Source organism: Sparus aurata, chromosome 2 (assembly GCF_900880675.1).
Source record: "Sparus aurata chromosome 2, fSpaAur1.1, whole genome shotgun sequence".
Classification (NCBI taxonomy): domain Eukaryota; kingdom Metazoa; phylum Chordata; class Actinopteri; order Spariformes; family Sparidae; genus Sparus; species Sparus aurata.
This window is the reverse complement of record NC_044188.1, coordinates 4,251,271-4,312,218: the sequence shown is the minus strand read 5'-3', so window position 1 is coordinate 4,312,218 and position 60,948 is coordinate 4,251,271. Positions and strand designations below refer to the sequence as shown.

Genomic DNA, 60,948 nt, shown 5'->3' with positions numbered 1-60,948 from the left:
TGTAATATTGCTGTCCTTTGCTTGCTGTGACAAAGAAATGTCCCCGTTTGCAGGACAAATGAAGGAATTCTTATTCTTACTCTGAAATTGATCAAGCAATATGTGAAATACATCAAAGTATCACAAAGAGAAGCTCGTTATGTCTGTCTGTATGTTACTTAACAAACCTGTTTTGCTCCGACGAGGCCAGTACGTGAACATAGACATCTTAAATCATATGGCGCTTTAAACAGGATACACAGGGTCTAAGGTTTGTCAAGTTGGTCAAACATCAAGTTCGACACAATATTTATTTTCCAGAAGTTCTTTTATTGCTTCCAATCAAGTCACACATCAGCAGTGCATAGATGATGACTGAAGAGAGGCAGTCTTTTCTCGTCCTTCATAATAGTAAAACACTAATACACATAATTGCAGCAGTCACAAGGTCACATCTGGACTCACTTAAAATAACACTCCCACTTTCTCCACATCCACCACAGGTTAACACAAATTTAACATACACCTACATCCCATGTGATGCTGGAGTCAGTTGGTTTTACAGCCCTTAATAAGCATCTTTGCTCTTGAAACATGCACATATCTCCATGATGGCCTTCAGTGGTCCAGCAGTGTAGAGCAGACCCACCAGGATACCTGCCAGGTGACCAATGAAAGAGGCCCTGAAGAAGAAGCAGGCAACCGATTAACTCTTAACCAATGAAACACTGACATCTGGTTGAACAGTGTTATCCCAGATTTTCTTCATATCTTCGTCTCGTTTCTCCGGTCTATACAATCTATTAATGCTATCGGGGCTTTCTACAAAAATAACTGGTTTAAAGGTTGAAATCAGCTCCCTTGGCCTTTGCATGCATCATCTGATCAAACATTGGGAAGATTAACAGTTTGTCTACAAGTTGTGGCGATGTTATTCTATAGTAAATACAGAGAGATCGACTTAAAAAAATTTGTGAATCGTTCCTTGATTGGACATTGATTATCTCGTTGAAAAAGAAGCTTTAACCTCGGCAGTGCTACTACTGTCCTAAATGTGTCAGTACTGTTCACAGTCGTGTCTGACGAGTGACTCCTGGTTCACTTGTTATGCAGATTTTGGTTGGCTACTCACCTTGGTGTTGTTATTTGGATCACGATCAGCTCCGCCCAGGTAGCATAGCGATTGGAAACAGTATAACCCATCACGCTGCTCTCACCATCAGGGTTGTCCTGGTAACTGAGCACCTTCAGAGCAAACAGGACTCCTAGAACCACGGTCATATTAACAAGGATGAATAAACAGGAAGGTTGGGAAACTTCACCCCAGTGTGATTAGAGCTAAGTAGAGTATAGGAGAAATTAGAGTAAAAACAATGCCTCAGAACATGTGGTATTCTGCAATGTACAGTTGCCTTGATGCACTTTCACAGAGGGAAAAGCAATATAAATCACTAAATATCAATAAACACATGGACGGATCAGTGATGACAGAATGCAGAGCGGGTGCTTAGAGAACGCAGAACAAAAACAAAGTCAAGACCACCATTAAAGAAAACATTTAAAGGGATATTCCGGTGTAAGTTTAATCCATGGTCTAAATCACCGTGAAACTGTGTTAGACTCCCTCTCGAGAGATCAAGTTAGCAGACCGCTAATTTACGGAGTTTTATCAACCTCAGAAACGACCGCACGACAACAATACACTGCAGTAAATGGATCCAAATATAAACCGCCACCAAAAAGCCACAAATAATGCTCATAAGAGCACGAAACTTCAGCAACGGTACAAATAGGGTCTCAGCACATAGTCCGGGGCATCAAACCTAAGCATCCAGCTAAGCTAGTGGAGTTTTGATGCCTCGAACTATGTGCTGAGACCCTATTTGTGCTGTTGCTGAAGTTTGGTGCTGTTCTGAGCATTATTTGTGGCTTTTCAATGGCGGTTTCTTGTTGGAGGCGTATTATGCAATGTATTGTCATCGTGCGGTCTTTTCTGAGTCATTTCCGTCTGCTAACTTGATCTCTCGTGTCAAGGTGTGTTAGACCATGGATTAAATTTACACCGGAATATCCCTTTAATGCAGACAAAGTCAGAATCAGATTTAGGGGGGTTTTTTCAGCTTGTTGCGTTTTTAGTTCGTCCAAATAAGAAACAACACGCTCAACTGACATATATAGCACGGGCTGCTGAATCCATCTTATTTAGCATTTCAATGATCTTTTTGACCATCTTTACTGTTACTCTTCTGTGAGCCTGCTGACGAGTCTTTACCTGAGAAGCCGACAGCACAGGTCGTGCTGTAGGACTGGTCCTGGGTGAGCTCAGTTAACACCGCCTGCAGCGCCAGATAGACCAATCTGGTGAGCAGAGAGAAGACCGACAGCAGGTAGACGAACCAGGCTCCGCCCAGCCGCCTCTCCAGCCTCTTACCACTCGGGAGGAAGAACGCCATGTTGAAGAAGAGGTGCAACAAATCAGCATGATGCAGCGGACTCAACAGAAGACGGCGCCAGCCTTTAAACTCAAACACCTGCTTGAGACTCACACAGACCTGAGGAGAGTGGATAGTATTCACATAAGCACTGACTGGGTCAGTGAAGAAGCAAACTGTCCCATTAGAAAAGTTAGAAACACAACATCAACGTTTTTAAGGATATCAAAATGACAGAATACTTCATTTGTTTGCTTTTCTTTGATAGTCCTCTAAATGCCATTTCTTTTTCATTGTTAACAGTTTATTTGCCTATTTTACTGTCTTTTAAACCGAATTTTAACTTCTCTCAATGTCTTATTTGCTGCTTGGCACAACTCTGACTTTAGTGCCATGTTAGTGCATTACCTGCATGACTGGAGCTGCAGGAAACAGATAGAGGTACGTGTTGAGTCCCAGGACAGCCAGGGTGACCGGGGGGATGTTCATCATACTGAATACCAGCTGAGGAGACAACTGAGACGTTACGTTTCAGTCTTTCCTGCTTTACCAGATGGTTTACAGTGGAAGGAAATATGGTTAATTAAAAGACAGAGCGGATCTTCTCTGGAACAGCCCGCGCAAAGTCTCAGAGAAAACAAATCAGGGCGAATATCTGTTTTCTGAAAAGAGTTATATGGATAAAGTTTGGCTGCCCGGTTGCAGAACTAAGACAATGAGTCAGATTCAGTAGGTACACTGTTAATCTGGATATCAACCAAAACACTATTGCTAGATATCAGAGTATCAAGACTTCTGCTGGCTCGGAGAACTGTGTGTCCATAAATATCAATTTAAAACCATTAAACCATTAACACCCATCCACTGGCCATTCTGCAGCTCGGCCTGGAGGTTTGATAAATTAATAAAAAGTTAAATGTGGAGTAAAATGTTTCAGTGCTTGCCCATCTGAATGCATTCAGATCAATGGACTTGTGCTCCAGGTTGGTGCCCTCCAACACTATTTCAAGAGATTTTTACGAGATGTTGTTTCTCCATGTGCCTGTGAATGACAGAGAAACCAATGCAGCTGCTGTTCTAGTGTTTACTGTCTCAAGACTTAACCTGTCTGTCTCTGTGATGCACAGATAGTCACACACCAACATGCAGTCTCACTTAATGCTTAAAAAAGACTCACTAGACCAGTGGTCCTCAATAGGCGGCCCCCGGCCTCCTATTTGTGGCCCCCGAACCATTATTCCTTCACCATGTGTTTTGTTTGGGCCTGCAAGCGTATACAGGGACTTGTCTCCATGCCAACGACACACAGACACTTGGGTCATGCACTGCTGCCAGCGCAATTTTTAACTTTCACTTTTGTTTTTGGAGCAGTTCGCATATTAACATTTTGCCGACTGTAGGAGCCTCTAGATTGCACGAAAATGGCGTGTTCAAAGTTCACTGCTAAAAGAAAAGTGGACAGTGAAAATCGCCAATTCGAATAAGAATGGACTGGAAAATTTGCATTCATTCTCCCTCAATCCAGCACAAGACCCATGTGCTTAACATGCCAGGAGACTAAAGCTGTGATGAAGATTTACAATTTGAAACGGCATTGTGAGACGAAGCAAAGGAATTTTGAAGATTTTTTTTTGTTCTTCCTCATAACTCTTGTATGGTACTCGGGTCAAATTGACTCGTTTCAAGTTTTTACAAGAAGAAAAATGGTACAAGTATCCATTGTTCTACCTGAAGCTCAATGGCCTGAGCTTATTTTCGGTGAGAGACATGTACAAACAAAAAAAAAATTATTGAGCACCCATGCTACTATACCCCACACATTTACATTCGTCATATGGTCTTTGGGTCAGTTTGACCCACAAACACCTACACAGACACAAACATAAAACAACAAAACAACAAATATAATAATTTAGATATCAATTCAGAGTGTTCTGATTCTGAAAGTGAATTTGAAGATGGCCTTCACTCAGAATATTCACCACAGACAGTCCAAGAGCCAGCAACGACGAAAAACAACCTAATCACACTTCCATTAATTGTGTTCTAATAGAGACTGATTGTAATCATTAAACATATATGTTATCTCTATTGTTTTATGTTAATGTTTATGAATTAAAATGTTATTTCAGCATTGTTTTTTAAACCCCAAAAGTGAAGACAATACAGGGTTAAAGGTAACACGCTATCGACAGTCAACAGCCTCACATCAGAGTTTTATCAGCAGCATCCACGACAACTTAAATCAAACTTACTGTTTGTTCAGTCGCGTCAGATCACTTCCTCCTTCTGTGGTGATTCAGCGAGTCTGCTTGAAGTCCGCTTCAAGTGATTCACCGCTCGCAGACGAGTTGAGATTGTACTTATAATACTTATACACAGCAGGGGATTTGTTAATTTTTAACGGAGGGGGGGGACGGCCCAATGCGAGCACCACCCTGCCCCGACACACCTGTGTACACCTTAACCAGAACTCTAATTCTACAATTCCATTTAATCCAGTTATCTTCCTTCTCTACCGACTACGATTGTCTTTTTACAACTGTATTAAAGTAAATACATCTTCGAATTGTAAGCAGTGAAATGACACTACAAGCAGGGTAATTTAAAGCTACATGACCCCTAAGAATTTTTTACCATCTAAATTGCATGAAGGACACATATTGAACATTGTACAAAATAGCAGAGCCCGACCGATATATCAGTATTTGGCTTTATCGATTTACCGGCTGATTTATAAGGTTTTAAAACCTTACATTTAAAAAGTATGATGCAGAAAAACATGCTTGGGGTAATTGAAAATTGGCGTAATGACAGTTTGTCAGCTGGTGTCAGGAAATGTAACAGCTACCTCACTAATGGTTCAACTGTAAACCACCAAAGTGGACAGTGAAGTTTCACAAGACCCATGTGCTTAATATGCCAGGAGATTATAGCTGTGATGAAGATTTCCAATTTGAAAATGCCTTATGAGACGAAGCAAAGGAATTTTGAAGAGACACAAATATAAAGGCACTGAAGTTGTCATATCAAGCTGCAAGCAGGATTCTTGTCACATCTATGACACAACAACAAAAAGCAACAGAGTGCTCACTTAGAGACTTAAAAATGTTGTTTTATTCAACTGTATACATATATATATATATGTAAGGGACAATGCCCGACGAGGTGTCGACGCAGAGGCCTTTAACTTCTGTTTATGGACACCTCGAAGGGCATTATCCCGCTTATACCATGGTCACTTGCCAAAGAAAAGAAATTCGGACTATTAATTTACATTTTCATGCGTTTTACAATCAAAATATAAAGTTTTTCACAAGCCATAACTTAGTTTCCCTGGTAACGCCTGAGGGTTTGACTAATACCTGGAACACTCATTAATCTCCCGTAAGATTCTTATGCAACGGAAGTGTTGTTCACTCCTCCAGTAAATAGGACGGACCATAGATGCGACTTGGCAACGGGAGATATTCTCGTCCGCTCAGCCATGAGCCAGAAAGCTGCGCGTCGGACGGTTCTTAGGCCTCCGCGTCGTCCATTAACTTCTGTTTATGGACACCTCGTCGGGCATTATCCCTTACATATATATATATATATATATGTATACATATACAAGGGGGACGGCATCCCCCCTCATCCCCCCTCAAATCGCCTACTGCTTATACACATCTTAAACAACACGTCAACAGAGTTTGTTTCCTCATATTTCATTTTTCCCAACCTACTCAGCAACAATGAACAAACCTGCTTTTCTCCTGAGGATTCCAACTAAACATCTTCAGCCTGTAACGCATGTCAGTAATGCAGTTTTTGCTTTTGATTCAAATATACATTAAACTTTATTGCCATTGAAGTTTTCAGAAAAAAGTGTTATCCAAATACTTGGACAGTACATAATAACAATGATACAATTTAAAACAATTTCAGTTTCAAATATTCCTTATTTCATTAAATTGATCACATTGTGGGAGGAAGTGCATCTCTGTTGCACCTCATCTGTCGAACAGCGACCAAATATCCTGTTTTCTTCCTTTGTTATGAGTTTTTGTGTTTTCCTTTTCTATCCTGTGGTTACTGGATCTGTCTCTGGCAGTACAAAATAAAATCTGCAAGTCCATAACCTCTTTTTAGGGTCAGACAGTGTTATGATTTCTTCCTTCATGCATTTTTTTTTTTTTTCCTACAGTTGTACCTTGAGGATTCTGCATGTAAAGACTTGGTTTGGTGTTAAAACCTGAGTGGACCCCATAATAATTTGAATTTAATTTTGACTCATGCTCCTTTTTGCCCTCATCGCTGACGTTCTCCTGCCTTTATATATTCCCTTCTCTCAATAAACATAAATTCTACACTTAACAAAGACTTATTCCCTATAATGTGAATTATAGCCTCCAGAAGCTACTCTGTCCTATTAAAGTAGCAAAGTTAATAGCAGTTGTAGTATCACACACTTTTTTGACCGCTGTTCAATGTAATTCATTAAAGAACCCTGTATTAAAAACCTTTGTAGAGATCGTTCCGTAAATAAATGCCTATTTTTTACTTGAGTATTTTATTTTATTGTCAACCCAAATCTAAAAACTACAAACATAATGTTTCATCAATTTAACAAATGTATTTCTTGTTTAGCTGTAGTGGAGTTGACTGTTGAATGTTTCCATGTAGAAGTGTGAATTTTTGCTGCCCTCTAGCGGCCACAGGGAGGAAATACAGCAAGATATATCAAGTTACACACAATTAAATAATAGATGCACTTCCGGTCAATACTTTCAAAATAATTCCAAATGACCACGCTGAAACAAACACATTACTAAACAGATTATCATGAAATTATTACTGGAATCATTATCTAGTGGTCAACAGAGAATTTTGTTAACATTATTTATAAAAGATGATGAATATTATCTAATACAGGTATAAGTAGTTATGTTAGTTATTCATGCTAGTGCTAATACCTTTTCTACTTACAAAGATTTTACAATCCAAAATGGTTAATTACAGCACCACATAAAAGAAAATTAGAGAAGGACGAGTTTTCACTGCCCTCCTGTGGCCACAGTGAAGAACTACATTGAGGCAAAATGTAAAATTAGTTACGATGAAATAATAGCTACACTTACAGTCACTACTTTCTACTTAAATATAGATTACCATGTTAAAAACGAATTAATCCATATAAATTATGGTGAAATTATTTTGGTTGTTATCTAGAGGTTAACAACTCCACATTCTCCAGTGGGATAAATATAGATATTTATAGACATTATCAAAATAATAAGAGGTTTTTTAGATGTAATTATGGGTATACTTTAGGTTGCTAGGTGTTCATGTTAGTTCTAATATCTTTTTTTTATACTAAGGATAAAGACTTGATGATTTAAAATGATAAATTCCAGCACCACTTAACGTATTTTATTAAATATTACCTTTATCTCACTGACGATAACGAGAGACGGACACAAAGTGAGAGAATATTAACAGATATTTAAATTGAAAACAGGAGGGCGTTGAGAAACACGAGTTTTCACTGCCCTCCAGTGGCCACAGTGAGGAACTACATGAGGCGAACAGTCACGTCAGACACGATGACATGCTAGAACTTCCTGTCACTGTCATTGTACTTTCAAAATAAATCCAAGCGCCTTTGCACTTGGCGATAAATCAAAAAAGTGTTTGTTTGTTTGTTTGTTTTATCTAAATCTGACTTCTCTCAACCTTTTAATTAATAAGTTGACTCCCATTCAATTGAATCAGAGTCGAGAAATCATTTTTTAGTTTTCTCACTTTAAGATCTCGATTTGAATCAACCGTCTTTGGCATCAATAACGAGCACGCGCGCCACAGCAGCTCACCTGTCCCGGTGAATAATGGAGGAGCAGCTCCGACACCGGCGTCACATTTCTCTGCGCAGAGGGTCGAGCGCGTGTTTACAACCGACTCCACAACTTCCTGTTTCAGCAACACACACACACACACACACACACACGCACACGCACACACACACACACACACACACACACACACACACACACACGCACACACACACACACGCACACGTCGTTCAGCTGCGTGTCTCTGCCGCCTCCAATGAGCACGAGCCGGAGCGTGCCGAGAGGCTGTTGCTATAGTAACAGCGGTAGGCGAGGATATATCGTCAAGACAACGAGATTCAACTAGATCACCGCCGGAAAGACTGAAGGTACTCGCATCAAAATAAAAGCACAGGGTAGCTAGATAGATAGATAGATAGATAGATAGATAGATAGATAGATAGATAGATAGATGATTGAATAACGAAATATAGCTATATCTTTAGCCCAAACTAAATATCACAAAATCTTAATACTAACAAAATTCAAAATTTTGATTATCAACTGAGGCAAGAATTTTATGTAATCTACAGTAAAGTGTGTGAGTTTTACTTTTGAGTTGTTATAATTAACCAACATCAAATAAAAAAGACAAAACAAAATCTGCAATACAGTAAATTGAGATGAAAGCCACGAACAAAATAATCCGTCATGTTAAAATCGGCACGTTTTCTTTTATTTATTATGTGAAGATATAATTATTTTATTTATTTTAAACAACAAACTACTTTTATTGGATTTAGTTCAAATGTCAGCACAGCCACAGGATGTCTTTTTGCGTTTACACGCAGTTTACTCCCTTTTTGCTCATATTTCAGACACCCAGTGATACAAAAAGCAAAATTTACAAAACACAAAGTCATATATGTCCACACCTATACATATATGGATCAACCTGCATATTTGGAAATGCGTACCTTCTTTTTTATTCATGTCTGTGTACAGATTAACTGAGAAAAGAGATAATTGTAAGATGTAATTTATGATGTAAGAGCAGAGAACGTTTAGAAAAAGAGTGTGATGCAAATTAAAACAAGACCTTTTGACTAGTTAAATAAAGACTCCTCTTCAGACATTGTATCACGTCAGTCAGCAGGATGCTGCTTAGTGCCGTCGGATGTGACTTTTACTTTAGAGAGCGTGAAGCGGAAGTGCCTTTAGTTTGATAGGGAGCAGCTTGGAGCCGGCGGTGAGGCTGGAGCGGGAGAATAGAGAGGGAGCTGAGGCAGGTACAGGTGTGTGTCTGTGAATGTGACTGTGAATGTGGGGGAGAGAAGAAGGGGTGACGGCGTGAAGAAGAGACGGAGAGGGGTGAAAGGAGGACAAAGGAGCCGGCTGAGAGGAGGAAGAGCTGGAGAGGAAGAAGGGAGGAATAAGAAGAGAGGGAGGGAGGATGTCGGAGAGGATCGCTTCGTGTGGGAGCCTGTATGACAGCACCAACCTGCTGCTACAGTACTGCAACAACGGTGAGCGGCTCCATCCACAGCAGCACACAGCGACACGCTAAATCACTCGTTTTCTGAATGGAGTTTGGTGGAAAACCTGTTTGGAAATCTGCACATCAATTCACAGGAAATGTACTGGAGGAGACTCTCCCCAGCTGTTTATATCCTGTGACTGCGCACATTAACCTGACTGGCTTCATGAACGTCATGACATTACACTTTCATCTGATCATGTCAGATATTCAGATACATTGATTCATTTGTTCGTCTTTCTTCATTGATTATGTTCAAGATTTTTAGGGGGTTTATTTCCTCTCAAGGGCAGGAAAAAATATTTTAGCATATTAATCAGATTCTGATATAAATATTACATTAACCTCATATATTTAAGTCATGTAGGCGAGTGTTTGGTTTATATTTTAGAATATAGACTGTTCTGAATGTGTTTAAATGGGACTTGCATGGTGGATGTGTACATTTATATTCATTCAGTGTAGAAGAAGAAAACTGTTTCTATTATTTGACTTCCTTTTCTGTCTTTCTTCTCTTTTTTATCACACATTGCATTGATGTTATTGTAGAAATTAGCTCAGGTTACGTTTGAATGAGACACATTTAGGGTCACTTCCTGTCTCGTGAAACATCTCAAGCAGCATGTGAAACACATCACTGTGTCACAAACGAGAAGCCCGTTACGTTCACTTGATCCATTTTTTCTCTCATTTGAATACGTGATGATGATTTGGCTGTTTCAGTGTCCTCCTCTCTCCGTATCTGTCACATCATGCTTCACAAATATAATGCAAATATCCTCCCGCTGCTGCTGCTCGTATCATATCTGTGGTGACAATAGAGGATTGTGTCTCTGTCCTCTGAACAAGGAAGGAGGTGCAGGTTGTTCCAGCTGTTTCAAACAGATAGATGGCATGTAGATATATCACAAAGAGGTCTGTTAAATGCATGTAAACTGCTGTTGTTATCCAAGAGGACAGTCCGTGGACGGACACATCGTCCCTGCAGTCGACTGAACTTCCCAGACGGCCATATTGAGCGGCAGGTGCAGAGACAGCGAGGGGTCATGGGAGTCTGATCGGAGCTGTGATGTGTGTTATCCAACATGTAGCCTGTGCCATAATCTGAGCCAGTGGGTGAGTGTCGGGTCGAAAATATGAATATTTAATATGAAGTGAAAGGCAAAGCTGAGGTTCTGCACGCAGGAGCTGAACACAGGTGATGGGGTAAAACACAGTGGATGTATGAAAGTGAATAATATGAGCTCGGTGAGTGACAGCTGGTCCTGCCGTGACGGACCAGCTGCCTGACCCGGCTGCCTTCTGTCTTCGGTCAAGTGTTGGACGACACATTTCTGCTTTGAATTACAGTTGCAGATAGACGACTGATTCCAGGTCGGTCCCTCCTACGCCTCTGGGACGAACAGGTGGATTAGCGAGGTGTGTGTTTCTGGATTTCTGAGCACCGAATGTTCCTGCAGCGCTACGGAAAGATGAGGCGAATGCTTTATCCCCCTCTTATATCTGTTAGAGCTTTGGTTCAGGGCTCATTCAGAACTGAGATTAGGGTTAAAGTGAGTCGGATCTCAGAAGGTCCGGTGTAGGAACATAAGCCTGCATGTGTGTGCTGACATTTACAGAGTGTGAACTGATGGCCAGAAGGAAAGATCAGATAAGTCTTCCTCCACTCAGAGATCAGAGTTTGGACTCTCTGTGATCTGTGAGCGACTCGGACTCTGCCGGCGCCACTAGACCACCTCCCGCCCCGTTACTGTGGAGATTATGAGCAAAAGAGTATTTTGAGACATTTTGGGATGCTGATGTTCTGATCCGATAGCTTGTAAGATATTAATTGGAAACCTGTCTGCAGCTGAACGGGACATCTTTCACACTTGACGTAAGGTGCTGAAATTGATGCTGAAAATAGGCTTTGGTGTGTGTGTGTGTGTGTGTGTGAGAGAGAATATCATGGAGTCGGGAGGGAAAGTGTGATGTGTCGCTCGGCTGTGCTGCAGCAGGTGAGACGCAGGTGGAGAATAACGGGCGGTGCATCAGAGAAGACGTGTGTCGTCTCGTCGGCCATGTTGAGTCGTGATGTGTTGTTAATCGCAGCATCTGCCGAGGGAGTTTTTTTTCAATCGACCGACTTCTTTCTTCCTTTTTGCTGTCGTGTCCGTCCGTCGCTCCTCCTCTGCCATCTGTCTTCTCCTGGTAACCGGAGCTGCTCTCCTCGGCCACCTGCTCACATCTCGAGCCAGAAGCAGTTCGTGTTCTGCCTTTTGAAGTTTGTAAAGTTTTATTGTTCTCAGGTGTGGCGTCGATCCGCTGGGCGATATAATCAACCGCCCGTCTGAGACTCCAGGAGGCATAAAACAAACGCAAAAGATTTGTTTTCTATCATCAAAAGTCTATTTTGTCCTTTCTTTTCTTCATTCTTTAAAGGGATATTCCGGTGTAAATTTAATCCATGGTCTAAAACACCGTGAAACTGTGTTAGACTCCCTCTCGAGAGATCAAGTTAGCAGACCGCTAATTTATGGAGTTTTATCAACCTCAGAAACGACCGCACGACAACAATACACTGCAGTAAATGGATCCAAATATAAACCGCCACCAAAAAGCCACAAATAATGCTCAGAACAGCACCAAACTTCAGCAACAGTACAAATAGGGTCTCAGCACATAGTCCGGGGCATCTAACCTCCGCTAGCTTAGCTGGATTTCTACTGAAAAGCTGACTAAATTTACCACTCTTCTGCAGCAGCTTCCTGTTGACGGGAAGTCCCGACGAGTCGATTACCGAGTGCAGTAGAGTTCCGTGGCTCATGGATGAAAATGTATGATTATGACTCCATGGAAAAGCAATCAAAGTTCATATGTGTCTTACCTGCCAGTTTATAACAGTTATTATCGAGAGCGGACAGGGAAAAGAACGGAATTGAGCATTTCTAACCGCACTCGGTAATCGTCGCGTCGGGACTTCCCCGACCCGGAAGCAGATGGAGGAGAGTTGAAATCTGTTTTTAGCTTCCCAATAGAAATCCAGCTAAGCTAGCGGAGGTTAGATGCCCCGGACTATGTGCTGAGACCCTATTTGTACTGTTGCTGAAGTTTGGTGCTGTTCTGAGCATCATTTGTGGCTTTTTGGTGGCGGTTTATATTTGGATCCATTTACTGCAGTGTATTGTTGTCGTGCGGTCGTTTCTGAGGTTGATAAAACTCCGTAAATTAGCGGTCTGCTAACTTTATATCTCGAGAGGGAGTCTAACACAGTTTCACAGTGATTTAGACCATGGATTAAATTTACACCGGAATATCCCTTTAACTTGTCACAACATCAGCACAGACAAATATGATGAATAATTAAATAAGAGGCTGTACGGTATGAAACTAAACACTAAGTTAATACTTTCGGTCATTTAGGTTAAATGAATCTGCACACCAGCAGCCCCACATGGCAGTAAAAGGTAACCGAGGTCATCAGACCACAGCGAGCCGCTCTCTTCTCCGTCCTGTCGTCTGCAGGAGGTTTGAAAGATGCTCCGCTGCTGTCGGTGTTTCCAGCGCTCTAGGTTCCGTTTTATATTTCACTCAGATTTCATTTAACCAGCAGCAGGGCGTGGAGAACTGTACCTCTCACTGTGCTCACATCCAGAATTTGATTTGTGCGAGGAGGACGGGATTCGTCCCGATGATTCAGCTTGGTGGGAGTGCGGTGAACGTATAGTGCAGCTCCTCAATCAGGAATTACATCAGGACTACATTTACTGTGTAACAGGATCGTAGACGTGTTCTGGGAGGCGTGCAGAGTACAGAATGTTCTCTCAGCTGTGGATTGAGACGAAGACTGAAGAAGTGTTACAGCAGCCGGAGCTGTTGTTCATTTAACGCTGCGCAGACGCGTGATTTAGCAACTTTATTGGCATTTAATGTACACAGAGAGAAAAAAAACCTCTTAGCTGATTGTGTTTCTCTTTAAAATGTCAGAAATAGAAGCCAACATCTGATTTTTATTGAACTTGTTTTTAGACGTCCAATATGTTGAATTTAGGAGGATTTAGGAACCGAAATGTGATGCAACATTCATAATGATGTTTTCATTAGTGATTAATCACCTGAAATCAAGGATCAATGCGTTTCTTTACCTCAGAATGAGCTTTTTTATGTAGTTACTTAAAGGTAAAACTCCAACACGTGTACACATTAAAGTGTGTTGAGGTTTTGGGGAGTTCGACTACATATTTAAAAAAGTAGTATAAAGTCGCTCCAGAGGAAACTGCATGTAATCTGATAAATTGCCTCCAGTGATGTCACTCGGTGGCAAAGTTGCATTGTGGTTAATGTAGGCGTATACTGCAGTTGGACTCATGATGGACAGTTTTAATAGAAATGACAGCAGAAGATGATTACTTTTTTTACCCTCACATTCCTCTTCCCTTTCCAGTCCTGCTGCCTACGTTACCCATAATGCAACTCAGCCACTGAGTGACATTACCTGGGGCTAAATATCAGATTAAATGTATTACTCCCCTGTAAGTGCTGTAAACTCACTTTATGTGTGAAATTGGTGGTGTAACCCTTTAAATCTGAGTGAAGAGTGTGTTAGTTTCAATTGTGGATTAATACTCATTGGTGCTGTAGTGAGTATAACTTCTGTGCAGTTGTACAGTAAACAAGATCACGATGGTCACGAGTGCTGTGACACCTTTGTGTGTGTGTGTGTGTGTGTGTGTGTGTGTGTGTGTGTGTGTGTGTGTGTGTGTGTGTGTGTCATTGATCCTGGAGTCCGGCTCTGCAGCATCTCTTCCTGGTGGTGCCTGGCTGTACAGATGCTGATGCTGGTGCAGTGTGTGTGTGTGTGTGTGTGTGTGTGTGTGTGTGTGTGTGTGTGTGTGGCCCTCAGCCATGCTCCACCCCTTCTGCCTCCATCTATAGCTAACAAGCCAGGAGGAGGAGGAGGAGGAGGAGGAGGAGGGAGAGAAGGGGGAGGGGATGATCGGAGGAAGAGGGAGTGGTCCAGGAAGCGAGATGGAGGATGGGACGGGAGAGGAGAGTTTGTGAATGTGTGTGTGTGGGACAACGTGTGTGTGTGTAAAAGAGAGAGAGAGTGATCGAGCAACGGTCGTAGACAGAGAGGGGAGGGGAGGGAGTCGGCGTCCGGGAAGCCTGTGGGGGAGGAAGGGTGAGAGCAAGTGGACAACCTGAGTGAGTGTTTGCTCCGTGGACTGACACACGGGTCTGATTGGCAGGAGCATGATGGCAGGTAGGCGAGACGAGCTCCACCTTCATCATCATCATCATCATCATGATCACTTCATTGCACCTTCAGTTTTTCTCGTTGCCCTGCGCCGACCTCCCGTTGTCACCACCTCTCTCTCTCTCTCTCACTCACTCAGCCCACCCCCTCTGTATTTCATCATCCATATCTCTCCATCTGTCTCCCTTTTCACTCCTTTCCCTCCAACTCCTCACCGGCTTCCTCCCCCCCTCCCCTCTCCATCCCTCCCTCCTCCCTCTCCGTCTCTCCTCTGTGTCATGATAGCAGCCATGTGTCTGTCAGCTTCATGTCAGCTGGTTTTTAACTAACGCTGAAGTCGTGTCTGTCTGAGCTGAGCTGAGCCGGGATGGCTCGTAAAGAACAATGTGTGTCGCCTGCTGAATATCAAATAGATGAGGTTTGTAGGGAACGTAATTGAATAATGCTGAGGTGTAACCGATGTTGGTGTGTGTGTGTGTGTGTGTGTGTCTGAGAATTCAAGGGCGAATTGTAAAGTAGCCGGCTCTGCGGTGTTTTTTAACAGGTGTCCTGACAGGAGAGGAGACAAAGGTGAACTCTGCTCGTCTCTCCATCTGTTTGCTCTTTCTTTCTTTCTCTTCTCTCTCCCCACTTGTTATGCATCCTTATTCTCTCTCTAAATGTTAGCATAGTTCTCAGTTGTATTCAAAGAGAAAAGGACATCCAGTGTGAGCTGGGTTGTTAGCCCGATCACTGCCGGGTAATCTGGTTCCTCTCATTTGTGACACTGCCAGTTAGTGAAGGTGACAAAAAGACAAACACATCTACCCACAGCGCCCTCAGCACTGTGCTGAAACCACAGTCCAACAAGAAGTCTTCAATTATGCACACTGTAGATTAGTGGTTTCATAGCCTGTGTGTAAGTAGTCTAACAGAGCTTGGCAGTGATCTTATTGTTAATGGTGAAGTCTGACAATTCAAAATGTTGATCAGAGTTTCCCAAAGTCCAAGGTGACATTCTCAAATGTCTTGTTTTGTCCACAAGACGTTCAGTTTACTGTCATAGAAGAAGAGAGAAGCCAGAACATTTCACAGCTAAGAAGCTAGAATCGGGAAAAGTTTGACCTTTTTTATTCTTCAAGAATTACTCAAGCCAGTAAATCTGTTCTCACGATCGATTGAATAGTCGACAACTAAGCAATTAAATCATTGCAGCTCTGTAATCAGCTAAAAGCACCCAGACTGTCTCACAGTAACGGCTCAACAGCTGATCAAAAACATTGTCAGAATCACAATATTGCCAAGTGCAACATCCAAGTGGTGCTTTATAATAAATGTAAAAGGAGTCACAATAAATGCTGCAACTTGAAACATATAGTATTAGTAGAGACAACTGCCTCACTGTAGATATCATTACGATGGATCATGACGTTGTTTGAGGCAGCGTGTCACCTCAGCGTCGTCGTACAGCAGCAGTCGCGTGTTAGCTCTCCGCTGTAGCCGTCGCTCTGACATAAATCTCCACCTGTCTCACCCCGCAGAGGAAACTATCCCCCGTGACCACCGACATACAGCCCTGCGCCGGGTTTAAAACCATAACTTAGCTTAGTTCAGCCTCGTTGCGTGAAACTACGTTGGCCGACTAGCAAAGGACGCCAAGATAAGAAAACTGTGTATGAACGGCCCGACTGAGAGAAACTGCAGCTTTCTTATTGTTTTCATAAGAAAATAACCGAGACGTGCAGACGTAACGTTTCTTCTTTTCATTTCCTCTCCCCACATATCACAAACAACAACAACAACTCTGGTCGTACGGCAGCTCTGAAGGGACACACCTCTTTAAATGTGCTCTCTGGTGTGGAGCCTTTTAAATCCTGATGTTACAGCAGTCAGGGATCAGCAGTCGACGGCTGTTTGCAGTTTGATAAACATGCAGTTTGTCTCTCTTTATCTTTCTGGATAGTAAAATTGTCTCTTCCAGGTTCTTTCATCTGCTCTCTGCCCTGTTTCCCTCTCACTCTTTCACTTCCTGGTTTGATATCAGTGCGCCTGATTGTCCCGGCGGTTTAGATAAACACGATTATTTCTGCGTGTGGTTAAACATTAATCATCCTTCTCACCCTATTTCTGTCTCACTGTGTTCCTCCCGCTCTCCACCTCCTCCCACCTACAGTCTGTCCTCTCCTCCTCCTGTAATTAACTTTGTTTGTTTCTCTCATTCAGTTTGTTTTCATCACTTGCATCCATTCTGTTTGTTTTCACCTCACATGCATACGACTAAGGTGTTCTTCCAACGTGGATATAATGAGAGGAGATTTAGTTTGCGTAATAGCACCACTCATGACGTGAGACATCTCATTATTTGTACGCTTATACCGAAGAAAAACACCCTTGGAAAGAATACTTTGATGGAAAACTGGCTCTCCATATTTAATTTAATCCTCTTGAGTTTTAATTTTCAAATGGTTCGCTGACTCTGAAGCTGCATTTGGACCATAATGAAGACAAATTAAGGGGTTTTAGAAACTGGCAGCTGTTTTTAAAAAGGAGAACCCAAGCCATCTTTTAAGTCGTGACAGAAAGTTTGGGATGCAATGCCAAGACTGAACGAGTGATTCATGTCTGTGAAAAGCAGATTTAATTATAATAAGTGTATTTTTTTTTTCAGTTATAGAAGGTTTTAGTCAGTTGAAGTCTGTGGTGAGGACACGACCTCACAACTGTCCCATTTCTGACAACAAGGGCTGATGTTTGGTTCTAATACATCAGACAAATTAGCAGAAAGTTGCAGACATTTAAGAAGAGAAGCGGTGATGGAGGTCTGGGTTCATCTATCTGACATCACGCTGCAGCTTCATCAGCAGCATCTGAAATGCAAATCGTCTCCTGTGCTTCACTTCTGTATGTAAATCCGACAATTGTTTTCCCCGCGGCACCTTTCTGTCTCATTTGACTGCAGGATGTGATACAGTCACAGTAACAGTGGCTCCCTGTGTCCCCCCGGCTCAGCTTACAGCGCTGGACTGATGCATGCTGGGAGCCCTGCATTGGCTTGTGCAGAAAGTAGCAGTGTGGCTTTCCATCGCTGCTTTGAGTCGAGTGCACGTGATGAATGTGACCTTTTATTAAAAAGAGGAAGCAGCACCTATCCTGCAAAGTATATTGTATAAGTGTCATTTATTTTATTTAATAGCATCATATTCAAGGCGAGAAGAAAAGAGTTGCCAGGGTTGATTTTCAGAGCTCAAGTAGGAGATAACGTATTTGTCGTTGGTGTAATAAATACATGAATGAAGGATTAAGAGGATGTTGTTGCAGAGCTGGATTCATGACAGAGAAGAGACGGGGTTCAGAATTCAGAGTCGAGATGTTCCGTCCAACCAGAAACTATCTGTAATCTGTCAGGCCGCAGATTAATAATCCACACCGGGCAGTTTGCCCGCTATAATCTAGTCAGCCCGCGGTGATGTCACCGTGTTGGGTGGGAGGACGGTGGACGATTAGGCTGGAAAGAGTTCAAGAGGAGAGGAATGAGGCGGAGGATGGACCGATGTGAGGGGGCTGGAATCAACAGCAGCTTAGTGCTCATATCATAAATTACTGATTAAAAAAGCATATTTTGCTGGATGAACTGCACCAGTTGAACAATTACCAGGTTTTTGTGATTTTTAACAGGAACCTCAGAATGACAGAATGCTGATGATTATCAGGTTAAAAGGAACAATTCACCCAAACATGAAGTTCAGTCATCCTCAGTTCAACAAGGGAAAGCTGGTTGAAGTTTCACAGTCTGCAAAAAGTGGCAGGAGTCTTGTTTTAATGCTGTACTCTTGTCTCTGAACGCCCCAAGATCCCAAATAAATTTGAAAACATGTTCTTTACTCTCTTTTTAAAGTTGAAACCTCGGCTGCAAAGCTAAAAATGTAAGGACGCACTCCGTCCGTGCACAAGTTGGACTGCTAATTATTTCATGTATTGTTTCTGTTGTGGTTTCCTTGTAAATATGTATGCATACCATCAGTGTGTGTGTGTGTGTGTGTGTGTGTGTGTGTGTGTGTGTGTGTGTGTGTGTGTGTGTGTCCTCAAGGCCAAACAACCATGTCGAATATATTTCTTTCTCATAAAACATGAATGCAAACAAACTCCCGCATCATTTACATCCGTGGGACATCAGCTAACGATCCCATTCTTTCTCTCACATTTGCATCACTGCCCTCTGCAGCTGGCAGGACCGCTGCTGCAAACAGAACCGTAAAAAAAAAAAAAAAACAGGGAACTCTTAATCAAATCAACCCCAAAGCACATCAGGTGGTTACAGACGCCACAGGACAGCTTTAGGTCTCGCTGCAGGAGGACGTGGTGAAGAGGGCGAAGATAACATTTGCTGCTCGGTCTCCATCCCTCTTTCTTTTCTCCTCTTCCCTCCTGTCCACACAAAACAAGCACACAACCTGCTACCAGGTGTTGTTTTCCTCCTCTTACTCTCTGACTCGCGCTCACACACGGAGTCTGAATTATTTAAACCAGTCAAGTTTCCTGTATGAACCTCTGAGAAACCCAAAACCATTTTATTCACAGAGCAGCAGCGGTGGAAGATATCCATGACAGTCGCCCGAAGGAGCTGCTTGTGTTTATATACAAACAACTGAGACAAAATATCCAGTATTTATAATATTAATCATTATTAATCATTCTACCGCCTTTATTCACTCCCTCTGATGTGTGTCAGACATTGTGGGCTGAACTTTGTGTGTATTTTTTGAGATGTTTTGAAGCTGCATGTGATGTTTTTGAGTAAAGTTCTGCATTAATTTGCCTTTATCCGTCTTGTACTTGACTCCTTGGGGATGTAATCTAGTTTAAACTAAGTTGACTGTGTGTGGTGTGCTGGACTGTGTGCAAGTGCTTAGTTGTAGCAGTCACCACAGAGTGTTCTCATTGATAAAGAATAGAGGTAATATATTGTCACGACTACTCATGTACCAGTAACTACTATCTTTTTTTATTTTTTTTATAGTTATATTTATTAGATTTTCACAGTTATCTTAACGCATAAATGAATGCGAGATTACATGCCCTCAATTGAAAGAGAAAAAAATTAATAAAGACATAAAAAAAATTGAAAAAATAAATTAATAATAATAATAATAATAATAATAATAATAATAATAATAAATACAAAAAAATACAAAATAATAATAATAATAATAATAAATACAAAACAATACAAAAAAATAATAATAATAATAATAAATACAAAACAATACAAAAAAATAATAATTAATAAAAAACAAAAAAATAGAATTAGTAACTACAATCTTAACTGAACCCTCCCTCCTCCCGTCCAGATGACACGGTGTCAGCCAGCAGTAACATGGACATGGAGGACCGGGTGTCCCACCTGGAGCAGAAGCTGCAGCTGCAGGAGGATGAGATCCAGCTGCTGAAATCCGCTCTGGCTGACGCTCTCCGCCGACTAGGCTACTGCGAGGAGCAGAGCCAGGGGCAGCAGCCGGGAGGCGTCCATGCTGCTGGGAGGAGATCTCTGGCCACCACAGCTTCAGCACCACCTACCAAAGGTCAGGAAGGTAACCGGCTGAAAGGCGGCCAACGTCCTGCGCCCTCCCCGGGCTACTAATTCTGTCATTTCCACTTCTGCTGAAGCTGATAATAATGTGTTACCTTTCAGTGCGTCAGCTCCTGCAGGCTCTTCCCTCCAGACCTCTGAGTAATGGCTACGTTCAACAGAAACGCCTCCTCTCATCCCCGTCCTCTCCGAAGAAGGAGGTGCTGCAGTCCATTAAGAGGTGAAGAAAACGCTAAAGAAAAAGAAAAACTGGCACAAATATCACACATGTTTATCTCAGAGGAGAAGTGCAAGGCTTAAAGTCAGGGATGCAGCTAATTTTCTGATGAGATAACCAATAAAGTCACATTTTTAAACTTATTTAAAGAAGTTCGTACCTTGTAGTTTATGCACACCTGAGGGTAAGAAATTATGAAACTCATCCACATGAGTGACGACATGTTGTGCTGTCTAGTCTTCACTGTACGACTCTACACAGGTGCAGCAGTTTGACTCAGAGTCTGTAAATGCTTCACCTGTTAGGTCAGCAAAAGCAATTAGGCCTCAAATATTTGCCAAGAGTTATTTTGCTAATGAAAGGTAAAAGTCTAGTGAATGTTTTGCTGTTTCATCCTAAGTTGTGTTTCACCTTCTACACTCTCTCACATTGAATCTTTCGTATCCGTCACCCCTCGTTTCATTTATGAGACCCCGTCTAACCGGGGAAATTAACTGGGAGTGCAACTTTATTTTTAGCGGTGGCCTCAGGGAGACGAGGTTGAACGAGGGTGAAGATGAGTTTCACGTCAGAACATTTTGATTTAAGTTTTGTTCCTCCTCCTCTGTCTCCTCTCCCCTTCAGAAAGAGTATGTCCACAGAGCGCCTCACCCTGGTGAGGAGAGAGATGGAGGCGGGGAGTCGGAGTCGAACCACCTCCTCCAGCAGCTCCTCTGGAGGCAAAAGGTATCAGCCTCGTGCAGCGTGGTGCTGTGAATTACACAGTGTGTTTCTAAATTCATGAGCACCTTCTCATACCTGGTTTATGTGTTATGCCTGTGATGTGAGAGAAGCAATCATCAGTCACATTTTCTGCAGAGCCAGATGTTACGGAGAAAGCAGAAGTCTGTATTGTACGTCGGCATGAAAACAAACTGGAAACTCTTCATTTCGCCTCCAACAAGCCCAGAGAGCGCGTCACACACAGGCTGAACACGATGTGCAACCCGTCAAGGCGGAAAGAAAAAGACAAGCGTGAGAGTGTTTGGTTACAGCAACACAAAGAGTTATTTCAGATATCATATTTCTGATATTTAACTAACCAGATATCAGATGACAGAACCTGATCGACAGCTGGCAGTCTGTCCAGGATGTGATCTGTCCCCTTTACCAGTTGAAACTTGGATATGCTTCAGCTTCCCGTAACACTATCTACATTTACACGGACTATAATATTCCACTAAAAAAAAAACAGAACGATGGCTCAATCAAGCAAGAGACAAGCCTGAATGGAAGGAGTCTTCAAACGGATGAAGGTGTTTGCTTTTTGTGCAAAGTTTCATGAGTTTTTGAGCATTTGTGCACGGGCTCTCTGTGGTAAAAGACAAGAGGAACGACTGCCTCCGCTCCCCAATCTTATCAGCATCTGTATCTGAGTTTGATGGAGGCGTTTTTGCGTTTACAGCCCAGAGCTGTGGAGCTGCTGAGGCTCCGAGAACTGATGGTTTAGAGTTTCTGAAGTTTAAAGCTCACTCAGGATGTGCGAGAGGGAGACGAGGAGGAGCGTGAGATGAATTCTGCACAACATCATCATTATTAGTGTCGTCTGATGTGTCTCATCATCATCGTCGTCATCATCATTATCATCTGTGGCTGTTACGCTTCCACAGTCAGCACTTCCTGGTCGCCTGCAGTCTATCTGGGATGTCACCATGAGTTACCGTCTGATGCTAACAGGCTGTTTGTCTCTGTGATGCCACAGCTGTCCAGGATGGGACTTGTCCATGTGCCACAACATGTGTGGACAAACCAGAGGAAGTTTATCTTTGGTTAATCTCAGTCACACACTTTTCCCATTTTTCTCGTTTGTCCTTTCATACATCTGTCACCGTCTTTCATCATTTAATTGCTTCCTATTTTCTGTTTTCCCATTTTCCCATCTCCTACTGTTTTTTCTTTCTTAAATTTTGTATTTTCTTTTCCTCTCCTTTGCTCTCCTCTTTCCTCTTTTCACCTGCAATTTCCTTTCCTTTCTATTCTTTTCTTTCCTGTCTTTTCTTTTGTTTCTTTTCTTTTCTTTTTTCTTTCCTTTTCCTAATCCTATCTTTATTTTATTGGTATTTCCTTCCTGTCTTTTCTTTCTTTCACTTTTCCTAAGATTGTTTTGGCATAGACACCTTTATTAGGCAGTAGACAGAGAGGAAACCATGGAGGTGATATGCAGCAAAGGACCGCCTGCCAGAATCGAAACCGGGGTCGGCTGCATTTTATGCTGCGCTCTAGGAACCCACTCGACCACCGCGCGCCTTCCTTTCCTTTCTCCTTTCCCTTCCTTTTCCTTTCCTTCCCTCTCCTTTCCTTTCCTTTCCTTTCCTTGCCTCTATTCTCCCTTTCTTTCCTTTCCTCTCCTCTCCTCTCCTCTCCTCTCCTTTCCTTTCCTTTCCTTTCCTTTCCTCTACTCTCCTTTCCTTTCCTTTCTTTCCTTTCCTCTCCTCTCCTCTCCTTCCTTTCCTTCCTTTCCTTCCTTTCCTCTCCTTCTTCCTTTCCTCTCCTCTCCTCTCCTCTCCTTTCCTTTCCTTTCCTCTCCTCTCCTCTCTTCTCCTCTCCTCTCCTCTCCTCTTCCCTCTCTGTCCTGTCTTCCTGCTGATAGCTCACATTTCCAGTAGTTGTTGGTAAAAGGGGGGAGTGGTCAGCAGGCAGAGGGGAGGGGTCTTCACAGTAGGGAAATGCATTCTGATTGGCTGATGGGGCCTCTACAGGCTGAACTAAAACTTTGCTGAGTGAAGGAGGAAGTGAGTGTGTTGCTGCGGTTGTTAGACAGGACAGGAACCGCTCTGACTGCTCACCACTGTCGACTGTTATACTAACGGAAACCGTGCAGCCATGAAGAGATCCACCAGGTAAACTGCTGCTTTATAATCCACAATCAATTATTGACAGAGTGAGTGTGAGATTGCGAGTAGACAGGATTTACTGATAAAGCTTTTTGAAAGAGAAGTTGTTCGAGATCTGACGGATTCATTGTACAAAACTGAAGTATCTAAAATACATGTATCTTGTTAAGGAAGGTGTTTAGCTTTAATCCTTCGTCGCTCAGTGCTGACAACACTTTTAAAAATGCATTTGCTGTTTTTAAAGTCAACCAGAAGAACTTCAGAAGAAAAGGAAACTGTTTTTTCTCGTGTGTCACACCCAGCTAGCCCTACATTTGTTGGTGACTAATATTTAAATGGATTACAGGTTTGCACAATGAAACGCAGTGTGGTTTGGTTTGGAAAAAAAATGCACTCAGGCTTCACCATGTTAAGGTTTTTTAAAAAAGTCAGTCGGATCTTTATGTCCGCCTGCCAGACAGCCTGAGGAAGTTGTGATATCTGAGGTTTGCGTGACAGAATCTGTTGTCACGCGAACTGTTTGATCCCCGTCTGCAGGGCCGTGGGTGGCTGTGGGGAGGGGCTGCTGCATGGTAACATGTAGACCACAGTAACAAGAGCCAGCTGTGTTAGTGGACAACGGATCAAATGGCATTTAAGTCGTTAGTCGTGGTTCGATTGTGTAGTTTGAACGAGGAAGGGAGAAGTGATTTGTACTGTCTGACGTGTTTTTTTCATGAAGAAAACTTTTAATTTGTTCCTCCGCTTAAAAAAACTAAAATCTGCCTTTTTATGGAAACCAAACTGAAGCAAATGCGTTTCCTTTTCTCTGAAGTGGATTTCTTACGCAAGAGTCTCTCATTACGTCACACATGTGTGGAATGAATTTACATGCCCCTTTGTGTGTAATTAGTGGCTCCTTTTGTCCTCAGACGTCTAATTATGGTGGAAACAAACAAACATGTCGCATTTTTGTCCAGTTACGAAACACACACACACACACACACACACACACACAATCGCACACATGTGGGATGAGTGAATGTGAAGTGACAGAACAGTCACACTGTGCTCAGCACTTCTGTCAGTTCACTGGCCGTTCTGTTGAATGCGATCGACTCTGGCAGCAGACAGGTCGCAGCTCCGGCTTCACATCACACTGAAGTTCACGAGAAAAAAAAAAAACTTAAATCTCGTGTTTATGTGGAACCAGCTGCTTCACATCACCCACTGTAGTTGTACTTGCGTGCGTCACCGTGGGAGATGCACATTTGTATCTTAATTGACATTAATGTGTTAGAATGGGATTGGAATTAAACCTCTCTCCATTATCACCCTGCAGCATTGTGACCGCAGACAGGAGGCGGATGCAGCTGTCGGACTGATGTTACGATTACCGATTCTGCTCAGCATGCAAAATCGCTGATAACATTGATTGGACTTGCATTAACATGCAACCGACATATCGACCGTGTAGCTGATTTGCAGAGAAGCACATTGCACCACTAAATCCAGGTGAAAAGTGAAATTGAGGTTGAGAAGCCTCCGTGTCCAAGGACGTCGTACAAACTTGAGTTTTGCAGTGCAGGTTTTGATTTTTATGCAAATACGAGGAAAAAGGAAAAGATTTCTATCACGTTCTCTTCGTCCCACTGAGGGCTTTGATCCAGAAGGAAATCTCATGTGGCTGCTTTTCTATTTAAATGAATACTTGTGTGTTTACAAACACGGCATAGAAAAGAGAGGAGAAGAGGAAAAAAACATCTGCATCCAATCAAATCTTTCTCCCTCTCTCTCTCATTGTCTCTCTGTCTCTCTGCGTCATGTTGGTCTGATGTCATACGGCACAGAGTTCAGCCTCTTAGTGTGTTTCTTGTATGAGCTGAGTGAAGATGTTCTTGCATCCATTAGCTGAACCGCTGCAGTACTTTAGTCATAATGGACCCGGGAAGTGGACGCACGCTCGACCGCTCCCACAGTTCACGGGGGCCGCGACTAAACAGTCGGACCGCAACACCCATTTTCTCTCCGCATGCATCACTTTGACGCAGTTCCTCCCAGCCGGATGGAGCAGCTTCCTCTAAAACAAAAAACTAATGAGGGAATCTTTCTAATCATGTCACATTTACCTGGTGGTATTTGTTGTACAAACTCGTCAGCTGAGGGCTGAAATAGAATTGCGCACGCTAGATTTAAGTTTGAGTCTTTGAGTATTTAGCAAGTTAAGCATTGCAAACTAGCTAGCAATAAAAAAAACACATGATTCAGTTATCAAGCAGAAGGCTCTGAAATGTTCCAAGATGTTAAAAACATGTGGAAACAAACAAAGCAGCTAACACACAAGATTATGTAAAAGCTTCATAAGTTACACTGCGGTCCTTCCTTGTGCGCACACACTGACAGCCAAAAAGTTCTCACTCAAAAACAACTTTTTTTTTTAGCTTTCCAGAGGCCGTCTCTTATCTTTCTGCCTGAATGTTTTATGTAACACTCTGGTCTGTTACTGGTTTCCCGATGACGACAGCTTGCAGCTCTGGATTTTGGAACAACTCTAAAATCAAAAAATTGCGTTCAACGTAAATGATTCATCGTTAAGTATTAAAACAGTTTCTTTCTTACCTCAGATTTATTTAAAAGTTTGTTCTGCTGAATGTTTTAGTGAAGCAGCTTCGCCACGTTTTTCCAATTTGAAAACCCGAAGTGACTCGCGAGCAGAGCCGAGCGTCCGCAGAGAAGCAGAGCACGTTAATTACTGTATCTGCCTGTTGGGTGAAGCCTGTTTAATCACCTGCCAAGCTTTCTCTGTGCCCATTAGTGTGCATCAAGCAAAGATCTGTTGAGACTCTCCAGACCACAACGAGGGACGAATGTTTTCGCCCCGCTGACCGAGACGAGAAACTTTTTCGGAGAACTTTGGATTCGAGGAAATTTTAAAGAAAGCGATCTCTTCACGCGAGACTTCTCGGTGTCTGATGTGACGGAGGATTTCTCAGAGGAACCCTGAAGCGTGTTTGATGCTCATTAGTCCCCGTTTGTTCTTACAAGAACCCATTTGTGTTTTCAGACTGCAGGCAGCCAGAAAATGTCAACAATACACTCAGTCTGCATGTTAATGAGCGCGTTTGTGTGTGTTTGTGCGCTCCCTCTCCCTGGTAACCTGGTGACTGCAGCCGCATGGGCTTCTGATCCACAGTTATTTGCCCTGTCCGACTGCCAGCTACCCAGCATGCCCTGCACTAATTACTGGCTCTGAATCAATCCTGTCCTCCCATTGGCTAGATCCAGGCCACGCCTCATCTTCCTGGCAGACCGCGCACGCACACACACACACACAACACACAGTCAAAGAGACAAACGGGTCTTTATGTGGGTATTTCTGAAGAGCCGACACCCCGCCTGGTCGCCTCCAGCTGCCCAGAGACACAACAGACGCCAGTCAGGTCTTCAGATCAGTCGCCTGTTTGCTCTGCACTCGTTTAATGTTCCTCAGATGCTTTGTGTGAAGTTCAAACACACACACACACACACAAGCTCTGATCAATTATGATCATAGCTATTCTGAATTCTTGTGTCCTTTATTGATTTATGAAACCGATAATGTCAGACGTACTTTATAAAAAGAGAAAGACTTTGTGGATGCATGTCACATGACGTGACCAGACAAGCTCAGAGATGCACTGAGACATCCGAGCGCTGTGAGGCTTTCTCAGGAAACTCCCTGTTAAACAAATGTCAGGTGCTTGAAGGTGTCCTGTTGAGTTCTCGTGTCCTGCCTGCACTCGGTGTTCAGTGTTCAGTGTGTGATTTGAGATCGAGCAGTTCCTCCTGAAACACTTGTAAAGTAGATTTATTTAAATATTTTTAACATGATTTGTTTGCATCCATCTGTTTATCAGGATTGAGGCGGCTGTGGCTCAGAAGGTAGAGCAGGTTGTCCACCGATTAGAGAGCCGGTGGTTCGATCTCTGGCTCATGTTTAAGTGCCCTTGAGCAACACACTGAACCCCAAACTGCTCCCGATGGCCGACAGCGTATGAATAAAAATGGGTGAATGCGCAGGAGTTGTAAAGCCTTTTTTAAGCGGTAGGCAGACCAGAAAGCACTGAATAAAAGCAAGTCCACGTGCCAGTCTTCTTTTTTTACTTGCTTCATCGCGATCAGCTGGTTTGCATGAATGTTCACATACATGGAAAAATACAAAAGTAAAGGGACTCGATGTAGAAACACTGCTCCACAGTCCAGTGTGGCTATACATCTCCTCAGTTTATGTCATTCACCATCTGTAGAGCCCATATGGTTCATTATTTCCTGAATGGAACTGTTTGCCCTTCGCTCCCGCGGCTGTGCAGGAAGAGACGAGCCCTCCGCTCCCCTTTATCTTATCAGGCCTTACTTTTACTGCTGTTGCCATGGCGATATCCACCTGTCAGCTGAGGCAAGCGCTTCAACAAGCCCGACGATCTGATTGGTCGACAGCGTCCTGACAGGTTCAGGTTGAGTGGTCAGCACGCCGACCGAAGTGCTCGGCGGGCAGTTCCGATCGGTTGACGGACAGCTGATTCAGGAACAGCTGAGGATGAGGCTCCGCTGCTCCGAACTGATGAGGCAGCTGCAGGTTTTGATTGACAGGTGTGATTATGGATTCAGGCAGAGCGGCTGACACGCCAGCTGTCATTATGAATTCAAAGTACTTAGCTAACTTTTTTTCAGCTTTTCTCTTCCTCCCCTCGTCTCGGCTCTGATCGTCCTCGGGAACATTGTTTGGCTCAGCAGCACATTCACCGTGTGTTTAACTGATAATAAGTGTCACCTTCCCCGTTTGATTACACATCACAGGACTCTGTTTACTCTGTGTCTGCTGACTCGATCAAAGCCAGTGGTTCTCTTTTATTGACTCTGTGCACAGTCGCATTAACGAACGGTGTCCTTAACTTTGTATCGTGTTAACTAACAAAGATGTCTGCTCAGTCAGGATTTAACTCGCTGTTGGAGACTCGGGTTAAAATGAGCCGCTGGCCATTGTTGATCCTCCAGTCTTCCCACTATCTGTTCATTAATTATGAATCATCGCTGTGCAGCACACACAACACGCTGCACAGTTTTATTTTCTGTCAGGCGGAGGAGGAAATATGAGTAAGAATATGCAGCATTTTGGCAGAAACAAGAAATAAAGGCTGTGAAATTTTACTTCAACACAGGAAAGGGGCCTCAAATTAGAATCGTGAGATGATAATTTTATGATGATCTTTAAACAATGATCTTTTTGAGGGTTTTTTATGAATGAAATATATCCAAATCCTGACCACAGCGATGTTATATTATAAAATGTAAGTAGTCTGAACAATCTGCATGATAAAGAAACAAAACGGCACAAATCTTGAGTGTTTTCTAAAAAATAAACTTATTATATTTGTTGCCATCAACGGTGGAAATAATCTTCACAGCAATTTCAGATCTTCACAGTTTCACTTTATATCTAATATGTACGTGCACACAGTTTTTCCCAAGCAGCAGGAGCCTTAATCCGGCCTCCAGAGTCCATTATCTCAAACAAGAATAGCAATAACATAAGAGCTGTTTGTGTTTGGCTGCAGCTCCTCCGCACACATCCCTGTTGTCCAGTTAATATTAAACTGAGCAGTGAGGGTTGCCAAGCCTTATAGAGCAGAGAATAAATAATTCAGAATCTTTTAGGAGGGCCTGATGTTATGGAACAAAGTGTAATGAGCTTTGGAAAACACTCGACGACAGCAGGACCATAAATCATCTTCTGCTGCCCAGTAAGCTCCCAACTAATTATTTGTTGTCTCTTTCTGTTTCAGCAAATCCAAAGAATGCACCCTCAATGCAGGTGAGAGGAGTTTAAAGTGTGTGTGTGTGTGTGTGTGTGTGTGTGTGTGTGAGTGAGTCTCTGTGTGTCTAATTTAAGTCTGAATTGGTAATTATGTCTCACCCTCACGTTACTGTAAAGATGATGAGCAGCCTCTGATGTGTGAAACTCAATTAGCCTTCAGGAGTCCTTGAAGAACTCTTGAAGGATTTTTTTTTTTTTATAACCGTCAGTTTGAGCTGTCAAATATTTCTCATTTGAAATATTGAAAATCCATGAAGATTATTAAAGAGCTGAAGAGCACCGACCTCTAAAGCTTGTAATTCTGATAGAAAAGAACTCAAGTGTTGAGTAATCGAGGTTATGTTTGCATTTTCTAAAGCATCCATACTGAATTAAGGCTATTGATAGATTGGGTTTGCAGTCGTATGTTTCATTTGTGTATTGATCATCTGATCGTCGGAACTAATGGAGACAAGTTTCCCCTTTATATTCTGGTCTTGGTTATACTTGGGAATGATAACCAGGAAAAAAAGAACAAATGTCAGAAATTAAAGGAAAATATGACGCAGTATGAAGGAAGTTTGAACAAAGCACTGTCAGGGTTTCAGTTTAGAACAAAATCATCTCATCTGCTGTTCTGAATTTGACTCATTAAACCTTCAATTGATGCAGTTTTGTTATTTTCTAAAAGAAACAGATCATCTTTCTGTCTCTTCTACTCGATCTGCAGCCTGACCTCCGTCTCTCCTTGTCTTCCCTTGTCTCCTTTCCCTCCAGAGGACGGCTACGTGAGGATGTTCCTCCGCGGTCGTCCCGTCACCATGCACATCCCCGATGAGCAGAGGGAGAGCTACAGCATCGACCACAAGGTGGCGCTACCCGACCGCAAGCTCAAACTGCAGTGGGTGTATCCTTCAGGGAAGAGGGAAAGTGTGGAAACATGTTAACGCAGAGGCGCACAGTGCTCCATCATTCAGTCACAGCCGCACAGAGACATGATAGACATTTATTTGGATTCTGGAAGACGCAGATTTCAGTGTCTTCTTTTATTTTAAAGCAGGTTTAGGTGAAAGAATCAAAACCCTCAATAACCAGAGAAAAGCACACAGCCTGTAATCAGAAACTGGGCTTCAAATGAGCCATCCGGACTGCCGTAAGGTTGTGATGTCACTAAGCCACGCCTCCAGCACAAACCGTGGGTGCAAAAACACAGTGGTCGGTGCATGTGAGAGCTGACCAATCAGAGTAGAGCTGCAATGGACAGTTTAAGAATAATGGATTTGGACATTAAAGCATGTAAATATTTTCTTGTAGATGCCATGAAAATGAGTACAATATGGGACGTTTAAGTTGAGTATTACTTTTAAGTTTCTTATCCTAGAATTTGCAAAAACACAAGCTTCAGTCTCTGAGTCACTTTGGAACCTGAACTAAATGTCTAGAATAAGAATGTACAAGGTTTTCTCTTGCTGTGCTTGTCCAGCTTCACCTTCATCTTGTTCCCTAACCTGAGCGCCGACCAGGTACGGCTACCGTGGACGTGACTGCCGCTCCAACCTCTACCTGCTGCCCACCGGAGAGATCGTCTACTTCAACGCCTCTGTGGTGGTGCTGTACAACACCGAGGAGCAGCAGCAGAGACACTACCTGGGCCACAACGACGACGTCAAATGGTGAGACCGGCGGCTTCCTTTCAGGCGTTTGATAGTTAACATAAGGTCACGTTGGAGGGGACGTGCCGACTGATGCTCCCTGGTTGTTGTGTGCATGTCGGCGTGTCACCTCTGCTCAAAGGCTCTGCTGAAAGATAAACAACTGAAGGACTGCGTGTTCGCTCCACACGCAAAATAATACAGAGGGGAAGGACGGCAGTCAGAGTGGAGCTGACAGCAGGATGTGGAAACATTTGTTCAAACAGAGAAGAGACTCATTATGTCTTGTTATACAGCTTTTCAGCAAGACGTTGATATTGTAGAAACATCTTTCAGGCAGTTCTTCTGTAGACGTCCACTAAAAGGCTGATATGAGACGTCTATTATTCAGTCAAACCTGAATTCAGATATTTCACACCTGGTTGGTTCATAAGAAGATTCATCATGACAGGACAAAGAGAATAAAGCTTCTGACTTTTTAGGATTCTTTTCAGCTTCCTGCTGCTGACTGTGTTTCTCATTAATGTGATTATTTTTTTTTGGTTTACTTAATGAGCGCTACTTGACATCCTGAGTGAGCTCTGTGACTGGATCCTCCAGGATGTAAACACACTGAATCCCCCCGAGGCATGCTGGGAAAACTACTCATCTCTACAGGGAGCCAGTCATTTTCTTCTCTCCCACGGCATCACATTGAGTTCTCTTCTTCAGCTTCCTATGGAAAAGATTCTACACGAACAACTGCAGTTTTTGTCACTTATTTATTTTAGAAACACAAATTCGTTGATATAAAACCTGCAGAAGTTTATATTTTAAAAGGTGTCAATAATGTTTTTTCTAAAAAACATATTTGGTATTTATTTTATTATTAATGTCCTTGTGTATGAGTCAGTGCCCAAAACTAATATGGTGTCAATTATGGCTGCAGTAACAATTATTTTCTTTGTCGTTTATCAAATATTCTCACAATTATTAATCGTTTAATTCTATCAAATGTCCAAAAACTGAGACAAATGTTCACCACAATTTCCCAAAGTCCAAAGTGACATCTTCAAATAGCTTAATTAGTCCAACCAACAGTCCAAAACCCAAAGACTTTATATTTATGGCAGAGAAAGGTCACAAATCGTCACATTTAAGAAGATTGAAGCAGCAAATGTTTGACGTTTTTGCTTGAGACGGCTTGACGGCTTTCTGTGTTTTTATATTTTCAAAGATATTTTTCACTTTCACCGTTTGAGCCTGTATCAGCTGTTTTACATCCACAGTTGATGCACTCATCATTTTTAACACAGAAGCCTGAACGAATTATATTATAACTATATTTTCTCTCTTCCGCAGCCTGAGCGTGCATCCCGACATGGTTACCATAGCAACGGGGCAAGTGGCAGGAAACTCCAAAGATGGAAAGGTGCCGCGAAAACAACGCTTTACATTCCTCCCACAGAGTTTCACAGTTTTACTCAGCTACATACAGACACAGTTCAATTTAGGAAACATGCCAGATTATTTCCATTATTAATAGTGAGAAAAGTTGTTTAATTCTTTTAGCAGTTCCTCTTTTTATTTACTCCCACTTTTTTTGTTTCTACAACACACTGTTTTTTTATCTCTCCCACCTGTCTGTGTAGCTGCTGGCTCCTCACGTTCGTGTTTGGGACTCTGTGAGCCTCAACACGCTGCATGTGATCGGGATGGGAGTGTTCGACCGAGCGGTCACCTGCGTGGCTTTCTCCAAGTCGGTGAGTCGTTTCACATCCTGATGACTTTCAAAGTTCAGTCAAATGGTTAAACATTGTAACTGTTGCTTCGCTGGATGAAGATCTCACTCCTCATTGTTCTGTCAGAACGGCGGCACCTTCCTCTGCGCTGTGGACGATGCCAACGATCACATCCTGTCGGTCTGGAACTGGCAGAAGGAGAAGCAACTGGCTGACGTAAAGGTACCTCGACCCTCTGATCATCTGACCCTGATCCCAGTTGTAAAGCTTAAAATCTCCTGGTTCTAAACATTGATCAACAATCAGCATGGGCTACCAGCATGGACAGAAGGGCTGCAATATTACAGATGCCTCCTGTCTCTGTCTCGCAGTGCTCCAACGACTCTGTACTGGCTGCTGTGTTTCATCCCATGGATGCCAACCTGATCGTCACCTGTGGAAAATCTCACATCAACTTCTGGACCATGGAGGGCAACACTCTGACCAAGAGACAGGGCCTGTTTGAGGTACAGACTAGGGGTGTGCCAAAATATCGATATTACGATATATCGCGATATTTCGTCTTGAGGTACGTTATCGATACACTGGTGCCAAATATCGATATTTAAAAATATAAAAAGAAAATATATAAAAAACATTTTTTTTTGGCCCACCACCCCTCTTCGGAGGACAGCTTTATCTTTATTCAAACATAGGTATACAACCAAATAAAATTTAAAAAATGGTTTAAGTAGCTCTGAAACCCACACATATAGATATTTAATGATAGTTGTAGTCAGTGTGTGTGTTAAGAAGAGACACTGTGCAATATACTCTTTGTTTACTTGGCCGTCATTCATGTGAAATTCATTGACAATGTTTTGTAATTCCTGTGAAATGGATTCAGTGCAGTCAATAAATTCTGAATTTCTTCAGTGACACAGATATCGTGATGTATCGTGGATGAAATTTCTTGCAATATGCCGATTATCGCAGAATCGCGGTATCGTGATATTATCGCTATCGTGGGCAAAATATCGTGATAGCATCGTATCGCGAGGTACCTGGTAATACCCAGCCCTAGTACAGACACTGCTTCAAAAATGTCACACCGCCCTCCAACCTCAAGTTAACAAAAGCCTGTAAACTTGCTTGTTATTTCATTGCAATACAACTTCTCCCTCTGTCTTTGTCTCTAGAAACACGAGAAGCCAAAGTATGTGTTGTGTGTGGCGTTCGCTGAGAATGGAGACGCCATCACAGGAGACTCCAGTGGAAACATCTACGTCTGGGGCAAAGGTAGAATCTAAATAACTCCCAATAATCTCAACCTTTTGTTCAAATCTCCAAACGCTGACAGACTTTGCAGTAAATATAGCCATTAAAACTGTTGTGCTATCTGCTTGTTGTCTCAGTTTCATAATAACTTGTCACTCACCATCAAGCACTGTCACACTTTCTCTATTGAAAAATATAAAAGCATCCATCAGAGACGGGCTGTCCTCTGTTTTGATTGACAGGCGGTAACCGCATCAGCCAGCAGGTGTCGGGGGCCCACGAGGGCGGGATCTTCTCTGTTTGTGTCCTGAAGGACGGCACCATGGTGTCTGGAGGAGGGAAGGATCGCAAGGTGGTGCTGTGGGGCCACGACTACAGGAAACAGGCGGAGATGGAGGTGAGAGACGTGAAGTGTCCTGTGTGTTTCAAGGACATAATATTCTTCTATCCAGTCGCTCCCTGGAGAGTCGCTCAGAGGAGGATATGACTTGTTCTTCATCTCTGTGTTTACCGACAAATACTGCGCTTGTAAAGTCAACTACAGAAATTTGGCTTTGTATTATCAGATCTGTTTACGGGTAATGCTCTAACAGGAGCGTGTGAGCTTGTCTACAGTCTGTGCTGTGTGTTTGTCCAGGTGGGCGAGTTGTTCGGACCGGTCCGGGCTCTGGCTGAAGGTAAACCCGGAGAGCTCTTCGTAGGAACCACCAAGAACGCCATCATCAGAGCGGCTTTCCCTGACACATTAACTCCCATCGTACAGGTACGCACACATAAACACACAATGTGCATGTTTATATTAGCATGAGCACATCATGTGGTTTGTGTGGCGCTAACACAGATGCCTGTTTCAGGGGCACACAGATGAGCTGTGGGGTCTGGACATCCATCCCTCCATGGAGCAGTTTGTCACCTGCTCCCAGGACAGACAGGTTCACCTCTGGGACACCAACTCCCATCAGCCCCTCTGGAGCAAGACCATTGAGGTGACCGGCCTGACACCACCGGAATATCACAAAGAATATAAGATTAAGATTTAACAGTTGATGAAATTAACTAAATCATCTTCTTCTCTGCTCCCTCTTGTGCTCCAGGATCCAGGGAGGTCTGCTGGGTTCCATCCCAGCGGGGCTGTCCTGGCTGTGGGCACAATGACTGGAAGGTCAGCCTCACTGTTATACTTCAGTTAAAGGAGAACTTCGGTCGATTTAAACATGCAGCTTCATTGCTCAAGCTACCCTTGACTTGCCAGTACCGAAGACGCAAACACATTTGGTCCAACCATTACAGAGCTCCGTGAACGGAGACTTGGCATTGACAGCTAACAGCATGGGGTCAGAACTTTACACTGTGTTTTAAGCATCTTAACATGCTCCACATATCACACCAAAAGTTGTGCAACATCAGCAGACACCTTAGCACACAGCACTGTAGCGTGTATGACTCAAAATGAATAAAAAAGTAGTTAAAACAGTGTGTTTGTGCAAGGAGCTACTTACCTGTTTGTTGACATCCGTGTCTTCCGGTAGCTAGACCAAACTAGTCAATCCGTCGAGCGTGCACTTACTCCCTAACTGGCGGAGACGGAAACGTAATCCAGCATTTTCGTGTTTCTGTTCATAATGTACATGTCCATGTTACAGCCTGTCATGAGCCATGAGCCTTACAATAGCCTGTTAAGCCTGTTAAGTGCACACTCGATGGATGAGCTAGTTTGGTCTAGCTACCAGAAGACGCGGATGTCAACAAACAGGTAAGTAGCTCCTTGCACAAACACACTGTTTTAACTACTTTTTTATTCATTTTGAGTCATACACGCTACAGTGCTGTGTTGTAAGGTGTCTGCTGATGTTGCATAACTTTTGGTGTGAGATGTGGAGCATGTTAAGACGCTTAAAACACAGTGTAAAGTTCTGACCCCATGCTGTTAGCGTTCAATGCTAAGTCTCCGTTCACGGAGCTCTGTAATGGCTGGACCAAATGTTTTCGCGTCTTCGGTACTGGCAAGTCGAGGGTAGCTTGAGCAATGAAGCTGCATGTTTAAATTGACCGAAGTTCTCCTTTAATTCAATTAAACATTCTCAACAGGGAAACAACGATTACACAAGATGACAACTAATGTTTATTTTAAAGCAGCAACTGTGTAAATGTAGATGTTTTGTAACTCATTTATTAAGCGAACACTCTCAGTTTTAAGGATTTACTGCTTTCTCTGCTTCATGAAGTGTAAATAATTTCGGGGTGTTGGTGGTCTGATGAAACCGTTAAGACGTCATCTGTGGTTCTGTGTGTGTTGCAGGTGGTTGGTGCTGGACACTGACACGAGAGATCTTGTTTCTATGCACACAGACGGCAATGAGATTATTTCCAACGTCAAGTACTCTCCAGGTAAAACATCACCTGGTCCTTCACATCCCTGAGACAGATCCATTAAAACACATCCAGCAGACACAGTGAAGAGGCAGCTGGTTCATGTTACAGTTGTTAACTCTGGACTCTTTTGCTTTTAGACGGTAACTTCCTGGCTGTCGCTTCCCATGACAACTATGTTTACATCTATGCTGTGACGGAGAACGGCCGAAAGTACAGCCGTGTGGGGAAATGCACTGTAAGTGTACTTGATGCAAAACTCTATCACGAAACTGAAGTTAAAAGATGAAGTTGAATGAATGAATGAAATTATGATTAACAAGGACACTTTTCTCCAACATGTGTTCGGAATGAAACCCTCACATCTGTGTGATCAATCAAAATGAACTCCTCTCTCGTCCACAGGGTCACTCCAGCTTCGTCACCCATCTGGACTGGTCCAGAGACAGTCAGTACCTCGTCACCAACTCAGGAGACTACGAGATCCTCTTCTGTAGGTCCTTCCTCTTGTCTCTCTTCACATACATGTAAAGCTTACCCTTTTTTTCCATTGGAAATAAAGAATTGAATCCGTTTCTGTTTGTTTTCTCAGGGGAGGCATCCAGTGGTAAACACGTGACCAACATGGACACGGTGCGCAACCTGGAGTGGGCCACTTACACCTGCACTCTGGGCATCAACACCTTTGGTAGGTTGAGAAAACTCACTTTTCTTCCGTGATTTATTAATATGAACCCTGTGAGCCCACCTGAGATCAACAGACCAACTCCTCCTGAACAGAAGGTCACACTGATTGGATTATCTTAGAAGAATAAGTCCCATCACATCCCGCAGCCAGCAGCCGACCACAAGAGCCGACGATAGAGAATAAAAAAGAACTGTAAAAACAACATAACGACTAGCATTGTACTGCATTTTCGGTTTTGTTGGCTGATGCTCGGAGCGGTTGGCAGTGAAAGCAGAATGAGCATCACGCTGCACCAAGAAACTTTATATATTTTTTTATCTTTACCAACCTGTAAAGTACAGCTTTCTCTGGAGGGAGCTTCCACCCACAGCTGTTAGAAAAAAAGTTTTGTCCTCTTTTACATTTGACTCATCAGCTCTGTTGCTGGTGAGATGTCCAGATTGACCTTTGATCAAACCGCTGCACAGCATTTTGACGCTGCCTGAAACAGAACATGACTGTTTGTCTCTCTCTTTCTCTCTGATCCTCTCCCTCCCTCCCTCTCAGGAGTCTGGCCAGATGGAGCAGACGGCACAGACATCAACGCCGTGTGCAGGTCACATGACGGCTCCCTGCTGGCCTCTGCCGATGACTTTGGCAAAGTGCACTTGTTCACCTTCCCCTGCTCTCAACCAAGGGTCAGTCGTGTTCACTCGCGGTAGCACACAGCACATCACTGTCTGTTTGGATGTCTTTGAAACTTGCCCTGCTCTGCGGAGGCGTTGACCTTTTGCACTTCCAGAGTCGAGCAGCCGCACTGGTTTTCTCTGCCAACCTTGTCATTAAAGTGTTAATGAACGCTGTGAAAACCCCATGAAAGCTCAGCAGAAATAACAAAATACTCAACCACAGGGCTTCTCTGTGGGAATAACCACCAGACCTATAATGTGCGCAATTTCTCCCAGGTGTTTATTTTGTTCTCACAAACACGTTTAATTGTCAGGCTTTTTTTTTTCCTTTTGTTTATTTCAACAAGTTTTTAGCCAAACTGGAGCTGTAAACTTAATTGTCCATTCAGACATGCTGGTTTCCATTAGCACAGAGACTCAGAGGCTGTAAATAGTTACAACAAGTTGATAAACCGGGGCTACAACTAAACATTATGTCAATTATCAGTTAATCTGCTGACCTATAAACTGCGGAGAATGCTGATTAGAATTTCCCCAGAGCCCAAAGTGACATCTTCAAAGTTCAAAACCCAAAGACTCTTCAGCTGCTGTCATAAATCACAAAGACGAGCTGAAAATCATCTCATTTACTAATTGATTTTTCAGATATAGTTGTAGTTTTCTGTGTGGTTTCAGTTCACTATAATATCCTTGTGTCACACTGAATTAAATATTCAAAGCTATGGCTGCAGCAGTTCACTCGAGGTGTCTTTTTACACACCTGAAATCTTTGAGTTACATTAATATTAAGCATTTTTTTCTAAAAGTGACCTGAAACACAGCATACATGCAGCATCTTAACAGCTGACCTTGTTGTTTGCCTCATGCATCATTTCCAGGCTCCGAGCCACGAGTACGGCGGCCACAGCAGTCACGTGACCAACGTTGCCTTCCTGCACGACAACAGTCACCTGATCTCCACCGGTGGGAAAGACACCAGCATCCTGCAGTGGGTGGTCGCCTAGGCAACAGTATCCATCCAACATCTCTAATCCCCGCAGTCGGGGACCAGCATCCTCTCTGACCCTCCTTCACCTTTTCACTGTTTTACCCTCCTGCCACCAGGGGGCAGTATCTCCACTGTGCCTACTGGGAATAAAAAAAAAAATTAAAAAAAAAGATTACACACAAACATAAACACAACTTGACCGACCCGACGATGTCACACCAGATCAGATGATTGAGTATCCTTGTAATAATGAATGGAATATTATTTAGTGTCCTGCTGTTTGTAATAGAATGTAGAGAAAATGACTTGAATCCTAACTGGTCCCAAATAAAAAAAACCTACTACTGCAACACCAACCGAGCTGGAACCGCTAGAGGTGACTACACAGTAAACCTGTGATTTTAGCATTAGAACTAACTGTGCCTAAACTATATTTATCTTAACCCCCTTTAATGAGAATTCCACCTGTTTTGAAGGAAAATCGTGTTTGGTTCCTTAATTACAAATCATGTGTACGTCCCGGTTCTGTTGCATGCTACGATAACGGGTCGTATTTATATTTTAGGGTTTAATATTAGAGAACTTGCCCTTTCTTTCCAAGCAACTATTGATGTCAATTAATTTCCATAATGTACGAAAAATCAGTTACAAGACTCCTGAAACTTTCTTCCGCTGAATGCAGTTTTCTGCTCAGTTTACACTAAAACAGCATCAGAACCCACCCAGAGGAAGAAGAATGAACTAAAATATTTTCTTATAGATCTCCACGTCACACTGAGTGCATAGAAACAATGGATTCTTAAAAAATCAAGAACAAAATGCATTTAACTTTCTTGATAATCGCAGTTTGGGTTGTCAATATTGTTAGCTTTTGTAGGGTATACATTATTGGTGGGTTAAGAACATGCAAAAAACACTTCTTGGGAACATTCCTGAAGCCTAAAAATCTTTAAAAAAGATACAGTAACCTTTCAAACTCGTGATAAACATGTGACGGCACAGTGTTTTTAAAGTCAGTCCGTTAGCCTCTAGCTTTAAGGAAAGAGAGACCCGTGTTTGGAAGAAAGATTATATAAGTATTCCTAAAATGGGTGGAATTCCCCTTTTTAAAAAAAAAGTACTATAACCCCATTGCCTTGTTATCTCACACCTCCATCCTTCACCCTGATTTCAAAGCTCAAACGATGCAGATTGTTCTGAAGTATTACAGATTACTGCTGTCGGAGATTGTAAACGGTACAAAGTGGCTGTTTTGTCCGGAGCCTCTCATGTCGCCTACTGTGTTTCTGATTGTACTACTACTGTAACTGTGCTGAGGAGGCACTAGATGGCGCTGCGATGCAAGAGAATGAGCATGACGAGGCCGCCACCCCTCCTCCTGTAGATGCTGTTAATGTCGCAAAAAGGTCTATAAAAAGTAAATATATATGTATTATGCAGTATATCCGAGTGGCTGTGTTATTTTAATATTTAACTGTAACGATGATGGGTGTTATATTATTCCTGTGGCACGTGTAGCGATGGACAGAAGGGCGATGTAGGCTGCTGTGCTGTGGAAGTGAGCTTGAGCTGTGCGTTGCCTTCTGTTTTGTTAATAAAGTTTTTACCCAAGTAGAACTCAGTGGAGGCTCTGTTCTTAATAATCATCCTGATTTATTTTGCGAGGTTAAAATGCCTAAAGCTACATTTTATGTAAAATATTATTTAATTTCCCATCTTTTAATTCTTTTTTGTCAAAATCAGTCGAGCTCTTCTGCCAGAAAGTCCACATTTCTGATGTTACAGATCCTTAAACCTGCCTCAGGCCCTATTCTGTGTTTTTACTTTATTCTTGTACTTACTTGATTGCAAAATGTAGATTGACCTCACTCTCTCCAATAACCATATTCCTATATTTATACCTTTATATCTATTAGCAATCCTTGCGTATGAAAAAGTGTTTTGGGTTAAAAATGATCTTTAAAAGGTCTCAAATCAAGGACATCCTCTTTCGATAAATCCCGTTGTGTCTGAAAACAGGTACAGCTGATGATAAGTTAGTTAGTTCTGTGATTTATTGACTGTCAATACATGTGTGATGCCAGACAAAGGTCAGTTTGTGGTTGCTGGTTTCTGAAGGTTGCTGGTTCAAATTCCAAGTCCACTCTGGGTTAATCTGGGTGGCTGCATCATAAACCAGCTTCCATCAGCACTTACAGGAACATTTTCAAGGATGGCTGAAAGGCATTTTGGGAAACTAGACGTCAACCCCACAGCGAGAGCGATCGTTTAACCCGAATCATGATCTTTCCCGATTCGATCCAAGTGAAGGTGCACAAATCTCGAAGCAAATTAGGGGTGAGATGGGGAGACTGAGGTCAGAACCCAGAGAGGACGACTCCAGTGTTTATCCAGCGTCGAGCAGGCAGTGACCGAGGTCAGGTCACGTTGGTATTGTGGTGATAATGGCCTGTTGTCTGTCAACACCTCTTCGGTCAGGATGAGAAGCGAGTGACCCCGGAGCTCCTCGCAAGAAACCAAAAACATGAACGTCAAAGGTGGTCAGGAGGTTTGTAGTGTGACTGATCCTTGGAGATAATACAGAGCCTACGGTAAACAGGGTTTATAAAAGACAACCTCAGTTCTTTGTCATGTTTTTGTTATGTTACAATATTAAATACCCGTTAAGGATGCTGTAGATCCAGTAGACTTTAAATACTTTGCTTTCTAACTTTGTAATGACCGTTTTTTCCTTTTCTGGCGCGGCAGTAATGCGCTACGTTACGTATGAAATGAAAAACAAAGAGTAAAAGTATTGGTTTATATTCATGTTTTGTGTAATTTTTGATTATTTATTACGTACTTTCTTTGTTTTAACTTCATATTTTCTATGTAAACTCGCCTCTTTTCCGGTTCCTTCTAGACGTTGAGGCAGAATTCCTTTACATGCCACTGTAGAGCAAGAAATAAACAAGAATTTGTCTCAGTAGCTTCTGTGAACTTCGCAGGACGTACGGACAACATGAACATAACAAGGACAAAAGGATTTCCCATACAGTGCAAAGGAAGAGCGTGAGACACATGATACCCTAAACTATAACACAATAAACATCGACCTTTAGGACGAGGGTGACGCAGAGGACAAGGACGAAGACGAAGAGGAAGGAGCACTGGGGCTTCTTAGGACGAAGAAGGAGAAGACTTCGGACAGTGACTATTATTGGTAAAACAGCTCAGCACATTCGAGTTAGGACTGCTGGGATGGTAAATTAAAGCGAAACTCTCGCCGAAATGCAACCTAGGCTTTTTCTGTGAATATATATGTGTCAAACCTTCGTATAAAAGCATAATTACAACAAAAGAGGCACTTTTAAGATTTACCGTATTTTCGTTTTCGGGTCAAACCCATTTTCAATGGGAGTGCTACAGCATTTTTACGCTAGCATCAAAATCGCTATTTTTAAAACAGTAAGAAGTCTCGACACAACATGATACTTTGCTCGTAGTATCACCAGGGTCTCTACACATGAACACGAGCATTGAGAACATTGTTTGTGTACACAGAGTTTACTAAAAAGAAGGTTTTTGAACAACTCACGTTAGCAGTAGCTTGTTCCGCTAGCTGCCGTTCTGCCAGTGGAGAAGTGTCGATCTCAGAATGTGACGTAACCTGGAGGACAGTTAAGGTGGAACTACTGTCTATCTCACGTGACTTTTCCGGCTTTTGATTTTTTATATCATTTCTTATATGAGGCTCCTTTTTCAACTTCAAGGTCAATATTGTTTTTCGCTAACGACAAAACAACAAATTATCCGTGCATTTATATGGAACTAAGCTTTGGGAGCGTTCCACCTTAACTGTCCTGACGGCAGCTAGCTGAACAAGCTACTGCTAACGTGAGTTGTTCAAAAACGTACATTTTAGTAAACTCTGTGTACACAAACAATGTTCTCAATGCTCGTGTTCATGTGTAGAGACCCTGGTGATACTACGAGCAAAGTTTCATGTTGTGTCGAGCCTTCTTACTGTTTTAAAAATAGAGATTTTGATGCTATCGCTAAAGTGCCAGTAGCACTCCCACTGAAAACGAAAGTACGGTAAATCTTAAAAGTGCCTCTTTAGTCGTAATTATGCTTTTACACGAAGATTTGACTCATATACATTCACAAAAAAAGCCTAGGTTGCATTTTGGCGAGAGTTTCACTTTAAAGTAGGAATGAAGTCAGGTCACTCGCAGCAAGCTTGCAGTTCCACAGATCAACAGAGAAAGAGGTGTCTGTCAGGTGAGGACTGCTGAATGTCCGCAGGTTACTCCTCTGGCAGAGCGTTTCCTGCATTTGCATTGAATAACTGGCATATTGGACACACTGGAAAGAAGCCAGTTTTAGCCAGTTTCTAGTGACTCACACAGGTAGAAATGCAGGTTTGCACACAAATGGGGTCTAAACGTGAGAATGGCTGAACATGTGGGCGACTCTTCAGTTATTTTCTTAGAGAATGACTGGAATGTCACCATTTACAAATCAGCTGCTGACAACAGGTACTAACATGTATTTCCTCAGAGGGCAGGTAGAGTGTTGATGTCCTGCTTCAGGTCACTTTGGTTTGTTTGTGTCACCTCACATGGACAACAACCTGTTTTCCCAGCAGAGCCGGTAGACTCAGCCGCCACAGCAGCAGCAGCAGCACATTCCACTCCGTCCGCTGCTTTCATACAAATTATCATCTACGGGAGATTTATTGCAAACAAATGTTTATCCACATTCCCCTCAGATGCCAAACAGCCACACTGCTGGACACAAACACATCATCTAGAGCTGTTTCCAGGCTCCCGTCCAGTCCTGACGCTCTCTCACACTATCAGATATAACACTGAGCATCTTACTGAACACCGAGGGTCATTTTTGGATTACCAGAATTCATGATGGGGAACATTTCTTTGGGCTCTGCTTGTCTGTCACCTCGTTGGGGAGGTAATACCATGTTATCTGGGTTATGACAGTAAAATATACCAGATAAGCATCTGAACTTTTTGCCTGGTAAAACCTATCATCTGTATGGACGACAAGAGTAAATACGTCTCAATAAAAGAGGAAGTGTTGTGCTTGATGAAGGCCTTAATCAATTCAGCGTCTTCATGTGGTCTCAACGAAGCACTTGAGAGAAAGAACAAGATGTGTTTCAAACACTGAAGGGGGCTCAAGCTTGGCACGGCCATAAAGTGGATTTATAATGCAAATCAGTCAAGATGTGGGCTGTAATTTATTGATTTTTCACAGGGAGAGAGCAGTCTACTCCGTTTGGCATTTTCTGCACTGAGACAACAGGAAGATGGAGTAGGCTTCATATTAGAGGAGATTAATGCAGTCGTCCTGTTAGCTTCCCTCTGCAGGGACCAGCAGAGTAAATATATATTTGCATTAATCAGCTCAGTGGAGGACAGCGGACGGATGGAGAGACAAAGCAGCAGAAACAGAAGACCCATCAATCGTTTCAAAAAGTATTGATCCGACAAATGTGAGGAATAAATGTCACTCCCGCTACTTTAAAATGATCCATTTCTGTAACACTTTTACAGCTTTCACATTTTTCATCCCCGTTTCGCCTTCAGGAAAAACTGTAAAAAGAAAAATCGGACAGGGAAGTGCTGCAGATCTGCGTTTTTTTTTTTTTTTTGTTTTTTTTTCTGAGGGGAAGCGAGTCATGAGAACAGAAAACAGCGAGCTGTTCTCAGACACACTTAATCAAATAACACAGGATGGAATATTCTGACAGACTGAGGTCACAACCCCAAAATGTACAGCCCCGAGGCCGCCGCGGACATACACGTTTCTTATTCTGGGAACGAAACAATAAGAAAGAGACACGTGCTGAAAAATGTCTCCCGATGTGAGGGTCACTGCAGATTTCACAGGTTTGAGGAGGACAAATGTCATTACTACACACACACACGCGCGTTGTTACGCATTACGGCGACAACGCGACAGATTGACACGTGATCAGAGGAGTTTGAAAAACAACCGGTGGAGGAAAAGACAAACTCTCAGGACGGTGTTGAGACTTCTGTCAAACATTAAAGACTACTGCAGACACTGTTCAAGATGGATTCTCACACATGAGTAACGCCGGTGATATTATTAGCCTAATATTCTAAACTTTCACACCATCAGTAGTCTTGTCAGCTCTATTTCCTGTTTTCATTAGATGCAACTGTGCGTCTTCAGCCTGTATTACGTGCTGAACATCTTCACAGATTGCTCCTCTTTTATAACACTTCCGTGCTTGCTGACTTGTTTGTGTTTGTGGCGCGCTCATAGCTAGATATCGAAAACCTACATGAGAATGAGATCATAACCACCTTCTTGTGAAAGCTTAGTGTGATAGCGGCTGTTATCCTTTACTGATGACAGATAACAGCACGACATCCTGCATATCTTGAGCTCGATGAACACGACGGGCTTCTGATTACACACTCGTTAAATAAAGCTGCAGATCTTTGCGGTTCACAGCGTTCTTCTTCCCACCCAGTTCACTTCCTATGAAGATACGATGGCTTCCTCCACAGCGCGGCAGACAAACTGTGTGACACGTAGATGTTGCTCACTGAAATCTTCTTCACGCTCCGAACAGTCCGGTATCTCTGTATGACGAGTGGAAAACAAGATGATCTCTCCTGTGTGTATCTTTTTAAAGGTCATAATGACGGATGACATGTTGTATCAACAACAGTGATACCATTTAATGCCGTTGATACACAGTTCACTTTTGTTCCAACAATATTTGGGTATTGTTATTTCAGGAGATTAACCTCTAAAAATACGGCTTACTTTGGTTTCTTGCTGCGTTTGGCACAGAGATTCGAGGGCTTTTAAAACAAATGATGAAGTTGATCAAATTTTAGACATTCAGAGGTAACACTGATTCTGTATTCCAACAAATATTCGATCAGGTGTCATGATTAAGTGCTGAAGTCATTAAAGGGATATTCTGGTGTAAATTTAATCCATGGTCTAACACACCGTGAAACTGTGTTAGACTCCCTCTCGAGAGATCAAGTTAGCAGACCGCTAATTTACGGAGTATTATCAACCTCAGAAACGACCGCACGACAACAATACACTGCAGTAAATGGATCCAAATATAAACCGCCACCAAAAAGCCAGAAATAATGCTCAGAACAGCACCAAACTTCAGCAACAGTACAAATAGGGTCTCAGCACATAGTCCGGGGCATCTAACCTCCGCTAGCTTAGCTGGATTTCTACTGAAAAGCTGACTAAATTTACCACTCTTCTGCAGCAGCTTCCTGTTGACGGGTAGTCCCGACGAGTCGATTACCGAGTGCAGTAGAGTTCCGCGGCTCATGGATGAAAATGTATGATTATGACTCCATGGAAAAGCAATCAAAGTTCATATGTGTCTTACCTGCCAGTTTATAACAGTTATTATCGAGAGCGGACAGGGAAAAGAACGGAATTGAGCATTTTTAACCACACTCGGTAATCGTCGCGTCGGGACTTCCTGATGGAGGAGAGTTGAAATCTGTTTTTAGCTTCACAATAGAAATCCAGCTAAGCTAGCGGAGGTTAGATGCCCCGGACTATGTGCTGAGACCCTATTTGTACTGTTGCTGAAGTTTGGTGCTGTTCTGAGCATTATTTGTGGCTTTTTGGTGGCGGTTTATATTTGGATCCATTTACTGCAGTGTATTGTTGTCGTGCGGTCGTTTCTGAGGTTGATAAAACTCCGTAAATTAGCGGTCTGCTAACTTGATCTCTCGAGAGGGAGTCTAACACAGTTTCACGGTGATTTAGACCATGGATTTAACTTTAACTGATTAAATTCTCTCCATGATATGTCTCTTTATATCCTGCTGTGTTGGAGGTTTACGCTCTCCATCTCACGACACTTCATCGTCGGTGCACGAGTTGCAGTTCGGTGAACACGCCACAGCGACTGCCAAAATGTTGTGTTTGGGATAATGCAAACATCAATTAATATTCCAGACACAGTTTCATAACAATACCAGAGAGAGACAGAGAGAGAGAGGGAGAGCCGATCCAGTGCAGTGAGTTGTGTGTATAAAACACTTGTATTGTACTTATTGTATGAAGATTTAATGTATTAAAACCACACATACTCCTCTGTAACCTTAACAAAGTTCATTTTGCTGCAAAACATGATATTTCCCTAAACCTGAGCGCGTCTTAAAGATATGATACGTAACATTTCTGCATCAAAGTGTCCTTCATTTTATTCAAGATGACGGTGTGTTTCATTTGGTCAGCTCAGAGTCAGAGGGTGAGGAAGGAATTTAACAAATGTGACTTTAAAACATTACCTGAACATTTCCACCTCATGTAGATAGACTTTCATTACCACTGATATGAGTTTAGCAATAAAGACGACAGCTCACGTGATCCGACACCACTTACATCTTTGGTTCGTCCTGATGGAGGGGCGGAAAATAACATACCTTTAATTAAACTAAAGCATTGTCACTCAATAAAACTGTGAGATTTGTTTGTGTTTGTTCTTCTTACTTTGAGTGGCATCTCATCTCTGGTATCACTTTTAAAAATTCATAGACACAGGAACTTTCAATGTGCAGGTAAACCATGTATAATTGAATATACCGTAATATTCGGACTATTGAGCGCACCTGAATATAAGCCGCACCGACTAATTTTAAAAAGAAAAAAAAATGTGTACGTATATAGGCCGCACTTGTCTATAAGCCCCAGGTGTCCACGTCTGCTCTCTGTGTGTTCACCCAGTCTTAAAGAACGTTTTCAAGTTCGGGCCATCTGCTTTAATTACCTCTGAAAGCTTTTGTCGTCTTTTTGCAGTCTTCACGCTGCCGTCTCCAACGTCTCACCATCGATTCATTGATGCCAAGCTTACGTGCAGCAGCTCTATTTCCTTCTTCGACAGCCAGATCGATTGCCTTTAATTTAAAAGCTGCATCATATGCATTTCTTTGTGTGTTTTCCATGATGAGGGTGTGTGCATGAAGCGCAAAATGACTGTTCAAAACACAATTAAACTAGCGTCTTCCTCGGCGCATTCTCTTCCACCTGTCTGTCTCGCTCTTGTGCCCCCTGGAGGCCATTAACCCATAAAAATCTATTGATTAGTCGCATCATTGTTGAGGCCGCAGGGTTCTAAGCATGTGAAAAAAGTAGCGGCTTATAGTCCGGAAATTACGGTAAATATGATTTCTAATATAGGCTTGTTGTCATGTATTTCAGAGACGATGCAACATTCAGCCTTACGTGTCAGTGCATCGTGTGTTTAAAGTTTACGTGTAGACTGAGGAGGATTTTTCCGTCTGAGAAAGAGCTCAGAGAAAGAAAACACACGAGACGAAGAAAGCAGCGAGAAGGGGATTCAAAAAAGAAAGAAAGAGGGAGTGGAGGAGAGGAGAGGAAGAGCTCAGGGAGAAGGTCAGGAATGCAGATTGTGTCTAACAGTCTATTCTCTGAACCACCAGGGTGTCTGAGCCGCTGCCGACGGCCCGTTGAGCAACGTGTTGATGTATGGGGCGTCTCTTAATAACAGCGGTTTGTCTGCTAGAAGTCCTGCAGAGAGGAAAAAAAAAACCCCACATGAGAATCACTCTGTGTACAGCAGGTTTCCATTGGCTGCTGTTATGAAAGCACATGAGAGTAACTGAACACTCGTCCTTCAGTCGGCATGTGTGGAGCTGGAGAAGTGATGCTAGGTCAGATAACATTTACAAACTCAACTTTAGGGAAGTGAATCTATTCTATATTTATTTGTATGGTGAACGTATACACCCCCGAACACCCAGAACTAATGTCTACACTTTCTATTTCACATGTAACGGACACATCAGAGGCTTTAAATGCTCATTTTGTTGAAACTCAGCTGCAGGACACACGTTGTTCAACATGATGCAATCTGTTAGTGACGGCAGCAGTTTGTCCCTAATGACTTCCAGGAGGTCAGAGCTCCTCAGACTTGAGCAGCGTGAACCTAAACAAACTAAATGCAAAAATACAACAGAGTAAACTCTCCAGTAAACTGTTTGCACCCACACAGCTTCACAGAGAGTTTCACTTTGAGCTGTGACGCCGATTTAAACAAAACCAAGAGTTTGCAGCAACAGACAACAACAGAAGGTGATGAGAATGTAGATTTACAGCTAATTGATTCTCTGGGCAAAGTGAAAGTGAATTAATTGTTTTAAAAACCATGTACATGTTTGAACACAGGTGGAGCAGAGATAAGAATATGCTTATTACCTCCATCAAGGAGTTTATGTTTCACCTGTGTCCATTTGTTGGTTTGTCAGCAGGATTACACAGAAACTACTGAACAGATTTCCATGAAACCTGCATGGTGGATGTTGCTCGGCCCAAAAATGACCCCATTATATTATATATTTATATATATTTCAACATTTTTGGACAGTTTCTTCAATCAGGCTTATTTAGGTTGGTATCTAATGTATCTAATGTTGGATTAGGCTTGATTAAAGGGGACTGCTGTGGGCCTAATCCAGTTACAAGACAAATTTAAGTTTAGTGTTAGTTGGCGGCCTCTAGTGGCCATCATAGTAATTACAATAGCAAAAAAGGAAGTCGGCATAGTTGTCAAGTCCGCTTATCATAAGCGACTTTGGGCTTGTTTTTCTGTAAAGTCGCTTATAAATATTGGTAGTCGCGGGTTGCGGGTTTTTGGGCTTGTTGTTAAAGTGTTCCTCTTCCTGTTGTATTGCATGTCATATTGTTTTGAAGTCCTGGAACCAAAACAAAAAAGGATCATAACATATAAAAACAATAATAAATATGATGATATTTCTGGATTCAGGGTGATATTTGTGAGTGTGACAAGTCTAATGATGTCTCTTTTTTTTTTTTTTTACCACGAACGGAGAAGTCGCTTGTTTTGGGCTTGTTTTCATAGGCCCGCTTGCTTGTTTCTCTCGCGATATCTGGCAACGCTGGAAGTCGGGTGAGCTGGTATAAAGAACATCAAACTCTGCATAAGGAGGAGGGTGAGGTGGATGAAACAAACAAACACAGGACGTTTTGACTGCTGTCCATGTCCAGAATCCAAAAGACATTATGAGTTATTTTCACTTTGTGACAAAGTTAATTATCGTGACTTGAATAACTTAAAGGGATATTCTGGTGTAAATTTAATCCATGGTCTAACACACCATGAAACTGTGTTAGACTCCCTCTCGAGAGATCAAGTTAGCAGACGGCTAATTTACTGAGTTTTATCAACCTCAGAAACGACCGCACGACAACAATACACTGCAGTAAATGGATCCAAATATAAACCGCCACCAAAAAGCCACAAATAATGCTCAGAACAGCACCAAACCTCAGCAACAGTACAAATAGGGTCTCAGCACATAGTCCGGGGCATCTAACCTCCGCTAGCTTAGCTGGATTTCTACTGAAAAGCTGACTAAATTTACCACTCTTCTGCAGCAGCTTCCTGTTGACGGGAAGTCCCGACGAGTCGATTACCGAGTGCAGTAGAGTTCCGCGGCTCATGGATGAAAATGTATGATTATGACTCCATGGAAAAGCAATCAAAGTTCATATGTGTCTTACCTGCCAGTTTATCACAGTTATTATCGAGAGTGGACAGGGAAAAGAACGGAATTGAGCATTTCTAACCGCACTCGGTAATCGTTTCGTTGGGACTTCCCCGACCCAGAAGCTGATGGAGGAGAGTTGAACTCTGTTTTTAGCATCCCAATAGCTTCCCTAGCTAAGCTAGCGGAGGTTAGATGCCCCGGACTATGTGCTGAGACCCTATTTGTACTGTTGCTGAAGTTTGGTGCTGTTCTGAGCATTATTTGTGGCTTTTTGGTGGCGGTTTATATTTGGATCCATTTACTGCAGTGTATTGTTGTCATGCTGCCTTTTTTGAGGTTGATAAAACTCCGTAAATTAGCGGTCTTCTAACTTGATCTCTTGAGAGGGAGTCTAACACAGTTTCACGGTGATTTAGACCATGGATTAAATTTACACCGGAATATCCCTTTAAGTTGCGAATAAAACGTACGTAATGTAAGTTAATGCCATTGGTAACATTCTTCTTTTAACACAAAACATGATATTTTCCTGGACCTTACAAAGTGAATTTATTTTTGCAATCGCTCCAGAGGTCGTTGAACCTACTGACAGTACAGCACTGTGTGTAAAACATGGTTCAGACAGGAGAATAAAATACATTGATACCTTGTAGTGAACTGGTGCTGGGCTGCAGATGACTACGCTGCACTTCAGTGTTGTTCCAGGCTCGCCCACCTCACTGACCGTCCACCTGCTTGTCCTGAGAAAATCATAAAAATACTCTATCAGCTTCATCTTTCATCTCTGCATGGCGCTGATCCGTCTGCGTTGCACATTGGCCTCGTGTTCAGCGGACAGCAGCTGTCTCAACAGAGCTGGCTCAGGGTTATGGGTGCGGATACAAGTGGACAGACACACTGTGTTAAACGATGTCACATGCACCAGACATCTTTTTCTTCCAGGCAGTTTTTTTTATGTAAGGAAATGACTCAAATTACCGTAAGTTGTGTCCAACGTCCGACATTTTCTTAAGAACTATCATGGAAATTTTTAAAGGTTGCAGGAAATTTATCATTGTGTTGTTTCAATGACACATTTTCACTTTGGGATCTACATTTTATGAATAAGTTATTCATTGTTTTGTGTATTTGTTGGCCTCATTGTTCTTGTGAATGTCTTCTTTTTAAATCCTGTGGCACATTTTCTGTCCGCTGTTCTTTGTGACTTTGCAGCGAGCACCCTTATCCTACTTTTCTGTTCCTCTTCCTCACTGGCACCGTTCCAAACATTATTCTGGAGCATCCTGTGTCTGATTCTGCCCGTTGAGTGTTTTATCATATGGTTTTGGAGCATCTTGAGACATTTACGGGGACGGATCAAGCAGACGAGGAGCCGCGTAAATACACAGAAATGAAATAAAGCCTAAAGAGACGGAGCAGTAAGTCGATTTCCGTAAAAAACACAGAGTAAATGAGCTGGATGGTGTTTTAATGGGACGTAATGAGTTCACTGCTGGGAGACGTTTCACACCAGCTTGGCTTTCGCTTGACTGCTGTCGAGATACTTGCACTCACACACACACACGCAAGGCAAACTCACTTTACCCACATTAATTCCTGGAGATTCATCTTGTCAAACCCAAACCCAAACTATAACTCTGACCTTAAAACTGCAGTATTTATTCTAGCAGAGGATCAACTGACAACCACTTATCCCATTACGCAGTTTCCCTCAGGAACATGGTGTGTTTTGGCATCTTTCAGCACATTGTTTTGGTTTTACAGCCCGCAACTTTTTTGGTTTGGTTTGGTCACATCTCATTGCTCGCTAACGTCGTTCTCAGAGGCAGCAGCAGCAGCAGCCGAGCACCAAACGACAGACAAAGTGTTCGTGACAAGCTGAACGTCGTGGTGCTGAGGAGTTGGGGACGTACGTGCAGCAACTTTTTTAGCATTTGTCTCTGCAAATGTCTCTTTTGTGCTCTGATATTTGGGATCACTTTAAAAGTCAAATACTTTCTGGGTTTCCTCTGCTGAAGGAGCCGAACTCACCCGAGCAAGAATCCAATTATAACCAAAATCAGTCACTGAATAATATTTACAAGCATGGCAGCTGTTGCAGAGGCACCGTCGACAGACGTCAACACTTCTCACCCACACTGCTTATTACATTGTGCAGCTCACAAACGTGCATAATAAAGAATGAAAACACACACACGGCTCACATTTATACAGCTTCACAGGGTAGAAAGGACATGAAACCTCCTCAGCCCGCTTCTGCAGGTCCAACCAAACAGATCACTTACCAGCAATACTATTTACAGTTATCTAACAGACAGACAGCAGAGCAGAAAGAGTGAAGCTGCACAGACAGCATCTTCTTCCTCCTCCTCCTCTTCCTCCTCCTCTCTTCACACAGGCTGAGCATCAAACACAAAACACATGGAGCTCTTTATGAGGAAAGCAGAAAGGCACGGACATCAGTTTCTGATTCTCCACAGAAACGACACCATCCTCTCCCAGCTCCAGATTCCAGACGGGCCGGGGAGTGTTCTGTCGCCACTGAGCTGCATGTGCCGTCCACATGACCCTGTTCTGGAACAGTCAGTGCTGAAACGCTGCTGTCTTCTATATCAGGTGAAAAGAAGTAGATCTGCAGCAAATACTGCACATTTTTACATGTCTGCAATCCTGAACATGGATTTAAGATTCGGGTAGTTTTATCTCACGGACTGCAGATTACGTGTATCTGTCCTTCATGCTAACCTTTGACAGAGCGGACACACGTGCAGGCAGGGACTGTTCATTCATGTCAGGAAAGAATGAACATGTTTTTGCAAAAGATAAGTTATATATCATGACAGACACGAGTCCAATCAGCCTTTTTTTTCATTTCTCGCAGCAGTTTTCATTGTTCACGTGGTTTTGATTGTGGGATGACGAGGAGGTCAGTAAATCTGCTGCAGGTTAACGACCAGCAGTGATCGCAGTTATCGCTTTCACTACCCTCTGAATTTGCAAATCCTTACAGAACATTACAAGCACTAAGCGGTCTTTGTTGGATCCTAGCGGTCCCTTCACAGTACTGTAACCTGCGCAAAAGACATTACGACAGTCAGCAGCACTGTTTCGTACGTCACCTGGGACATCAGCTCTGCGGTTGCCCTTGATGCTCTGACGTCGCTCTGGATGCCCTCTGCTCACCTTTCTCACACCAGCACACACACATGCACAAACACAAATCAGGTGGTGCTGTCGCTGCACAAAGAATAAACCCCCCCACAACTTTAAAACATGATCCTACATTAAGGCTACGTTCACACTGCAGTTACAAGTGACCTGAATCCGATTTTTTTTGCTCATATGTGACCCATATCTGATTTGCTTTTGACAGTGTGAACAGCACAAGTCGCATTGAATCTGACATTTTCTTATCAGATTCAGGCCACATTTAAATGTGTATATACGTATATACGTATCGGATTTTTTTGAATGCGACCGCAATCTGAACAGCCAGGTCGCATTTAATGCGACTTGACGTCATTCTGACCGCGCTGCACTGTTTTGTAAATGAATGACAAATAAAGTTGATTGAAAAAAAAGTGTGCCACAGGCGGGAGCGAGCGGGAGCCATGAACATAATCAAAACAAACATGGAGGACAGCAGTGATCCTGCTCGGTGTAACCAGCCACATCCAAATACTCCTCTGTACGGATGTTGCCGCTATTGCTCCGCATAGAGCCATCATTAAAATATGAATTTTCTTTCTCCTCTTCCTCCTTCGTGATATCACCCGCTCACAAATTTGCCGGCTGCCGCCACACTGTTTTTAGCATTAAGCCATACAGTCCCACGTTACCGGTTGCCGTTGCCATGTTCGCTTCCGTAAACACCGCTGTGGCGTGATGTCATCAATGATCAACTGCGCATGCGGGTCACTTCAGGAGCGTGAGCTGTTCACACAGCAATCCGTAGACAGGCCGCATTTAAAGAGGTAATGTGAACAGCCAAACAAAAAAATCGGATTTGAGCAATAAATCGGAATTGTGCATTAAGACCTGCGGTGTGAACGTAGCCTAAGATGAGCCACTGTGTTCTCCTCAGTCCTGCAGATTGTCTTGAACAGAACAGTGGTTTCATACTTCAGGACAGTTGTTAACCATGCCTTCCCCCCGAGGCGGCGACCCTCTGATGTTTCTAGTCGTCCTGTCCACCTCCCTGTTTAACCTCAGGCACAGAGAATTGCCCCTCCTACGAATACCTGACCCTGACAACTCCTCACTCTGAATCTAAACCTGTTCAGTTCCCACACATCTCTGAATGTTTCTGCCAGAGTGACGAGGATAGAATTTCATCCCATGATCCCCTGGTACTCACATCTTTTGTCCTGTTTTTCACCGAGAGTCTCCTGGTGGCAGAACTGACACACTGAGCCTTTTTTAAAAAAAAAAGGAGTGCAGGCGCGTGTTTTACATTTTTACTGGGACGCTGAGTCATCCTGTTTCTGTGTTGAGTGCAGGAGTTACATTTTGTTTCATACATTTTTTTAAATTTTATGTTGCATTAAAAATTATATATCTGTATCAACAGAACAGGATTCTCCAACACAAGACTTTACTTTAGATTCGTACTTTATGTTCATGTAGAGAGAGAGACACTGAGAGAGAGAGAGTCGGCATTCTGCATGACATAATAACGCCCTCTGTGTGTGTGTGTGTCTCTCTCTCTCTCTCTCCCTCCCTCCCTCAGTCTCTCTCCCTCTCTCTCCTCTCTCTCTCTCAGTCTCTCCCCCTCTCTCTCGCTCAGTCTGCCGTCTGTTGCCGCTCTCCTCCTCACACTGTCCTGCGCTCTGGAGGCTGTTAAACCGGACCACCACCTCCACCACCTTCACCACCACCTCCACCTCCACCGCCGCTGTTATCGGGCTACTAAACGTTTTTTTTCCCGGACGCTGAATGACACTGGGAGACTTTCCCTCTCCTCTCTGGATGGATACGCGCCGTTCTGGGAGCTGACAGCAGGAATCCGGGAAGCTGGACGTGAGTAGCAGCGTTGCGCCTTCACTCAGCTGTGTCCTCTCCGTTTCTTTTTTTCTCCACACAGAGAGGAAGAAGTGAAACTGTCACCTGCCACGGAGAGCTGAAATTCAGCTCGATGTGGCGTAAGGAAGTGTGAGCCCTTAACATTTATATTTATAGACACGTCGGTCACCCACAACGTGCACTTTATGTGCGTAAAGCAGGTGGAACGACACCTAAAGCGCACAGAGTAATGTGAGTTACTGCTGTCTTTATTGTCATATTGTATTGGCTTTAATATGAATATTTCGCATTGTTTGGAGGTTTTTGGAATATTCTATAGCCACAAACTATGATCCTGTGGTGTTAGTCACTCTATGTACGCTACCACATGGATAAAATACACAAATGTATAATATAAGTCATCCACAAAACTCTTATCTTTCTATCTAGTCGTCTGTCTGTACGTTTTCTGTAGTTGTTGGGATTGTTCTCTGCACTTGGATCATTAGGTCAGCATGTCAGCGTATTCACATCCCTTAGCATTCAGTCACACATGGTGTTTATAATGTGGATTAAACACTGCACAGTAAGTGAACATAATGCTCTTACTGTACACATAATAAACCTTCGGAGGGGGTTTTTAAGAGACATCAAAGTGAAACATATGAATTCAGAAGTGGCTCTCTGCTCTTTCCCCCGACTTTGAACCCAGTTTGTGTTTTCTACGTCTGACATCACTTCCATTCTTCGCACAGCCGCCCGGTTTTTGGCTTCCCATTAACTTCTCGCAAGTCGAGCCGCGTTAGTAAACGGAAAACGGGGCGAGCTCGGAGCGTGGACGCTGCGGTACAGAAGGTGCTTGTGTCTCTGCCACGGCTACAGGGGTTTTTGTCTGCAGGCAATTAATAAATCATGAGACTGAACAACTAAAGCAGCCACTTGTGTCCCTGAACCTCAAGCTGTATCGTGCTTTGTGCACGGAGCAGAAAGTTCATCTCCCGCAGCTCTGTGTGGACGGCTTCTTCGCTAAATCTTTGTTTAAGTTACGTGGAGGTTTAGCTGATGTTTTACTTCCATTTGAAAAGATCTCCCTTCTTCACCTCTGCCAACAAAGTATGAGGAGGATTCAGCGTTCAAGCCTCGTCCTGCTGCCTGTCAGTCAGATCTCTCATAAACAAACAGACATGACTGAACGTTGGAGAGCACATCGGCCTTTGGCTGACAAATCGGTTGATTAGAAACTGGTGGCGATCCAGATTTTTGTGCGGCGTTCACTCAGATTAAAGGTGCGGCTCCTGATTCTTCTGCTCGACGGAGCCGTGTTCACATGTTTCTCTCCCAGAAAACAACACAAACCGTGACAGCGACATGGCTGCAGGTTTGCGAGTGTTAAGTCTTTTTATTTAGGTGTCATGGTTGTGAATTCGCTGCTGTTTGGGCCGACACTGATTCTCTGAATTATAAGATACGGACGTGAGAGGAAAAGTTTATAAAGCGACATCTCTTTGAAGGATTAAGGATTGAAGCAGCAGGGATGTGAAACCACACAAGTACAAGGAGGATAAATGGAGTTTGACCTAATCACATTAAGAATTCATGTTTACCGTCATGGATCATCGTCACTCAATGGAAGTTTATTTTGGTGCCGTAAAAAGGATGAAGGGCAGCCACTTGATTCTTACGAACCACTCCGGCAGGGAGAGAGACGGAGACGCTGTGATCTCCAGGAAAGCATCGCGCCTCATCGAGCTGCAGGGAAAAAAACGTATCAACGGATCTTAATGGTCTTCTTAGTAAACAGTCGGCACAATGAGTCCGCTGTTCCTCCTCCGGAATTCCTGCTTTCAACTCCAACACTTAATATTAAAATCAGTAGAATATCTTCTCTCTTCTCTTTTCTTCACTCTGTCGCTTTCTTTCAACCCTCTGTGAAGATCCCCGAGACACTTTGTCCTCTTTTCTCTCTTCCCTCGCAGTCTCCAGTCACGTGTCTCTCATGATTACAATTTTTTTTGGGTTTAAACTGCCCTCCAACAGGAACTAACTCAAAATCAGACTAACAAATGCAGAATTTGCATGTATCACTGACTTCTTTCTGTTTTGTGTTCTCGATTTCTTTGAATCCTTCAAAACAACATTCTGAGTAAACCACCCTCTCCTCTTCCTCTTCCTCTTCCTCCATCCCTCACACTGAACTACCTCTGACCCTCTCGGGAAAGATAATCTGCGCTGTTTTAGCTCCGACCTTGAGGGCAGAAGAATGACTGTGGTTAGCCAAGAGCCCCAGCTTCACTTACCTACCAGTCCCACCTCCTCAACCTCCTCCCTGCTTGTTCACTGTGTCCCTCAAAAGTCAGATGGTGGTGTGACCTTTAAAAGAATGCTTTCACCCTTGGGTGAAGTTTTGGAGACAAACATTCAGCTCATTGTATCGTCTACGTTTGCTTTGAAAAGTGCACAAACGTTTGTCTGCACCACGCAGGACACTTAAGCAACAACTTGGCTGTTAGCTTCTCTGTAATTCATATTTTGGTGTAGTTCATTTTCTAGCTATCCTAAGTTTTTGAGGTGGCAACGACTGAAATATCCCTGCACCCAAGATTTGTGATCCCATTGTTTTTTATCGAGCATCGTCAGCAGGTCAAAGTTACCCTGTGAAGTATCTCAAAAAACGAATGGGTTGGAAACATTTTTATTAGGGAAGGAAATTCAAGGACGGGGGGGGGGGGGGGGGGTGAGACAAGAAGAGAAGAAAAACGAGCGACTAGAAAGAGGAGACAAGAGAGAAAAGGGAGCAGAAGAGAAATGGGAGGAAGATACAGAGAGGAGGGGAGGGGAGGGGAGAGGAGGGGAGGGGAGGGGAGGGCGGCATGAGACAGACTAGAAACAAGAGACGGGTGATGGATGGCCAGTTGGCAGCAGACGGCAGGATAAAAAAAGGATCTTCGGAGGAGGGTGAATGTGAAAGAGAGAGCACTGATGGTGTAATTGCTCTCCAGAGGAGTTCTGATAAGCAGCACTTAAGAGCCTCTGTGGTTAAGTAATCACTGTGATTAAGGACCAAAACAGCTACTGTGTTCGAGAACGATGCTAACAGCTAGCCCGACTGGAGGAAGGACACCCACTGCACCGCATTATCACATTATACTGTCAAATTAACATAACACAACACTGTTTAATGTGGAAAACACAGATTCGGTTCGCTTGCGAAACGTCTCACCTGCCAGGCTCGGCAGGAGATACATGCACACTCTGCGCTACGTATGTAAATGACAGGATCTGTGTGTAACATGCGTGACAGGCAGATAAACGGCCTGTTACTTTTGAATCCACACGCGTTACAGAAGATCAGATAACAGTCGCCGTGATGCTGCGTTCATGCTAACAGACACACAGCAGCAGGTTTACAGTCCGGTCGCTGGTGAAGCTGCAGCTCTCATCGTTTACACACTGCGCTGCAGCCGGACAGCTGTTGTGTAACGTGTTGTGCCTCTGTGGTACACATGAGAAAGATGCTCATTTCCTGTTTGTTTCCTGCATGAAGAAAAACATTGGTTGTGGTCTGTTTTTCACCTTGCTGTTCATACTGCTGAAACTGTTACGACAACACCCCCCGCCTCCCCGCGTCTATGGGCACAATTAAATCGTGCTTGGTAGTTTCATCCTAGCATCCTACTGCTGTCACAGCACCAGATGTGGACGGAGCCTTCTGTCTGTATTTCTGCACAGTTTCTGAAAGCGGATACGGTCCAGTGGAGCAGTACCTCTGGTAGTCATGGGGGGGGGAGTGTAGCAGTGGAGCCAACAGCTCAAGCAGGACAGACAACACAGGACAAGAGAAAGAGGTTTTAAAAAATGGCAGAAGCTTTTTGCTAGTTGGAGAGAAAGTTTCCAACATCTGAATGATGTGACTTCACCCGAACACAGAGACAAACAGTTACGACGGAACAGCTGGGAGCAGAGTTTCCCCACGATTCCACCCGATACGTGTCCGCTGCGCTACGTCTCCGCCACGCCAGCGGAGACGTCCCAGCTCCGGCAGTCCGAAAGCCCTCCGACACAAATACGCAGGACTACTATTTCTGGCGGATGCCGGAGCACGACACAGCAATTTAGCTGAATTTAGCACCGAGCAGACAGGAAGTCACGCACCGAAACAAAATGACATCCAGTTACTTTTAGAAATAAAACACTCATCCTTTGCTTCGCTAATCCTTTGGCCAGGATCACTTCCTGTTGTTTTTATAGCACATACCTATAACTGCGGTCGCGAGTGATTATGTGATTAGCATGGGAACTCCTTGGCCTCGCGATGCCAGTTGTCGACCGTGACTCAACATGCAACCGGTGGGGGTTGCCGGACAGCGGAGCAAAACCGTATCGGCGCCGTAACGCAGCGGACACGTATCTGATGGAATGGCGGGGTTAGTGTGGTTGCGAGACCCTGAGAAAAAGCTACGTTAAAGAGGTGTAACGTGATTACACAAGTCAAGAGGTCCAAGATAGAAGAATTTTATTTCAACAGACATAAGTTAAACTTAACTAAAACCAAAGCCTCCCCGACTAACTACAAACTGATGGGCCGCCAATAAAAGAACCAAAGAAGGGAAGCCACCTCGGTCCAACCCTTACAGGGCCGCTGGAACCGGGCTCTCCCCTCCTACCTTCCCAAACATTCCCCAAACTAAACCCTACAAAAGAAATGGGGCCACAAAACTGAACCACCGGACCCTCCAGAAAAGAACGAACAACCACAGCTACACAACCAGACAAGAAGCCAGACTTGCGTCCCCTTCCTCTTTATCGACTCCTCCATCAGCGTGAGCAGACTCACCTGGAGAGAGGAAGAAAACAACAGCCCACGAGTCAGTGACATCACGGTTAAATAGGCGCATGCGAGAAAAGCTGGAACAGTGGTGTTCTGGAGTAAATTGATCGACCAAGGGAAGGTATTGATGCTTATTTGGCACGTGCACCAACAGGTCAATCTCCCTAAAACTAAACGCACACGTCGAGCTGGTGGACGGACAAACAGACGGTCAGATAAACGTCGGCCTGCGGGCTCGCAGCTCTCCTGATCGGATCATTTTTGCAGAGACGCTGAGAGGTGTCACGATTCTGGTCTCTCAATTAGAGGGATGACTCATGCACAAAAGTGAAGGTGGCAGCGGTTTGAGTCACACACACACACACACACACTTCCAGAACAGTCCAGTGGTAAAAGTGCAGCTACGTGTTTAATTGGGGGTCTGTGGTGTTTTTGTGCCGGCGAGTACTTTCGTCGTGGGCGACTCTGCTTTTGTTTCCTCAGAGTCAACAGCTCATTTGCATCTCCAGTCAACCTCTGCTTTGTTTGTTGTCATGGTGATACGATAATTGGTAGTTTTTCGTCACAGCACATCAGAGTTGCCGGTTTAATTATCCGAAATTAATCGTTTATTATTTTCCCCCCTGTCATCATCATCATCATCTGACTGTCACTGGCGGCTCTGTTCTTAAGACATTTTAATTTTAATAGTTAACTGGTCTGAGATCAGTGAGGTGACACTTTACAGCTCTATCACTTCATTAACTAAGTGA

General features: G+C 43.2%; 3 protein-coding genes across 7 annotated transcripts in view; 2 read left to right on the top strand and 1 right to left on the bottom strand.

Moving 5' to 3' along the window:
• Window positions 1-250: 250 nt before the first annotated feature.
• On the bottom strand, window positions 251-8,383 carry LOC115597097 (rhomboid-related protein 4-like). Of its 2 annotated transcripts, none has more exons than XM_030442764.1 (5): window positions 8,264-8,383; window positions 2,820-2,915; window positions 2,252-2,531; window positions 1,112-1,244; window positions 251-662 (listed from the first exon to the last, which is right to left on the bottom strand). In XM_030442764.1, exons 2-5 carry the CDS (start codon window positions 2,901-2,903, stop codon window positions 548-550), a joined length of 612 nt encoding a protein of 203 aa, XP_030298624.1. In that variant the 5' UTR covers window positions 2,904-2,915; window positions 8,264-8,383; the 3' UTR covers window positions 251-547. The 2 variants fall into 2 exon arrangements, with proteins under 2 accessions (XP_030298624.1, XP_030298634.1); XM_030442774.1 differs by lacking the exon at window positions 8,264-8,383 and adding an exon at window positions 4,667-4,808.
• Window positions 8,384-9,420: 1,037 nt separating this feature from the next.
• Window positions 9,421-40,423, top strand: eml2 (EMAP like 2). 4 transcript variants are annotated; one of them, XM_030397096.1, is made up of 23 exons: window positions 9,422-9,747; window positions 18,869-18,896; window positions 20,322-20,552; window positions 20,663-20,780; window positions 21,402-21,503; window positions 29,452-29,480; window positions 30,240-30,369; window positions 30,986-31,135; window positions 32,456-32,525; window positions 32,746-32,856; window positions 32,962-33,057; window positions 33,207-33,341; window positions 34,014-34,113; window positions 34,335-34,489; window positions 34,730-34,855; window positions 34,947-35,078; window positions 35,187-35,254; window positions 36,392-36,480; window positions 36,603-36,700; window positions 36,868-36,955; window positions 37,055-37,150; window positions 37,697-37,827; window positions 38,697-40,423. In XM_030397096.1, the coding sequence occupies exons 3-23, from the start codon at window positions 20,348-20,350 to the stop codon at window positions 38,820-38,822; spliced, it is 2,355 nt and encodes a 784-aa protein (XP_030252956.1). In that variant the 5' UTR covers window positions 9,422-9,747; window positions 18,869-18,896; window positions 20,322-20,347; the 3' UTR covers window positions 38,823-40,423. The 4 variants fall into 4 exon arrangements, with proteins under 4 accessions (XP_030252944.1, XP_030252956.1, XP_030252949.1 ...); XM_030397084.1 differs by lacking the exon at window positions 18,869-18,896 and having other exon boundaries at window positions 9,421-9,747; XM_030397089.1 differs by lacking the exons at window positions 9,422-9,747; window positions 18,869-18,896 and adding an exon at window positions 14,832-15,000.
• A 14,688-nt stretch (window positions 40,424-55,111) lies between these two features.
• Window positions 55,112-60,948, top strand: part of gpr4 (G protein-coupled receptor 4) — a 40,125-nt gene continuing 34,288 nt past the window's right edge. Inside the window, exon 1 of the mRNA XM_030406478.1 lies at window positions 55,112-55,386. The gene's annotated coding sequence lies outside the window, so the exon portion shown is untranslated. The remainder of the gene's footprint in view (window positions 55,387-60,948) is intronic.

Bases quoted from the DNA above. Each gene is read 5' to 3' on its own strand.
- LOC115597097 (XM_030442764.1), bottom strand. From the start codon at position 2,903: ATGATGAACATCCCCCCGGTCACCCTGGCTGTCCTGGGACTCAACACG. The intron at 2,532-2,819 runs GTAATGCACTAA...CACTCTCCTCAG, and splicing joins CTGCAGCTCCAGTCATGCAG to GTCTGTGTGAGTCTCAAGCA. The intron at 663-1,111 runs GTGAGTAGCCAA...CTTCTTCTTCAG, and splicing joins ATCCAAATAACAACACCAAG to GGCCTCTTTCATTGGTCACC.
- eml2 (XM_030397084.1), top strand. From the start codon at position 9,675: ATGTCGGAGAGGATCGCTTCGTGTGGGAGCCTGTATGACAGCACCAAC. The intron at 33,342-34,013 runs GTACAGACTAGG...CTTTGTCTCTAG, and splicing joins AGAGACAGGGCCTGTTTGAG to AAACACGAGAAGCCAAAGTA. The intron at 37,828-38,696 runs GTCAGTCGTGTT...CATCATTTCCAG, and splicing joins TCCCCTGCTCTCAACCAAGG to GCTCCGAGCCACGAGTACGG.